This window comes from Rhodamnia argentea, chromosome 7, assembly GCF_020921035.1.
Source record: "Rhodamnia argentea isolate NSW1041297 chromosome 7, ASM2092103v1, whole genome shotgun sequence".
NCBI lineage: Eukaryota > Viridiplantae > Streptophyta > Magnoliopsida > Myrtales > Myrtaceae > Rhodamnia > Rhodamnia argentea.
In genome coordinates this window covers 11,723,818-11,793,122 of record NC_063156.1, presented here as the reverse complement: position 1 = coordinate 11,793,122, position 69,305 = coordinate 11,723,818, and the positions used below count along the sequence as shown (strand labels likewise).

The 69,305-nt window shown below is 39.6% G+C and overlaps 7 protein-coding genes across 12 annotated transcripts in view; 4 read left to right on the top strand and 3 right to left on the bottom strand.

Annotated features, from left to right (window-relative positions):
• LOC125315974 (putative disease resistance protein RGA1) overlaps positions 1 to 1,247 on the top strand; it is a 3,261-nt gene extending 2,014 nt beyond the window's left edge. The window contains exons 1-2 of the mRNA XM_048282602.1: positions 1 to 575; positions 994 to 1,247. The exon at positions 1 to 575 is cut by the window's left edge and continues 2,014 nt beyond it. Of these exons, the coding sequence (XP_048138559.1) occupies positions 1 to 575 (575 nt within the window). The 3' untranslated portion in view covers positions 994 to 1,247. The remainder of the gene's footprint in view (positions 576 to 993) is intronic.
• Positions 1,248 to 13,258: 12,011 nt separating this feature from the next.
• LOC115737772 (lipid phosphate phosphatase delta) lies at positions 13,259 to 18,478 on the top strand. Of its 2 annotated transcripts, none has more exons than XM_048281726.1 (9): positions 13,259 to 13,322; positions 13,353 to 13,543; positions 13,693 to 13,788; positions 13,922 to 13,996; positions 14,123 to 14,253; positions 15,034 to 15,137; positions 15,653 to 15,781; positions 16,508 to 16,623; positions 17,929 to 18,478. In XM_048281726.1, exons 2-9 carry the CDS (start codon positions 13,382 to 13,384, stop codon positions 18,337 to 18,339), a joined length of 1,224 nt encoding a protein of 407 aa, XP_048137683.1. In that variant the 5' UTR covers positions 13,259 to 13,322; positions 13,353 to 13,381; the 3' UTR covers positions 18,340 to 18,478. The 2 variants fall into 2 exon arrangements, with proteins under 2 accessions (XP_048137683.1, XP_030525967.1); XM_030670107.2 differs by having other exon boundaries at positions 13,302 to 13,319; positions 13,350 to 13,543.
• A 1,346-nt stretch (positions 18,479 to 19,824) lies between these two features.
• On the bottom strand, positions 19,825 to 28,444 carry LOC115737712 (serine/threonine-protein phosphatase PP2A-4 catalytic subunit). The gene is made up of 11 exons (XM_030670000.2): positions 28,130 to 28,444; positions 26,548 to 26,604; positions 25,507 to 25,590; positions 25,187 to 25,258; positions 23,609 to 23,680; positions 23,209 to 23,249; positions 22,283 to 22,349; positions 21,184 to 21,375; positions 21,000 to 21,089; positions 20,476 to 20,583; positions 19,825 to 20,335 (listed from the first exon to the last, which is right to left on the bottom strand). The coding sequence occupies exons 1-11, from the start codon at positions 28,220 to 28,222 to the stop codon at positions 20,270 to 20,272; spliced, it is 942 nt and encodes a 313-aa protein (XP_030525860.1). The 5' UTR covers positions 28,223 to 28,444; the 3' UTR covers positions 19,825 to 20,269.
• A 3,620-nt stretch (positions 28,445 to 32,064) lies between these two features.
• LOC115737762 (DEAD-box ATP-dependent RNA helicase 37-like) lies at positions 32,065 to 37,732 on the top strand. Of its 3 annotated transcripts, none has more exons than XM_030670089.2 (7): positions 32,065 to 32,126; positions 32,669 to 33,463; positions 33,629 to 33,712; positions 35,720 to 35,962; positions 36,121 to 36,288; positions 36,424 to 36,537; positions 36,902 to 37,732. In XM_030670089.2, the coding sequence occupies exons 2-7, from the start codon at positions 32,735 to 32,737 to the stop codon at positions 37,388 to 37,390; spliced, it is 1,827 nt and encodes a 608-aa protein (XP_030525949.2). In that variant the 5' UTR covers positions 32,065 to 32,126; positions 32,669 to 32,734; the 3' UTR covers positions 37,391 to 37,732. The 3 variants fall into 3 exon arrangements, with proteins under 3 accessions (XP_030525949.2, XP_030525950.2, XP_048139193.1); XM_030670090.2 differs by having other exon boundaries at positions 32,120 to 32,263; XM_048283236.1 differs by lacking the exon at positions 32,065 to 32,126 and adding an exon at positions 32,146 to 32,257.
• Positions 37,733 to 38,838: 1,106 nt separating this feature from the next.
• On the bottom strand, positions 38,839 to 41,620 carry LOC115737764 (protein WHAT'S THIS FACTOR 9, mitochondrial). 2 transcript variants are annotated; one of them, XR_004015059.2, is made up of 3 exons: positions 41,014 to 41,620; positions 39,715 to 40,791; positions 38,839 to 39,369 (listed from the first exon to the last, which is right to left on the bottom strand). XR_004015059.2 is itself a non-coding variant. In XM_030670094.2 (2 exons), the coding sequence occupies exons 1-2, from the start codon at positions 41,286 to 41,288 to the stop codon at positions 39,798 to 39,800; spliced, it is 1,269 nt and encodes a 422-aa protein (XP_030525954.1). In that variant the 5' UTR covers positions 41,289 to 41,620; the 3' UTR covers positions 39,575 to 39,797. The 2 variants fall into 2 exon arrangements, 1 of the variants encoding a protein (XP_030525954.1); XM_030670094.2 differs by lacking the exon at positions 38,839 to 39,369 and having other exon boundaries at positions 39,575 to 40,791.
• Positions 41,621 to 43,902: 2,282 nt separating this feature from the next.
• LOC115737766 (F-box protein At3g58530) lies at positions 43,903 to 48,259 on the bottom strand. 2 transcript variants are annotated; one of them, XM_048283237.1, is made up of 12 exons: positions 47,965 to 48,254; positions 47,817 to 47,876; positions 47,545 to 47,628; positions 46,778 to 46,908; positions 46,616 to 46,691; positions 45,982 to 46,052; positions 45,803 to 45,889; positions 45,649 to 45,721; positions 45,503 to 45,570; positions 45,368 to 45,436; positions 44,389 to 44,494; positions 43,903 to 44,294 (listed from the first exon to the last, which is right to left on the bottom strand). In XM_048283237.1, exons 1-12 carry the CDS (start codon positions 48,130 to 48,132, stop codon positions 44,229 to 44,231), a joined length of 1,059 nt encoding a protein of 352 aa, XP_048139194.1. In that variant the 5' UTR covers positions 48,133 to 48,254; the 3' UTR covers positions 43,903 to 44,228. The 2 variants fall into 2 exon arrangements, with proteins under 2 accessions (XP_048139194.1, XP_048139195.1); XM_048283238.1 differs by lacking the exons at positions 43,903 to 44,294; positions 44,389 to 44,494 and adding an exon at positions 44,501 to 45,001 and having other exon boundaries at positions 47,965 to 48,259.
• A 7,466-nt stretch (positions 48,260 to 55,725) lies between these two features.
• Positions 55,726 to 57,310, top strand: LOC125315973 (putative disease resistance protein RGA4). The gene is made up of 3 exons (XM_048282601.1): positions 55,726 to 56,367; positions 56,494 to 57,171; positions 57,254 to 57,310. The coding sequence occupies exons 1-3, from the start codon at positions 55,726 to 55,728 to the stop codon at positions 57,308 to 57,310; spliced, it is 1,377 nt and encodes a 458-aa protein (XP_048138558.1).
• Positions 57,311 to 69,305: the final 11,995 nt, after the last annotated feature.

Below are 69,305 nucleotides of genomic sequence, written 5' to 3'. Positions count from 1 at the left end.
TGGAAAGCATTCATTTTTTGGGATTCGAGGCATGCGAAAATCTCCAAATGTTATTTGAAGGTACTTGCCGATTGACTCGCCTTCGGGAGTTGGAAATTATAAATTGTGGGAGCCTATTGTCAGTGCCTTTTGGGGAATTAATCTCCCTAGAGGTCTTGCGTATTCAGAAATCCCCACTCATGTCGATCTCGGAGAAGAAGGGCGGCTTTCCTTCCCGTCTTCGTGTACTGTCAATAGTAAATTGCGAACAAGTGGGGGAGCTGCTCCATAGTCTCGATGAATCTGCTCGCACTTTGGAATCGTTTTGCGTCTACGATTGCCCGAGCTTCACGGCTATACCCGAGTGGCTGCCCAACCATACACGTCCCAGGGAAATCCTCCTGATCCGATGTCCCAACTTATGGTCCATGCCGCAAGGAATCCGGTCCCTCCCTGTCCTGAAAGAGTTACGCATAGAACATTGCGGTGAACTGAGCAGGAGATGCAAGCCACAAACTGGCGAGGATTGGCACAAAATCGCTCACATTCCTCGAATCGAAGTTGATTTGATTGATATACAATGGACGGAGGTTTAGGTACGCATCTATCGCCCTCTCCCTTCATTTCTTCTTCGTTGTTAGGTATAATATAGGCGTCTATTGAGATTCCCATCTTATGCTTTTGTTTTCCTGACTTCCTCATTGACAATGCAGTATGCACATAATATTGACACCTTAAACTCTATGTCTCAGAAAGAATTTAGACAAATCCCACTTTCTCTGTACCATCTGCCATATCGAAAATAAGACTTGATTCCCTAACGGGAAAGTACTTACATGTGTAACATACTATTATGGCATATGTTGTGGTCTCATGTGAATTTGTTCTTCTTAGATGTTCTATTTACTAAGATATTTGCCATTAGTTAGCAAAGTTAACTTCTATATGGATGTAAAAAATTTTTCATCAAAAATCTGATGCGTGGAAATTTTGGTTTTTTTTTTTTAAGTGCAGATGAACTCCCCGTGATCTATTTGCCACGCCGCATGGACCTTCACGAAGATTTGGAGGCGCGACTCAGCTAATCATTCATCAATCTCTTCTATTTTCGGAGACGAAAACAATGGCCGTTGATATTGTTTAACTTTTACTTTCTCTCTTTCTATATTACTCGCTTATGTTTGTATTGCAAATTTCTCTATGGTGAAAATTGCGGGATTCGTATTGTATGAGATCAACTGAAGCATTATTTATGATTGAATTTCCTTTATGACAATATCTTTCATTCACGGACCGTGAATGAAATCACGCTGTGTCATTGAATCCGTTTTTAGTAAATTAGCATAAATGATTCTTATTTTTTATCAATTGTTCCATTTAAAGAGTTCAATAGGAATAATGCATTTAAAAATCGATTTTTTTTTTCGACGTCAATTTGTTTTACCTCACTTCTACGTAGGATGATTATGTTCTTCTTTCCTTCTTGATGCTATGAGCGGACTTATGAATATAAATGCACAAAGGCTAATTACATGAACAAAAAAAAAAAAGAAATTGTATCTGCTCAAAGTCTTTGTCAATTTTACACTCTCAGGCACTATTAGTTGAACTCATAATTGTGGATGCTATTGTTCCTCGTAATTGCCTAGATGGGACATCCTTAAGATGAAGATGAGGCCGAGAGGGCTCGGTCCATAGATTTAGCCGAATCGGTGTCCTGGTTTTTAGCTTCAAAACCAAAAAGACAAAAAGATATGCAAAAGGACACATGCAGTGACAATATTTATTTACGGTGATTACTTTTGTGCCAATATATTTTTTTTTTACCACTTAACTGCTAATTTTTTTGAAAAACGATTATTTGAATACCAACTCCGGTGAGTGCCGCAGAAATCTTACGTGGCATCTACATGGCTTGTCGGATTCAAGTCGGCAATAAAAAAAGCCAAAAGTTAATAAAAAATTCCATGTAATATTAAAAAAAATTAAAAATAAGCTAAAAACTAAAAAAATAAGCTTAAAAATAATTTAAAAAAGGTAAAGAAAAGAAAAGAAAACGGGGGCGCTGGCTTGCACAGCCCTCACCGTTGCCGGCGAGGGTAGGGGATCGCCGAGCCCAGGCTAGTGGCCAACGACCCCCGCCAATGGCTGGCGAAGCCTCGACCTCGTAGATCTGGCGTGGTCTAGCCTCGCCGTGGCTGTTCGAGGCCGGCCTGGCCCTCTTCTCCCAAGCATCGACGCCCCGATCTCGGAACAACGACCATCATCAGCAGTGACCACGCCTTTTTCCGACTCGACAATTATCGCATTGTTCAGAATTCTCCCATCGTGCTTGCTCCCAGCACCAAGAGCCCACGCACTTGTGTCCCCTGATACTACAAGCCCAAGAACTGAAATTGCCAAAAGATGAACACCCAAATTAGAACAATCACGCCTCGCGTCCTTGCTCTCCCCAAAGTCAAGCATTACTCTGATAAGATTTAGCTTAAAAAGGGTTAATTTTGCAGACCCAGAAAGCTTGGATCTCACCGATAGAATCATTCTTTAAGAAACAGAGCATGAGAAAGAAGAACGAAAACCCAGATTTCCTGATGCCAACCCCAAGGGGTGATTTCTTGCCCAGCTATGGCCAGGCCTCGCTGGCCTTGAACAGCCGTGGCGAGACTCGACAACCCTAGATTTGCAAGGTCGAGGCCTCGCCAGCCATTGGCGGGGTTTGCCAGCCACTGGCCGAGGCTCGGCGACCCCCGCTGGCCCATCCTCCACCCTCACCCGCCATTGCCGGCGATGGTGGGACTGCAGGGACGAGAGCTATGCAAGCACTCGCCGCTGCAATTGTTGATTTCTTTTTTCTTTTTACTTTTTTCTTATTTTTTAAGATTATTTTTTAGATTTAATTTAACTTCTCTCAAAAAAGTTGCCAGATGGACTTATCTTTTAAAAAAATTGCCATGTGTACTGCCCTTTTTAAAAAAAAATCCACGTAATATTGAAAAATTAATTTAAAAAAAAAAAGCCACATGGACTGTTTGGTCGGAATTGACACTTAATCCTTTTTTTCTCCGATTTGGCACTTAAGTGAGCCAACAAAAAATATTAACATCAAAGTGAGCACCATACATAAATATTGTCAATCCATATGTCCTTTTGCCCAAAAAGATAACCATTAACCAATGGGTCACGTGGCACCACATTAAAACGTTAATGTTCAGTTCATTGCCTATAAAGCAAAAATGATTGTTTTAGCATAGCCATTACGATCGCCTGCCAAAGGTGAGACCACGTCGGCATTCATGGTCTGTCATTCATGAAGTTCTCTTGAGACATCCTACTGTTATTTCAATGGCAAGGAAAAGATGATGGCCAAATAGATCATTTTCGTCGTCGTGGAGAGTGGTCTAAGACAACCCCCGCGCGGCATACCCTCCAATAATAAGAACGGAACGTTCGGGCAAAACCGTGCTTGTTAAGCAGGAAAATCGTCCAAAAAGTTTATTCGGATGGACTCAATTAGCGAAATGTGAAAAGATTCGAGACTTAAATTAGCAAAATTGAAAGATTTAAAACTGAATTGATAAAAACGCAATAAGGTTAGAACATTTTGAATAATTTTCCATTGTTAAGTTGTGCACAACGAGAAAAAGGTCCAAGAACAATTCGATGTCAGATTATGGGCACGCGTTTAGGATGATTTTAATCTAATGAAAGCTCTTGAAAAAGTGTTGGGAGATTCTATCGATCAAGGCTTGATCAGAATTCCAGCCTACATCGATCAATTATGGACCCAATTGCGATACGATTAGAAATTTTTCGTTGTGCTTGACGATCTAGGAACGACGGTCGTGGTCGTAGCACGTGGAATGGGGTAAGAGATTGGTTCACGGGGCAGAAGGAAGTTGCTAAAAGTGACCAATCAACAATGAGATGAAAGATTCGTTTCCTCTTCTGCCCCAGCCCGACCAAGGCCACGTAGATCCGCCGCGTCGCCGCCCAAACATCACCACCACGAGTCATCGCCGTCGCACCTCCGTTCGTCATCGACGCCAGAGCTCTTGTCCGGTTGAGTCATCGTTGTTACCCTCCCTCTCTCTATCGATATACGCGAAGGTCGGGAGCTGCGGCTATAGAGGTCACTACCTCCTTCGATTTGCTCCAGGGATGTCTTCGGCCTCCATTGACCACAGATGCGGGTGTCGCGAGCCTGGCAACCTCCATGGCCGTGACGGTATGGCTTGGGGACTCCATGGCTGTGCTCGAGTTTCAGAGTGACAGAGAGACGCTCGTAGTAGTGCTCGATCATGCAAAGAGGGAAGTAAGGGACAATGGCACTCGTGGCGGTGGCGACGGCCGTGGTGGCGGCCACGATGGCGACAGTGTCGGCTCCAACTAGCGCGGTGTAGGTTGCTTTGTTTTATTTTTGTAATTTTCAATTTTTTCTGCTAGCATTGTTCTTGTAGTTTGTTGGTTTTTTCAGTTATTAAATTCAAGTTAGATATTATTGATTAAAAAAAAAAGAATGAGTAGTTGTTGAATCCTAGATATGCTAAGTAATCCAACTCTACAATTCTTTTCAAAGATCCTATTCCTTGAGTAATCCGAATCCAATTTTGAGCCGAACATTAAAATATTTTATTGTCTTAAACAAAGAATGTTAATTCAACTTGATTTAGAAACAAAAAAATACTCGAAAAATAAGAGATATCTAATCGTAAATCGGTCCAACAGGTGTTAAAAAATGTTTGAGATTTTAAATGGAGCCATGTCCTACAAACGGCACGAAAGGTAACTATTATGTTTCTCTATTTTTCTATTTTATCCATTTGGTAAAAATATTTCATTTTTCTATTTTTGAGACTAATTTTTAGCCCATAAAGAGGTTTAGAACAGAAATGAGAAATATAAACTTTTTACTTTTTATTTTTACAACATAAACATAAATAAAGAAATTTCTCACTACTCACTCCCTTTCCCTCGCATCCCCGGCCCCAGGCAACCGGTCACCGTCCGCCGACCGCCGATCTCCCGTTGAGGCTTGGCGACCGTACGAGTTTGATAACAATATCAAACGAATATTTCTGTTACCGCAAGCGACCATCCGGCAACCGTTATGTTGTTATCAAATAAATATTTCTGCTATTACTAGCTCCCAGTTTTCAGGCCGACATACGATAACTTTAGAAATCATATGTTGTTATCAATGAATTTTTATTTTGGGAACAAATTTTTTTTTTGGTTAAACGCACTTATTTGCTCACAAACTCATCTAAGGAGTATAAATAAAAAAAAAATCTATTTCAGGCCAAAAGCAGTTTCCAAGAACGAAATGACTATCATTCGTGCCCAAAATATATTATGGCGTGCGATATCTAAGGCTTCCTTTCGGCACTTCATCCCTTGAAGTCGCGGTTCTGAACCTCGTTGGTACTTGTTTGTACTACCCCCTTAGCTTAGTTATATTTTGCAGCCGGTTTACCGTTGAACTCCCTATGTCACACCCGGTGCCATATCGAGTTCATGGTTTTTGTGTCCGGCATCTTTTGTACCTAGCACTTTTGAAAAATCAATACATACTTACCTTACCAAAAAAAAAAAAAAATGCATGAAATTCACATGAAATTTTATATCGTGACGAATTGGCTTAGACTATTGTAAAATAATTTTTCTTCTTAAAATTGTTCCAAAAGTCCTAAGCCTATTACAGCTTTGGCAATTCAGTCTTAAACATTTAAATTTTTATCGATTAAGCGCTAAAATTTTTCATATCTTACCACTTGAGTCCATCCACCTAGAAATCGTTGACATTACAATTTTTTTAATAATATTTAAATATTTTCTCAAATTTTTTTACTAATTTTTTCCCTTTTTTTTTACTTTTTCTTTACTGTGGCCGGAGAAGACCGGAATGCCCTCGCCGACCGCGAGCGAGGTAGCCTTGCCCAAATCTGTGTGAGGTTGGCCTCGCCCGCGGCCACGATGGCCTCGTCCGGATCCATGCGAGGCTAGCTTCATATATGGCCGCGATGGCCTTGTCCATGGGTGATGAGGGCCATGCAATCCCCATCCAATGGCCGGCAAGGGTCTAGGGCCCGACAACCCTTGCCTACCACAACAAAGAAAAAGAAAAGAAAAGGGAAAAGAAAAAAAATATATAAATGAAGAATATTATTGAAAATTATCCGTGTCAGCACCGATGGTGTCACGTAAGATAAACGGTGTCCATGTCGGGGATTTCCGACTGAAATTGGACGAATAGACTCAATTAGCAAAACGTGAAAAAAGTATAGGAGTGAATTGGCAACAATGTAATAGTTTTAGGACTTTTTGGACAATTTTTTTAGTTCTTACATCAACTAGGTGCACTTATATAGAAGTATATAGATTTGGAAAGTTTTCCCAAAATTTTGTGATTGGTACTTTGCGGAATAACATACTAGTTTGGGCATCGACCTTTCCCCTAAAGTGCAAATATGAAAGTGGACTAGTGAAAGACCGTTCGATAGGAGTTACTGTTACTTATGGGCTCTTTTGATAATGTTACAATATGAATTATGTTACCTAAAAGCATTTTCGCAAACAATACAGTGTGAATTTTCAACAATAGAAATACAAGACTCAAAATGTAATCGTGTCTCGGACATGCTTTATGGTTTTATTTGTCAAGCATGCACAATCGACTTAACTCGATCCGAAAACGAAAGAGAACTCGAAAGAAGAGAAATATTGTGAATTCGGTTCGAACAATGATAGGCAAATGGATGATCCAAAACGAAACGAGATTCCCTGTCAACCCAGCCAAACTAAATATCATCCCGATAAAAAAAAAAAGATTTTCGAGATTTTAGGGGAAAGATTTATTTGTCAAGCATGCACAATCAACTTAACTCGATCTCAAAACGAAAGAGAACTCGAAAGAAGAGAAATATTGTGAATTCGGTTCGAACAATGATAGGCAAATGGATAATCCAAAACAAAACGAGATTCCCTATCAACCCAGACAAACTAAATATCACCCCATAAAAAAAAAAGATTTTCGAGATTTTGAATGAGAGTATGTCCAGCTAGACATATCAAAATTCGCAGCATCTCAAGCGTAACGTGCCTCATAATGGTGAGTTGCCATCGGAAGCTCAAGTCCATGCATCCATTGACAAATCCAATTAAAACCTGCTTTGCACTTAAAAACTCGAGTCCAGACATATTCATTGTTACATATCACATCAACTCTCTAATCCTAGAACACTTTCGCCAAGCTGCTTCTATTATTTGCTGCAATCTTACGTAATACATAAGTTAAAGTTTATGAAGTTCACGTGTACGTGGCTTAGAAAATCATTGTCTCTCTCTCTTAATCTTTCTTGCATCCGCTGACTACAACCATTCAAAAGTATTAACAGATTCAAGTAGTTATGTTTGTCACGTAATCGTACTTTAACTCATGCTAGTTTGGCATCGACCAGGGGGGTAACGGGCCGGTCTAGCCGGTCCTAGAGAGATATTTCCGGCCCAGCCCAAACATGCCGGGCCTGACTTTGCTTGTCTCAATAGTGGGCCTGGCTCAGGAAAAAAAAATGAAGACAAAAAGACCCTGACCAAAATTACTCGGTTCAGTCCGAACGGGGTTCAAGATTTTAGCCCATAATGTTTAGTTTATCAGTAGAAAAAAAAATTGAAAATATTGTTCATTAGCAAATTTCGAATCCTAGCACACAACTATCATATAACTAAAACAAATTAACCTAAAATTCATAAACTTGATCAAAAGAAACGAAGTTCGCACATCTTAACTTAAGCACAAGATTATTTTTTTACACTCATTTGGCACTTGCTCCCTATGCAACGAAGTTTCGGGTTCGCTTTTTGTGCTACTAAAAGCCTAAGCCATATTATACTTAGGGGTGAGCATGGTTCCAGGGTAGAATCGAGAATCTAGAACCGGAACTTGTAGGATCCGGTCTGATTTTAGGTTCCAATGTATGCGGGATAGGTTCCAAGTTCCAAAAATTGAGGAATCTGTTCCAATGGGTAGGTTCCAGGTTCCACTACCTAGAACCTGGAACTTGGACCCTAGATCATGAAATAAATTTTTATATTTTTCTTAGTATATGTTTTTGCACGATCTTATAATGTTCTATGGCGTCCGATGATAAGTGTATAATCCGAAACCAAACAAATTTTTAGGTTTCGGGTTTCAAAAAATGATAAATGTGTTCCAATGGATTGGTTTCAAGTTCCAAATGTAACATGTACAGAACCTAAAATCACTTTATCTCTACTTTTTCTTAGATGTTGTAGAGTTCACTCTTATTTTGCTTAACTAAAAATGAAAAAATAAAATAAAATAAAAGAAATTAATAGGTTTTCGGATATTCCGGAACCGACCCTAGAACTTGTGACAAGATAGGTTCCAGGTTCCAAGGTACGACGGGTAGGCTCCAAGTTTCAAAAAATAAAGAACCTGTTCCGACGGATAGGTTTCAAATTCTAGGTGGAACCTATAAAGAACTTGGAACCACTCACTCCTAACTATACTATATTTGACTAAACCGAATGGAATCAATAAATATTTAGGTCTTCAGTCTACCACCTAGCTATGGCCCAATCTAAATGAACCGGCACGTGAGGAGATTGAGGAATCATAGGGAGCAAATTACCAACTTTTCCCTTTCGGGACATATAGTGCATTACGGACGTATGACTATTACGCTTCAATCGGGTTATTCTATTCCACCTCTCAAGCTGAGTAGAAATTTCATAAGAGAAGAAAGATCTTCGCATAGAAAAGAAGGAGAAATCATTTTGCTAACATTTCATATAGTTGGCGGATCAAGTTCTCGGATCATATTTTCTTCCTTTCGGAAGAATTATGTGCAACATCAAAAACAACAAAAACTAGAGGAAACATATAATAACGGTTTTGAAATTGTAACCAAGCATCGTCCATTGGTTCTATAACCGATTCATAACTCGAAATAAATTCAATGATAACGTTTTTTGGTTTTTTGAAAAAGATTTTGGATCCGTTAATTTGAAATATCCGAGAACCAACAAATTCAACTCTGCAATGCTCACAAAATTCCGGGTCCTCTTTTTCATCTCCAATTGGCGAAGAACTTACATCGAGGTGCTAGACCTTCCCGTCGATGTGAACTCTTGAGAAAGATCAACATGTTATCCTTAGAGCAACTTTTATTCTTTGAGCAACGGCCGGAAGTTTGATGGTTAATTTACTAATTTTCTAAAAGATTGTTCGTGTTTACAAATCATAGGATTTTTTTTTCAGGTTTGTAATTCTCTCCGCTGCTTACCGTTCTAATGGCCCCGACTGTCTGATTCACAACATTTCCAACTGCTGCATGGGCGATCTGCCCTTGACTCGACATTTTAAACGTGATCAACGAAATAGCCCCTTCGGCAATCACGACGAGAGGAATGCTGCAGAGCAGAACCAGTTATCTTTACATGTCTAACTTTTGGCGTGCGTCCTAGATCTTCGGCTCGCTCCTCTCCAGCTCCGTCAAACTTGGAATCGCTTGGCGTGCCCTGACGTCGGTGGAGAACGTATGCAACAAGGACAAGCTGCTGAAGGGGGGAGCATGTGGACGTGCCCTGGGATCCGATCCTCGTTAACTTCCCGGTCATCTTCATGTCGGCCTCCTTCGTGATCCCGGCCTAGCCGGCTGCACTACTGGGTCTTCTTCGCAGTGGCGGCCGCATACCACCTGGTGACCCCGAAGCACAGATGGTAGGCCCGGCGTGTGTACGACGCGTCCCATGGGTCAGGCCTTGGGTATGCCTTCCTTGGGGTGCTCCTCTTCATGAGCTTTGAGTTTTCCAAATACAGGGGCAGCGAGCATATGCGTCTCACGTGCGTCTCCCAAAAGATGCAGTTGAGAGAGATGCACGAAAGATACACGTGAGAGATGCATTGGCTCGTTGGTAGGCAAAGATTTGGTCTGACCGATGAGCTCAGGACCTTATTTAAGACTAAATTGACAATTTCAGGACTTTATTTTGATCAAGTTCAATTTTGGATCCTCTTTTAAGTAAATACAACAATGCGCGCGATATCTCAGGCTTCCCTTTCAATCCATACTTCAAGTAGGTTTGGTTCAGCTTTCTCAAGGAGCTTTTAGCCCTCAAAGAGCCTTGGAAGAATGTTAAAGTATTCGGTTCAATTTTAGGTCAGCATTTGTCAGCATTTGGCCAAATGCTGGCCTTGGAAAAGCTGAAAGCCCAATGCTAGTATTTGGCCAAATGTTGAAAGATTTTTTTTTTTTTTTGGTTTCAAAACTATCGTCATTTATTTCCTATTTTTTCGATTTTACCCTTCTTTATTACTGTTTAGCTTCTTTGTCGATTTGGTGTTTCAGACAAGGGCCAACTGAGGGACAGTGAGAGGACAGCGAGGGATCGGTTGCCTAGGCAAGGGCTGGCAGCATAGGCGAACGAGCCCACAATGCTCGGGTCGTGCGAAGTGACAGCTCCTGGTTTGTGCGAACCTAGGCGTCGCCTGAGGCCGCCCTACCTCAGGCAGCCCTCGCTTGGGTGGCGTGACCCTCGGCGTGGGGGCGTTCAGGCTGACGGAACGCTCCAAGAGACAAATACGCCCCCAATAGCACAACCAAGTGCCGTAGAGTGAAGCCGCCGCTGGCATAGAGCGGTCGGAGGAGCACGCCAAAGCTCGAGGCGGAGCTGGATGGCCTAAACAGCTTCGAGATCCTGGTGTCTTGCTGACAGCCTCGGAGGAGTGAACGTGTTTTTTTCTTGGGCCCATAGCCACATAGATTGTACAATAGATCTATTTGCGTTGCTGCCGTGGCTTCGAGAAAATGATTGTCGATTCTTTGGTTGCTCTTCTTGAGATGCAGTGGAAATACGAAGCTGCTTGATCGTGTTTCGTCAGAGCTAAATTTTCTTCTCCCGGGCCAAGCAATTGATGAGGCTATAATAGAAAATTGCATTCAATGCCCCTTTGCAAAGTTATTTTTATCGAACATCATTTAATCCAAAGCCCATTTTCAAATGAGTTTTCACCAAACGCATTTAGCGTTTTCCCAAACCCCTTTAGCTTGAAGACATTTTCATTTCTCCGAAACCCATTTTCAAATACTGAACTAAATCCACCCGAAAATTTGCATTTATTAAAATAACTCAACATTCGCGGGAAGGTTGGGTCCGTATCCGTTAACAAATCTAATTAAGCTCACTATATTCACTTCAAATGGTGTCGATTATCCGATCCGAAGACCACGTCAACGTAGCACCCTTAGACGTATACCTAATTTCTCTGCCATGTACAAGATTTTCTTGTTTTAATGTATGTTCGTACTTTTAAGGGATTTAAGAGCAAAAAATGGACAAAATCAAAGACCTGGGTTCTGCGGCTGGTGCTATTTTTTTTTTTTTTTTCCTTTCGTTGTTCATTTATGAGTTATTTTAATAATATTACTAACGCGCACGCACGCACACACGATGGGAGTGTGTAACTTGTAAGTTACAATAAATTCTTTTTTTTTTTTTGTCTATAATAACGTAAAAGATAACTGAAAAAAATAATCCGTATTAAAATGTAAATTATGTCACTTGAGCTCATATGTGATTACATAATAGAAAATGCGTTACTTTCTATTCGGGGTTTTTTAATCGGTATGATATCCGGCACGGATATAAAGGAACCTTGAACATAAAGAAGACTATTCTAACGAATCGGGTTGATGAATTCACAGTTCGGTCCGGTTCCTCCCCGGAATCGGGAATCAAACCAATGATCTCGATTTCTAGGTTTTTGAAATCGGGGATCGGACCGACCGATCCGGTTGAACTGATAAACCCTTTATATACGAGCATACATGTCACACTTTTCAATGAGTATTTTTCATGTTTGTGTTGTTATATTTTTCTCCTAACTAAGGTTTGAAAAGGTGTAGGGTTTTTAAATTCTCGATAATTATGATTTACACAATCATGAGGGTTGAATTCTAATCCCAAAATTGCTGGTCCCGTTGGGCAGCCCGATCAATCCGTGGAGCCGGGAATCGGACTCCCGGTCACCGGTTCTAATTTTGGGAACCGAAAATTTGACAAGCGCCCTTCAGAACCAAACACCCCGAACCAATCGGTCCGCCTTACTCGCCTCAAGTAGCAAAACTAGATGAAATATTTTTATCATAATACGACTGATAACTCAATTCCGTCTGTGTGAATTATAAATTTGTTGGTTCCCAAATATTACTTTAATTTTTTTTAATCTTAATTTCGGTTGATTTTCCCTCGATAGTTTCTATACTCAGCACAAACTAAACAAATTCCGAGGACTGCAAACACGTGGCAAGGATTGGGAAGAGTAAGAGAACACAAACCCGAATTAAGCTATTAACTTTCGATTCCAATGACTAAAAATAATATTTACGGATTTTTAATATAAAATGTTTGGGCCTTCCTATAAGAAGAACCGATTGTTCTTATCAGTTACTATCTTGCCATTTTAAGTGATATTATCACCAAATTATTCCCCGGCCGAATTCGTGGGAGCCCGACTCCATCTCACCGAAATTTCCTTTTCTTACTCGATACCCAAAATATCTCATGACCGATCTATTCATAAAACTTATTTCGGCCAACTCTACCGGTGGGACATTTATGAGCCATTTAACTATTTTCGACCCTATCTCGTGGTAATGATATTTAGAAAGATAAGTAAGTCGACGAGATATCTAATCTTTTTTTTTTTTTTGTCGAAAGTTGAGATATCTAATCTATGCTCGAAAATTTTCAATAGGAGGTCGGAAATATCTAATTTCTTTCTTTTTTTTTTAATATGTGCGAAGCATCTATTATTAGTCGATCATCCACGTGGCAGCTCCACGTACATCAAATACTATATTTTAAATAAGTTAGGTGTTACATTAAATTAATTCCTTTTGTGTGTTTTTTTTTTTTTTTTTTGGATGGTTCTTGAGATGAGGGGGGCTTTGCATATCACGGGAGAGAAAGTGGAAAAGTCCCGATTCTTGTGGCTGGCTTTTCTCCCACCAGTTGCTAGCCAGCCGTGTAATTTCCGTAGTTAAAAAAAGAAGAAGAAGAAGAAGAAGAAGAAGAAGAAGAAGAAGACAGAGTAGCAAGAATTCCAAAAAAAAAATGAAAAAAAATTGGAAAACCATCTGACCATTCCAAACTCCAAAGCAAGAACATTCAACGAGGGAATTTTTGTCTAGGGAGACGCGTTTTTCTCTGTGTCTCTCTGTCGCCAAGAGTCCAAGAACGACTCCCCCAAACGATTTTCAGACTTTGGGTCTCTCTCTCTCTCCCTTCTTCCGGAAGAGGGAAATCAGCCACAGATACAGTGTGTGTGTGTGTGTGTGTGTGTGTGTGAGAGAGAGAGAGAGAGAGAGAGAGAGAGGGAATGGAGAGCATGGCCCTTTGGCAAGCTGGGAGTCTCTGTGGGATCGTGTGTTGGATCTTGGTATCGTCATACTGCAATGTGACGGGAGCTCTCAGATCTCTGCTCCAACCTTGGGTTGCCCACCAGGTGGTTGTGGGAACTCCTCTCATCCTCCAGATCCAGGTCTGGGAACATGGAAAAGAAAAAGAAAAAAAAAGAGAGAGACAGAGAGAGAGAATTGTATGATATATGTGTTGAATAACCAGTTGATGAATGAGAATTGAGGTTGCTTAATCGAACTTTATTTTCTTGTTACTTTTATTTTCTTGCAGAGGTTCCAGCACAGGGTGTTGGATGCTTTGTTCTCTGGGTTGTCCTGTGTCGTCTCTGTGCCTTTTTACACTGCTTTTCTGCCTTTGCTTTTCTGGGTACTCTCTCTTTCTGGAAATTTGATACATAGCTACAGAAATGGTTCTCTCTGGATATCTATGGGTTAATTTTAGTGGCTGCATTACATGTACATTGATGATGGCTTTGCTTTTGGATATTTCCTTTTTGAAGAGTGGTCATGGCAAATTGGCGAGGCAGATGACCCTTTTAATGGCTTTCTGTGATTACATGGGCAACTGCGTCAAGGTACTCTTTTTTTCCACTACTTGATTACATTACATTGTCGATGTTTGATGACGAAAGAAAAGAAAAATGTGGGGCACGTGCGATGCGACTGTCTTTCTTTGCTGAGCTCTTGTTCGTGCTGCATAGGATGTGGTGTCAGCCCCAAGGCCAAGTTGCCCCCCTGTTAGGAGAGTAACGGCAACGAAGGATGAAGAAGAGAATGCAATGGAGTATGGACTGCCTTCTTCTCATACTCTAAACACAGTTTGCTTATCTGGGTATGGCATTGTCATCTCTTTTCACAAGAATCCTCGTTAGGTTTTTGCGCATGGAATTGTCTTATGATTCATTTGTTGACTAGAAGTGGACATTCTGGTATTCCATCTTTCTAGAGGGGTGCTGCCATGGAACAAAAATTGCTGAAGTTGTTTGTAGGGAATCATAACCTGTTTGATGCAGTCATGCCAGCAATAGTCATGAGGCATTCATTCATGTTTATGTGAAGCTTTCAAGTTAAATACTCAGTGGCCATTAAGAAAATATAGAGGGGGATGAGAAGAGAATTGAGGTTGCAAGAAGAATTTAGATTTAGATGAGAAGAGAACAGATTAGAAGAAGAAGAAGAAGACATAGTGATTTGAGAGAGAATATTATTCTGTATTTCATTTGTTAAGGAAAATAGCAAAAGAAATGAGCTTGTATCTGCTCTTACAACTTCCCCACTCACATGACAGTGGTATAATAGGAAATAGACCTAAAGTAAACCACCACATAGTAATTTTCCTTCTACCAATTATAACTGACACTCATCATCTCCAATCCACCCGCTCGTGTTTTATTTACTAATAATACTCTGGGGACATGACGGTACACTGCAGTATGATTGTACTTTTTTTTCCCTTTTTAAGTGAACATCGGTTGGTAGATTGCCTATGGTGGACCAAGCCATGAAAAGTGATCTCACATTGTTTGTCTTTTTCCTCTGAAGTACAGATATAGCTGTATCAATGCATATTGTGCATACACTGACTCTCATCTCTTCTGCGGTGGCTTTGCAGATATCTATTGCTCTATGTCCTGTCTTATATCCAAAGCAGAGATGCCTTAACAGCATATGCTGGTTTTGCCGTCGTTTGTTTCCTTGTTGGTCTCATTGGCTTGGGTATGTTGCATCATCACTATCTATCAATTCGAGGAAAGGTTGGGGAGTTGGTCTCGCTTTTGGCTTCCTAGATTATCTCCTTCTAATTTGAAAACATGAACAACAGATAAGGTTAAAGATGTAAAACAACGTCAATCTCTTTCTTATCTTGCAGCTTCCCACTTAACTCACTGCTAAAGCTCTCGCAAAAGATTTGGGAAAGGCTCCTTCCAAATAACTGCTCCCAATTCATCCCACATTTATGTCTTCTTTTCCTCTATTAACAAACTGAAACCAAAAATTTTGACAATCAAGAGAGCAGGAAAAATTGGTTGATGGTTCTTCCTCGGTAGAAATAGTATAGTGGTCAAAGAAATGATGTCAACCAGTTCATTTCCCCACCCATTTACAGTTGTGATCTTTTGTTATTAATTGATTATGACATTGCACAATGAATAAAACATAATTGTGGATGCTTATTAAAAGCCTTGTTATTTGTGTTGCAATTGGATTGACAGCTGGTTTTTCCATGGTAGGAAGAATTTACCTTGGCATGCACAGTTTGATCGATATCTTAGGCGGCCTCATTATGGGTTTGGTGATCCTTGTATTTTGGCTAACAGTCCACGATTATGTCGACAACTTTATAGTCTCAGGACAGAATGGTGCGTCATTCATTTTCTTACTTTTATCAATTCAAACCTGCGCATGGCTTCATATCTGTTATCCACTTAAAATAGCATGCTTTCCATGACCAAATCTTGGAAGTAACTTGTATGCGTTGAGCATATTATTATAGGTGAGGATTTTGTTGCTTTGTTTAAGTATTATTTGTGATGGTAATGACTGGTCGAGGATTGACAAATGCTGAAGAGGAATATTGGGACAGTACTCCAGAAATTTCAATGTTATATCTGTTGCACATACTCTCATGGAAAGATTGTTCGGAGCCAGCGCAAGGATTCTTGGTTGATAGTTTACATTCGTTATCTGCATCTCTAATTGAAGAACCTCCGCCATCGTTATGCTTATGTTTAAGGTAAAAACTTTTAATTCACTGCTCCTGAAAAATGATGTTAGGATGATGGCTTGTGGAGAGGAACTACAGATTTAAAGAAACGAAAACTTTCACAGGAATGTGGCTTTAAGCAAGGTGGTGGTTAAGTGACAGTGACTTAGGTAGGGGAGAGACCAACTGGTGATCTGCCCTTTGTAGTAGTGATTGTTGGACAAAAATTTTAGTGGGAAAGACCAATTGTGATCTCTCACTCTTTGTATTAAAGATCATGGTTGAATATGCAAATGCCTTACAAGCGAGCAACTTGAAATCACATGTTAAGCAGGGATTTCATGGTCTAATGCTCCTTATGTCTGTCGTCTTGGCTTTGCAGTAACTTATTTCTGGACAACCCTCAGCTTCTTGTTGCTTTTTGCTTATCCAACTCCTGAACTTCCAACTCCAAGTTTTGAGTACCACACAGCCTTCAGTGGTGTTACCCTGGGAATTGTAAGTCTTCATCGTTATTTAAGATTGAAATGCTGCTTCAGTTTTGTTTCAAGTTGTGCTAATCTATGGTAGTTGGTAGTTGCTGCACTAGAACGCCAACTTTCCTGCATGATGTGGACATCAATATTACTTGGATTCAGATTGCTGCACCTTGGGTGTGACTTGTGCGTGCGAAAGACATTATAGTTTATATGTGATGTTTGGTATTGAAGATTATGGCCTTGCCAGTATCAGTCAAACGTAAGATGAGGTAGCCAGATTGAAATTTGGGACTGTCATAATGTTGGTCTAAACTAAATGACGTATGTTAGACCATTGGAGAGCTTTTGGCTCGACACTCCATAAGAAATGTATCCCCACTTGTGGTCAATGAAGGTAAGGGGATGTTCTTTCTTTAGAAGTCAGCCATTCTTAAATCGCTGATTCCTCATGCATATGTTCTTAAGAGTTAACCTGCATAAATTGAAATTCGGAGGACAGGGAAGTCGTGCTTCCAACAAAGGGGATGTTCTTTATTTAGAAGTCAGCCATTCTTAAATCTCTGATTCCTCATGCATATGTTCTTAAGAGTTAACCTGCATAAATAGAAATTCAGGGGACAGGGAAGTCGTGCTTCCAACAACCCCCCGTTTTTGGTGGATATTAATGGATATTGCCCTTTGTTGTAGCTTCCATAACTGGGCATTCATTTTGTCGAAAATCTACTTCAGAGTATGTCAAGCTGCAGCTGTAGATTAACTACCCAGCTGACACCCAAGGAGTACCTGAAAATATTGATGGGTCATTATAGGCTTATTCACTTGGCTGAGGATGGTGTGCAGAAACTCGCAATGAAAAAGTTCGCAATTTGTTTGGTTTTGGAAAAGTACCTTTTCTGTTTACTTTTACCATGGCAAATACAGTATCCTCATAGAAAGCAGAACCTAAGTGCACAGGGTAAGAGACAAAATCAATATGAATAGAGTTTCCTCATGTATGTACTTTTCCTACCTTACCCGACCCTGCTTGCCTATTGTCAAAAGAAATAGAATAAAATAAAACGAAGACAGCACGCTTTGACAAGCCCAAACAAGTATGGTTGTCATTTGCGCAATTCATGTTCAGTAAGAGAAAAGAATCGCCCATGTATCTGTCCTTGTAGACCTCTCTTGTCTATTTGTTTGTCCTATTTTTCTATCTCCTATGTTTGATGACATGGGACAATATTCTAGATTGTATAGTTTATTACCAGGATTGAGATGTCAATTTTCAAGCTCCAAGTCATATTTCTTGTGGTACACGAGCTAAAGAAATGGTATGATGCAGGTTGCTGGTGTCCAACAGACCTATAGTCAATTCCACCATGAAGCTGTTCCGAGGATTTTTACGCCACAACTACCACTTGTGGCATTTCTGGGAAGAATGCTCGTGGGAATACCAACAATACTATTGGTGAAGGTCTGCAGCAAAACTCTCGCCAAATGGACACTTCCCATGGTCTCCAACACGCTGAGCATACCAATCAGATCGACTAGCTACATCCCAGCTCTAAGTGGATCGGTCGCTCTCAAAAAGTCGGACGAGATCAAGCAATCCGGTTATTTGCAAAAGCTATTCTTTTATGGCCGCCAGCAATCATTCGACGTGGATACAGGGATTAGGTTCCTTCAATACGCAGGCCTTGCCTGGTCTGTTGTGGATCTGGTTCCTTCTCTCTTCTCTCGGCTGGGGTTGTAATGCTTAATGGGATGCTGAATTTTGTATAATATATGATATGAATCAGCACATCTTCAAGCATCTTACCACATTGGATTAGAGTGTAAATCATATGTGTGGGGCTTAGTAATGAAACCCATCCATTTTTTTTTTTCTAGTATCTTCTGCTAATTTTGGGTACATAGCCGTCTCTATCACTGTTGTATAAAGTTTTTTCGATAATGGATCTTAACCTCATCAAAATCTCCGTCTCCTTTTAGTTACTTCCCTTGAGGAATTGGCAGGGAATGGCGAGGCGAACGCATCAAGAATATGGGCCCCTTCAAGTAGATCGTCACATGGCCAAGAAAAGGAAGAATTTTCGATTGGCAGAGGGATTAGTCATGTAGCATTTATTTATTATCATTTCTTATGCTGTGGATCCCCTTCGAGATAAGGCAGGCATCCGAAGTTTGCTTTGCACCGTCAACATGCAGACGCAAAGAAAAATAAGGTATTGTAAAGATTTGCTCACCCTTTTTTTTTTATTTCACGAAAAATAAATAATTTAAAAAATATTTTTAAAAAAATAATCGCACTTATTATTTAAAATAATTAGTTAATAAAAAACATTTTCACTATTCATAACAATTTATGTATGAACTTTTTCGTGAACGATAAAATTCATTCATTAATTCTTTTAAGCGACACAAGCAAATGTTTTTCGAATCATTCATTTCATGCAAAACAAATGAAACCTTAACCATGACACTACTTTTCTAGGATCAAAGTTTATTTTGAAGCTTCATGCCCTTGAGAAACCTGGTTCGAATCTGTTTGATGTTTTATAAACCCAAGAGGCTTAAAGGCAGAGCAGCATTGCTACGAGAGACCAGCATTGAAATTCATTTTTTCTAGGGGTGAGCATGGGCTGGATAGGCCGAGTCCAGACCTAGACCCAGACCCGAAACCGATTCTGTTATAACCGATTCCCAGTTTTTAGAACCGAGAACCGACCATATTTGTCTTAACAATTTATGTATGAATTTTTTCGTGAACGACAAAATTCATTCATTAATTCTTTTAAGCGATACAAGCAAATGTTTTTCGAATCATTCATTTCATGCAAAACAAATGAAACCTTAAACATGACACTACTTTGCTAGGATCAAAGTTTATTTTGAAGCTTCATGACCCTTTTTCCCCTTGAGAAACCTGGTTCGAATCTGTTTGATGTTTTATAAACCCAAGAGGCTTAAAGGCAGAGCAGCATTGCTACGAGAGACCAGCATTGCAATTCATTTTTTCTTTTCATGTAGCAAAATTGTTTTTCCTTCACCCGTTTCAACAATACGATTATGGAAGAGCTAACAAATCCTTCCTCGACAGTGCAATTCGGACCTTTCAAACATTAATGAGTTCTATCAAATTAAAGACTGGAATTACAATTTTCCTTGGACAGACAATTCAACAGCAAATGATAATCTGAACTGGAAGCCCTAACAGTTTAAACAAACCTCTCCAATGGACCCAAAATAGCATCTCAAATAAACTAAAGGTGAAAACGACAGAATGACATTACAAGTTCTCGACCAAATCCATGTTTTGATCACGACAACCCGCTGCTCTAGTAAATGAAATACAAAAGTGAAACATTCACTATTCACAGGGTTCACTCAATCCTACTACATAACCATTAGATTGCATTGAGCAAAACTTAAAAAGCCATAACAAATTACACACTTACTATCCACATCTTCACCCTGTTTCTTATACACTGACTCAAGAGAGCCACTTAAGCAAACCTGTTGTGGTATCATATCGTAAATAGTTCATATGGCAAGAGCAACACCTGCTAATGCGAAGGGAGAACTAAAGAATTTGCAGCCTGACCTATCTCCCAGCAGGATCAACGGCCTCCAGACACCCGTGGAAACATGAGCAAAAATCAGTAGACAACAGTGGAGCGACTTCAGAGGAAGTAATCAGGTGTTCTCCGGGTGACATCTGGTTCTCCTCTCCTAGGAGCTGGCTCAAACTGCCAAAGCAGCAAAAGAAAATCACAATGCATAGATCTAACTACATTTCCACATTACTCACATCTTAAAGTACGATTGTCGTGGAAAGAGTAGTATGAAATCAGTATGCAGATATTGTATAAAAAGAACAAAGAAATACCTGTATAAATGTGTGGCCCTTGAAGTCATCGACTTCCAAGATGGAAGCCATGTTCCCACAGCGATAACAATAGTTAGGTGCACTAAATATAGTCACAACCTTTTGTTCCTGTTCCAAGAAAACAACAGAACTTCACTGGTCTTTTAGATTGTTCTGTAAATTGTTATTCTAAGACAACCTTTCTTAGGTTAGGAAACTAAAACAGCATTGTCATTTTTCCAGACTTGCATACATTGCAAAATGGTTTGTGTGCAAGAGACAAAATGTTTTACCATTGTGTAGCTTAGGCTGACTGTAGTTTAGTCGTGTTTCTCAAATTTTCAAAAGTAACATAGACGAAAACCTTGTTTTAGATCACTCTTAAAACAAGCATACATCTGTCCAGAAAAAACAGCTCCCCATTCTAGCTTTCACCAATCTCTATTTCAAGATATACAAAGGATGAACAGAAAACCACAATGACATACACCTTCAGAAGCTGATGATGCATGCCAAAGAAGACAATTTACAAGAAAAATAATTACATGTGCCCAGTTAAATCCATCCATGACCAGCTGGTGAGCTCTAGCAATCAACTTCAAATTGTTTGTGTGATTGAATTGTTCAGATATATCCTGTGTAATTGAAAACAAAGATCAGAAACAACAATCACAGAGAAAAAAGGAAGCAACAATTTAACCTCGCAACTCAAAAATCTCACAGAATGACCTGGCCAAAAGTATAACCGGCACCCCGAGGTGAAATGCCCCAACCACATCGATCATCAGGATCTGACCATAGTAGATCACACATCGGTCCTTCGTGAGGTACCTCTTGTACTCGATCAAAGTTCCTAATGCTGTCAAGAGTTTCAATTGAGGGAGATAATCCACCATGCAGGCAAAATATCTCTGACTCAACCTAAATACGAAAAGGGAGAAAGCCATAAGAGGGTTAATGGCCTTATATAGTCAACCATTCATGATTTCACGTAAGCTACTAGTGCAAGCAAATTACCACTTTCCTCATTTCTCCAATATAATCTAGCCTCTAAGATGGGGCCCAAATCTGACCAAAAAAAAAAAAAAGATGGGGCCCAAGCCCAAAATCCCCGCAATCAATCTAAAAGGTAAGGACATTAAGGCATGCATTAACTAAAGTTTTATTGACAAAGCATCAGTGTGTGAACCAACTTGACCGATTGCCAACACTGTTGTACATACTGCTTCAGGGGACCAAAAGGAAAGAAAAAAAAAAAAAGAGGCCATGCTTACAGGGATTGTCCTAAGTACAACCTTAAAGGAGACCGAATTGTGCCAAGGAATATATTCTTTTCACTGGATTCTCAAGCAAACAAAATTCACCAGGTTTGATGGACAAGACCTTTCACCCATTTAATCAACAACCTTTTCCTAGACTAAGTATAGCAACTAAACAACAGCTTAGTGACATCTCTTTTGTCAGAGAATATCTGTCTAAATTTTGTTAGTTTATCTCAATATAATCAGTATAAGGACACCTCAAGTGCCAATATTTGTGTACAACACTCACTTTGGTGCGAGTATTTTTTTTAGATCACTTAAGTGCCAAATCGGAGAAAAAACGATCACTTTAGTGCCAACGGCAAGAAATTCCGGCGATCTCACTAGAGGTAACACTTAAATAATTGTTTTTAAAAAACATTGGTACTTAAGTGATCCAAAAGAAATGGCACCAAAGTAAGCGTTGTACACAAATATTGACATTTGAGGTGTCCTTTTGCCCAATTTAATCAAAGTAATGACCTAATATCCACTATTAACAGCAGCGACTAAAAGGATCTTCTCACCAATGCTGTCAGCGGAAAATAGTCAAACAGATCTGTAAATATCTTCCAAACATTAGCATTTCCATACCTGCAAGTGAATCACCAGAAAGAGAGATTGACACAAGTTCATCTACACAAGAAATTCAAGAAACAAGAAAAGCATAGCTAACAAAAATGAGACCATGACGCTGCCATAGAGGATCTATTCATATTGACAGGTCATGCCATGAAATTGCTAATGAAAAATGCCAATTGCCATTTTATATCAACAAGTCATTAGGGAACGTGAAATGCCATCCATCCTGAAAAAGAAGGCCCATACCACCGGATGAATCGCTAAGTTACATCAAGTGACTGTTCAAACCTATGTAGGCCACGCAGAGGGGAAGTCCTGTACCACTCCTTAAGCTACAAAAGATCCAACTAGGTCCCAGAATCCAGAACCTAGGAACTTTTTACATATGAAAAAACCCCAACTTTAGCAACCAAATCATGAAATTCCATAAGATTTTCCGGGGAAATAAATGCCCCATGCCTCTTGAAATAGACATTAGTAAACCAGCTTCGACAGGGTCCCAATGATGTGGTTGACAAAACTATTAGACCACGTCACAACATTCCCCCAGCTAAAACAGAGGTGCACAATGGCAAAGCGATACACCATATTCTGGTCTCAAGGCATAGTTCATTACATGGTCATTAGATGAACCAAGATGTGCAGAGGGATCATTAAAAAAGAAAAGATAGTTGAAAATAAATAAAAATAAAAATAAAAACTTTTCATTTTAGACTTGACGTTGCCCCTCATTTACATATGTACACTATGATGAAAAACGTGGGAATGAAGTGCAGCCCAAAGCAATCATAAAATAGATCACTAAGACCGTAGACAATGTCACGAATATACTGAGATATCTTAAAGAAAAATACTTGCATAGAGAACTCACTTCCTTAAGCATTCGTCATAAAAACCATAAACTTGAGTAATCTGCCAAAAGGGGGAAAAATAATGAGCTGAAAGGTACAAAACATCTCTGGGCAAGATTCACAAAGCATTATAGAATTTAAACGTATAAAGGTCAATTCCAAGATAACTATCAAGAAGAACAGTGTAACCTGCGTCAGACGGGTATCAAAGTCAATAGGAAGGTCAAGCAATGAGAATAGTTGCTTTGCTTTGCAGTCACCGTTATCTCAGGTAATAAACTGATTCCATGAGGGAATGGAGAAACTTCCCAAAAACAATGCTTAACATGAGCAGTTGTCTAGTCCAGCTCAAGCATGTTGCACAGGTTGGAGAGGAAGGACACAACAAGAGGTGGAGAGCAAAATAATGGAAAGTATTACCTGACGACTTTCATGATTCCCTCTAAGGATAGTAATTCGCTGAGGATATCGTACTTTCAAGGCCACTAATAGCTGGATAAATGAAATAACAAATTGTTACAAATGATACGGGGAAAACCATCAACAAATCTTGAGACAACAAGAAACTTGAAGCAACTTGGAGATGAATGCTTTTTCTACACAAAGCTCACACCTAAGGATGCTCATCATTTTCTTTTAGCTACACTTCAATTTCCACTGACTTATTACTCTTGCACAAACAATTGATTTAGTCTATAGTGATAAGTTGGGAACAACGGCTCAGAAAATTTCTTAGATAGTTGGACGGAAAATCCGTCAACCATTAAGCAGATATATATACTAAAATAGGCAAAGTATGAGAATGCAAAATCAATTGCCATTGGTACCAAAAAAGCTCAATTGTCGTTCAAATGCGGTGCTGGTATTAAGGGAAATGTCAACAAACATGTCAATGCAGTCCTTTTCCATCAGGATAATAACGTGAATTGTTTTCCTTTTCACCATATAAATAGAGAAATATAGATCTATTTCTTTGGCAAACCAAATTCCTTCCTCACGTCAAAATCCATTTGAGTAAAATCCTTCCCTTCCGTCCCTCACTCATCCTTCCCATCCCCTCAAATCCGGATACCAGCTAGAAAGTAATCTAAAAGGTACTGTTCTTTCCAGAGGTGATGTTGACTGAATAAAATACTTCTCCAGTTGAAGGGCTCGGAACCTCTTTGTTTTGAATACTTCTAACACCTTAAAATCCATGACTCCAACTCTAAGCTCCCATATCTGAACTAAACAGTCTCAAGTCATCTGACCAACCAAAAAAAAAAAAAAGTCTCGAGCCAAAGATCCTCGTATTACCAACTTTGTTTAGGAGAATAATTTTACCATTTTACTATGTTTTTAGAAATTCCAGCAACCAGCTTTCCCAGTTGGCAAGAACTCAGTCCTTTTATCCCTTCGTTATGGCTTGAACCCTTGCATTGCATCACAGACCCACTATTGAAGTATGAAAAGGCGGCAACTTCAATCTGCCCGTCCGAAATACATGTGATCTTCAGACATGCCACCAACTTTTAACCATAGTGCTCTGCCTTTGCTTTTTAGACTGTTCTTTTATTTGCATGCGAGCGAAATGAAAATGAGACAAGAAACAAGGGGTAAGACAGCAATCATGACTTGAAAGGAAAAACTATGATCTATGAAATCTTTCACCAAATGACTCCCTAATGTGTACATATTTTCACCATATACCCATTTAAGGACACATTAAGCTCTCGCCCAAAGTTAAACCACCAAAGTCCTAGTAACTTCCAGACCAACAACTAAAAAAAATAAACATTCATGTTCAGATTTATGCAACTAAGAAATCGTCATATCCTTCCCATAGGCAAATACAAAGCCATTGACATTCCATTTCAACGTAACTTGTTTTTGCCAGGAATATGCCCAACTTTGTTCACAACAAATACGTTATGTCTTAGTCGTATATAATAAGACCCATCCTTGTTGCAGAATTCCAAACAAATGTCTAGAACACGATTAAAACCAACTAATACTTACTGTTACAGTTTCGACAGAATAATATCCACGGTCCACATAATCACCCATGAACAAGTAATTGGTATCTGGACACTGTCAATGAAAAGAACAGAAGATTAATAGATTCACGAGTCAACTAATCGAGAAGGATATCCCACAGATAATCTATGCAAAAGTTTAAGATTTCAACACAGATATTATACTTCACGAAAGCACAGGAACTATAAGATATTTCTCCACGATTTTTGGAGGCTCATCTTCAACTTCTAAAATTATGGAAAAAATGATCTCTACTGGCATAAGAGATTCTAATGCTTAAACAGTTAAGTCATGATTATTACCTCTCCCCCAATTCGAAAAAGTTCAGCAAGATCATGAAACTGCCCATGGATGTCACCACAAATTGTTACGGGGCTTTTTACGGGCTGCATGGAAGCATATAGAATAAAAATCAACTAAGGAACTGCTAATGTTATCACATATCTTCTCCTACCATAGTCCAGAGCAAGAACTAGCAGCCACATATATGAGAATGGTAAAACAAAGAAGATAAAGTAGAACAGCCATGAAAACCTCAGTGATCAATTCCAATGACGAAAGCAGCTTTCTCATGCTCTTGTTAAAAGCTAATTTACTATATCTCTTAAACTGATTATTCCAATCACCAAATAGTCCGTCAACAAAAGGTCTTGAAATAAATAAAATTATGGAATATCTGGGAAAATAGGAAAAAACTTTAATTGGCAGACTAATGGTTTTTCCACTGACTCAGGCAATATATATTTGTAAACTTTGAAGGTGCATGAAAAGAAACAATGAGGGAGCTTGAAAGCTATCATACTACATATAATTGAAATAAAAGATTATCACCAAAGGTACACCAGGGTGCCTGTATCATTCACGTGGATACACTAGCTACCAATTTCAAGATTTCAAATGTACCGAGGATTCAAATCTTTCGAGTTGCCAAAAGTTTGGATTCATTTGTCAGCCCAATTCCATTCAACAGCTCAAAAGAGGCCGGCATTTTGGTGTTTAATCTAATAAGAACGCTAAATTGTAGAGGAAGATCAGTTAGTTGGCTTTAATAAATTCGAGGAAATTCAGCATACAAACATGTCCACAAATTTACAATGGTATGAGGTTCACACTGTAAAGAATCTTCACGACCTAATCTATTTGCTCAATGATGAGGATACTTTCCAATTATCCTCTCAAAAGCAATTCTGTTTCCTTTCCCGCTTGCACATAACAGTTTCTAGGTTAAGAAAGCAAGCTATATCCTAGACTAGAGGAAACACACAGAAAAACATAGAAAGATGTCTGTCACAAGAGCAAACTTCAACAAAAGAAAAACTGAACAAGATATATGATGGTTGTACCTGGACGTTGCTTTCTTCCATCAATATCTCTTTAGCCTTCTCACATAAAGCTTTAACCTACATCAAAGTTAAATCAAATACCATTATCATTTTTTTAAATCCATCAGGAAAGGAAATGTGGAAGAGGAATGGGTGGCAGGACTTATTAGCTGTTTTTGGCAATCCATAGAATTTCATAAAATAATAAAAGTCTCCTGGATATAGATGTCCAAGTGTGTGCAAACAATATGCACACACATGTGCGTAAGCATACCCTTCAGGCAAGCACGTCAAGTGGTGTGCTTGTAGCACATAGTGAGAATGACACTTATGAAGAGAAGGACTGACAGACGACGTGAACCCTCTTCAACCAGCAAGTAATTCAAAATTACTAGCAGCCAGCGAAGCTCAACACCAGCACAAAATAAATGTACAACGATAGAACGTGCTTAATGCTGGTCCACTTTCTAGCTTCAGTTTTCACTACCAAGAAATCCTCAAGCTTATGAATGTACCATTTTCATTCTGAACCACTTCATACATTTATAAACTGTACTTTGAAAATGAACTGCACTATGATTCCTATTATAAGCAAGCAGACATTGAAGAAGAAAGGACAAGCTTTGCAATGCTAAATTGATTATGACAACACTGCCCCCAACTGTCGGAGATAACTTGAACCATGTCCGTGTGTGCTAATTTACATAACAGGGGTATTAAAGAATGAAGGTTAAGCATGAAATGGATGGATTTGGTACTGAGGAAAATTAGCCTTGCAGCAACCTCTTTATTAGCCCCCACAAGCATCCATAGACAGACAAAGATAAGCTTCGTAGTTTCTCACAAATAGAAGCCAATTTATCCAAATATTTGGAGCTTGAACAGATCTCATGCCAATCCTTCATAACTGCGACATCTAAGCTGGAAACAGCCGGAGAATGACATTTCATATATACTCCAAAAACTGGAAGGTGGTTTGGCCCCCAACATTAACTAGCTACTATCACTTTCTGAAGTAACTCCAAGAGAAGAATGACACAGCTCTTCATTCTAAAGACTCAACATCATTTTGTTCCTTTGAGATTAATTCAGACATATATTTATTACTCCAACTCCGTTAAACCCCATCTCCAGATCACCTAAAGTGGCGATTACAATACCTCCGCCAGAAAAAATCTGCTTTCTACACGTAGAAAACCAAACATCTGATACCATTTCCACGACAATCCCTTTGACAATGCATTTCAGTATCACCTCCTCCTTTTATCTCATTTATCCCTCATGAGAAACCCTCGTCAGGTAAGTGGCCCATTTCTCTTCCGCAAACCTTCCCAGCAAAAAATCACTGGCAACAGAAACCTCGCCAGTCCAAGACTAATTCTTAGCTCATCAACGTGCAATTTAACACAATATCGACCAACCCAACGGAGAATTGACAATTCCGCAGCTCATTAGCTGCGTCATCCGCTAAAACCCAAATCACGCCAAATCCCAAACACACCATCTGCAGCCTCAGAATTTCACGGGGGGATAAGACAGCGCGATTTGCCCGGGGAAGCCGAAACGAAACGATTCGCATCGAAAAGCAGGAAACGAGCCAAACCTGTTGCTCGGAAAGCGGCTTGCACTGCATGAGCTGCGCGATCTGCTCGTCGAGATCGAGACTCGCATCGGGGGACATAGAATTCGCGCCCATCTTGCTCCGACGGCTCCGAAATCGGATCCACGCGCCGATGAAGCGGACGGCTGAATCGGATTAGGGAGTTGCCCTAACCCTCGGGTTCGGAGATTCTTTCACCTTCGCTCTGCTTTTCACGATTCGCAGCCAGCGAGCGAGCGAACCGATGCGCAGTGAGGGAAGGAACCAGCGAGGCGCGTGAAGAATGACGGGGCGTTGCGCGTAACTATTTTTTTGTGGTGGGAGTAACGGAGTCACCTAAGAATTTTTTTCCTTTATTTTTCCCTTTTCCAACTTTTCTTTAGGGATTTTCTTGTTTTTCCAGACATTTTTTTCTAGTTTTCTCTCTCTCTAGCCTAGGCTTGGAAAGAACGGGCCGACCCGTTTTTCAAGCGGGTCATGCCCGAGCCCATAAATAATTCATTGGCCGTTGGCACTAATGATCGTGGGCCCAATAGGCCACTAAAAAATGTAAGAGATTGGCCGAAACAACGTTTAGAGAGGCCTCACGATCCGTTATTAAATAGGTCGTGGTAGGCACAACCCATAGGCTACGTTTGGTCGTCCGTATAAAACTCGGGATATGATATGTTTTATCATATCCCGTGTTTGGTAGGTGTCCCAGATAGTATAATGATGGATATATAGAGGATATAACCCTGGATAAAAAATCCGAGAGAAGGGGGTAGGAAAGGTCGGATAAGATTTCTCTTATCTGTCATATAAAAACTAACTTTTAGAATGATGATAACTTTCTTGTCTCATTTGTTTATATTTTCATTTTATTTATTTATTTTTGTAAAGAGGTTTGAAAATCTAATAAAATGTGTATATTTTTAAGTTTTTTTGTGTATGAGAGCGTTATTTTTATAGTAATAAGATCGGAATATTTCATGAGCATCACATAGGGGAATATATGTCATTTATATTGATATACGCTTTTTACCAAATGCGGGATAGGATAGGATATGAGAATATCCGACTTTAAATCTGCAGTTCACCAAATAGTGGATAGGATATGGCCAAATCCCTAGATTTCTTATCCTATCATATCCAATCTTATCCCGATCAGAAATCCCGACCATAAAACGCAGCCATAGTGGATTGAGCTGGCCCGTTTGCCATGCTTACTCTTGCCTTAAGGGAGATCTTTTCCATGGTGGGTGGTTCCCATCATAGAATCGAGAACCGCCCACTATGGATAGGTTCCGCAAAGTAGGAATCGTGAACCACCCATTCGTTCCCTGGACTTACTTGAGAACCGAACCCTCGGTTGGACCCGATTTTCTAGTGGGTTCATAAAACCAATCCTACAGAGTAAGATACAAGTGCTTCAAGGAATTAGGTCCTCTCTTTTCCCCCTTCTTTAGGCCCTTCCCATCATTGCCGTTTTTCCGTTATTCCTCCTCTGTTTCCAATGAGATATTCTATATCTAGGAACTCCATGATCGACCGAGTGGCAAAGGAATAGAAACGTCATGCGGATTAGATGTACGTGTGACATCCCGAAATTTCCCATATTTGAAATAAATAGTAAACAGAATAATTTCTCTCGACTTGTTTTTTAAGACACCTAGAAATATCTAGAGGAAGCTAAATCATTTCTTAATAAATAAGGAATTTTAAAACTTCTTGAAGAAGCTAACCCTTTTGGCTTGTCAAGGAAGCTATCTCGTAACTTATGGAGGAAGTTATTTTGAAGCTTCTTGAGGAAGCTATCGGGTAACTTCTCAAGAAAGCTATTTTGAAGCTTCTCGAGGAAGCTATCTCGTAACTTCTGGAGGAAGCTATTTCGAAACTTCTCGATGAAGCTATCTCGTAACTTCTCGAGGAAGCTATTTTGAAGCTTCTCGAGGAAGCTATCGAGTAACTTCTCGAGAAAGTTATTTTGAAGCTTCTCGAGGAAGCTATCTCGTAACTTCTGGAGGAAGCTATTTCGAAACTTCTCGATGAAGCTATCTCGTAACTTCTCGATGAAGCTATTTCGAAGCTTCTCGATGAAGCTATCTCGTAACTTCTCGATGAAGCTATTTCGAAGCTTCTCGAGGAAGCTATCGAGTAACTTCTCGAGAAAGTTATTTTGAAGCTTCTCGAGAAAGCTATTACCTAATTTATTTAAGAAGTTTTTTCGAAAATTTCGTATTAGAAAATATGACACAATAATATTTCTTGAATTAATATATAAGTCAATTATGAACATATAAGTCAATTGCAAGTCGATTTGCTAACGGATAAGGAGGATGTCGCTTGCCTTTACTTATCCGACATTATATCCACAGTTTCCCAAATAGTAGACATGATATGACAAAATCCTTGGATTTCTTATCATATTCTATATAATTCTATCTTGACTAGAAATTTGGACGAATAAATGCAACATAAATAATTGGGAACTCATTAATGGTAACATGGTTTTCTTGATTAGAAAGTGAATTTTCATTTTTATTTATTGGTAAATGTTTTGGATTTAGGTACATGTTCAATTTAGTCCTTAAACTACATAAAAATAGTCAATATTATTTTTGAACTTAAATTAATGAAAAGACAATATTGAATATTTTCATATAACTCGGTGACTAAATTGAATATGTACCAAAAATCTAGATATCACCCCGTATAAATTGAAAGTTCATGTAACATATTACATAATAGGCTAAAATTCATGGATCACAATGAATGGATTAAAATTTTAGGAACCACGCTGCACATTTGATCAAAATTCAAAGACCATTTATATCATTATCCATTTATGAATCAAATTAAGAATGATGGCAATTCTAAATGAATCGATTGTCTTTGTCTTATGATATTTAAAAAAAAAAACTTGGAAAATTTAATATTTCTTTAAGAAGCGTGTTAAGCAAGTGCCTAGGGGCACACGTGAATAAGACCTAGGATAACAAATGAATACAAGGAAAAAGTCATTGTTACTTCAAATTGGTTTGCGATTGTCAGATTAATTTCTTAATTCGTTGAAACTATCTTACAAGAGTCGGTGTACTTATCCTCGTACTCCAATTAGTAAATAATACTAGCACTAGATAGTTCGCTCTAACCTCTATTACGCGGAGAACGAAAGATTTAGAAAACATTTTCACGAAAATGATCGCTCGTATCTATAACAAAAATGAATGAACGAAAAACACGTTGAATGTTCACGAAAATGATTAGATGCAAATTATCGTCGAAAGAAAATATTTTTTTTATGGATTAATTATTTCATGCGGCACAAGCGATTATTTTCTTAAAAGCGTTTCTTATTGCGTAGCTCTTTTAAGAAGAATTTTATTTACTCGTTTTACTAACTTTATTTCCATGGGCACATTGTATCAATTTACCATTTCAAGTTATCTTTCATTTTGTTTCTTCCTATTATAATTTTAATCTAATTCCACTTTATAATATTCCATAAAAAATTGTCAAATCTTGAAAAAGATTTTACTCTTTCCACACAGACGCATACAATTTCTTTGCGTTTTGCTAATTTCTTAGCGTCCGGCGTTCTCTTACCGTGCATCGTAATTTCCTCGATTCGAACTTTCTCGGTCCGGACGGATTCACTTTGGCTACTAAACCGACGTCGCTTTGTCGCGTGCCCACACGCGTTTTGCGTACGGTTGGAGGTCAATAGGGATAGGTCAACTCAGTTGCTCGTAGATTAAAAACTCATAATTGAAGATGATTAATCACTTAATTTTCTAAGTACGGGATTATCCAATAATGAGCTTAAATGAGATTTTTAAAGGCGAGTTTCCCAAGTTAATCTTTCCGGAAGAAAAGGAGCTGTAATTTCCACGCCACGTGTCAACTCCAAGCAAGAGAGAGAGAGAGGGGAACGGGTTTTGAAAAGGCAAAGGAAAGAGGATTGAAAACGCAGAGAAATTCGGATTCCTTAAATTCTCCATTTTCCATTACAGTAAACGTACGCATCTCTCTCTCTCTCTCTCTCGCTCTTCAGCAACCACTTTCTCTTCTTCCGCTTCGCGTCTGATTCGAAGCACGATTTTTTTTTTCTCTTTAGGGTTTCGCGTTCTCGAGCTCTCTCTCTCGCCAGTCGGGGTTTGCATCTTCTTCTTCTTCTTCTTCTAGATCTCGATATCTGTGCTTAGTTCAAGAGTAGGAGAATGATTCCGCGTGCTGCTTCTTCGGTCCCTAGCTTGTTTCGCGCCCTTCGTCGTTCTCGCGGATTTTCTCGCGGGATTCGGCGCGATCGCTTTCTTCTGTTTGTTCGTCTTTTTGTGTGAAGTGTCTGATCTGTGATGTGGTTTCCGTTGTGTCCAAGTATTGTTTTGGTGCGATCGAGTGCTTTTTGTTTGTCGGTGTTGCATTTGCTTTTGTTGCGATTTTGGGGTTAGGTTAGGGATGCTATGTGTTCGCTTGCGCACTTGGCGTAGGACGGGACCGATTTTTTTCAGGGTGGGTGTTGCACTTTGAGTTTGATTTTTTTTAGCTTCTCGTTGTCAGGTTGATTCTGGTTTGTGCATGATCGGATTGCGTCTTCCGAGTCATTGAGAAGATTTACTGGGAATTATGGCAACATCGTGGGCTGATTCTGTTGCTGCATCGGAGAAGGTGGAGACTCAATTTTCCTCCGAGCAAGCTTACCAACCGCGTCTGGCGAGACCAACATACGTTCCTCCCCACCTCCGCAGTAGGCCGCCGTCCTCTGGTTCTCCTGCTCCACCGAGTGCCGCCACACCCGCTGCGAACGATCGCGGCAGTTATGGTGGGCCTCCTGCTGGAGCCCGATCGGCTGGTGGGTTTAGACCTGATGTTGGGCGCAGTGGCTATGTTGCTGCAGGTGGTTGGAATGGAAGAAGTGGAGGTTGGGACCGTGGAAGAGATCGCGAGGTGAATCCTTTCCCAGACACGGATGGAACGGAACAGGGGTTAATTGAGCAAGAAAATGCGGTGATCAATTTCGATGCTTATGAGGACATTCCTGTGGAGGCCACTGGGGATAACGTGCCTCCTCCTGCGAATACCTTTGCAGAGATAGACTTAGGAGACGCATTGAATTTGAATATTCAGAGATGCAAGTACGTGAGACCGACGCCGATTCAACGCCATGCAATTCCGATTTCTCTCGCAGGACGGGATCTGATGGCATGTGCTCAGACAGGGTCTGGGAAGACTGCAGCTTTCTGCTTTCCGATAATTAGTGGAATTATGTATGGGCAGTATGTGCAGAGACCACGCGGTAGAACTGCTTATCCTCTTGCTCTGATTCTTTCCCCTACTAGGGAGCTCTCTATTCAGGTATGACTTCGAGTCTGGAACCTTATTCGACATATGATTTGGGTTGCAGAAAATACTCTTTGGTTTTCTATCATAATTGGATATGCACTAATAAATTTCTCTGTGTTTTTTTTTTTTTTTTTTGGGGGGGTGTTGTTTGATGGGGAATTTGTCATGTACTTGCAGATTCATGAGGAAGCAAGGAAGTTTTCATATCAGACTGGTGTCAAGGTTGTAGTTGCTTATGGAGGGGCTCCAATCAATCAACAGGTTTCAGTTCTGGACTTAAATGTCTTCTACCTTTTATTATGCTAATTCCTTTTCTTTTAAAGAAAAATCGTTTTTTGGCTAGATTATATGGTGTCCATCGATGGAGCTGAAATTTTTGGTTTTTCATGCCATACTTTACTGGGATACACTCTCATTAGCAGCTAATTGACGGGAAAAAAAAACTGTCTCAACTCGTGTGTGCTGAATATTCTAGTCTTTCTAGCAATATGATCAGAGGGGGCATGAATCTTGCTGTAAGGTTGAATTCCAGAAACCTGCTATAATGACTGTCACCCAAATACTGCCGTGTTCTAGTCCTTCTGATTTGTCAATGAGTGCTTTCTGTTATCATTTCTGGAGTATATAGTTTCTCCAAAGCTAATGTTTGATGCTTCAAATCCACTAATTTCTAACAACAAGATGTGTCCTCCCTCTCTTGTTAGAGTGATTCATAAGTTGTATATACGGAGAGCTGCATTACATACAACATTATGTCGATGTGTAGGGATTGTGCTGGGTAAATGCAGAATAAGGGTGATCTTGTAGCAATTCGTTTATTATGTGATGCTGGTTGAGTTGTAGATTGGTTTCGGTATACCAAAAAAATTAGGGTTTGTCCTCTATGTAAGGAAAATTGGCAAGTCTTATTCTCTTCTGATACCTCTCTAGGAATACTTGTAGCAAGTTTTATCTATGTAAGTTGAGTCAACGGTTCCTTCAATGGGGACATGGGCACTAGTTTGGAGCATACGTCAACGGAAGAGACTCCTATGTCCAAAACCAATCCTTCTCCCCTTGGGATAAGTGACCATGGATGCTACATACTTGTTGCAGGGTTGTCGAAAAGACATAGCGATAGAGAAGAGTTTGCGCATAATTTATCTAAATATGGCAAATGCTTATGAAAAGGTATGAAGAAGTTCGGGAGGGCTGTGAATAGTTTATAGGAGCAGGTTGCATACATTTATGGTCTCTATTATTGAGCTTTTGGGGAAGAGCACATGAAGTGTTTAAAGAAGAACCTTCAATAGAACTAAGATGAGAATGATTGTGGTAGGAGTTTAAGCCTTATCTTTCCCATACTATTGGATGAGCTTTGGCCACATCTAAGATTTTGTTGCAATATTAATGGCTTTTGCAGGTGACGCAGTATCAAGCTGAAACTTTGAATGAACTGGAGTGTCTAGAGGATTTTTATTTAATTTTGTAGAAATTGAAGCATATTGAGTAGAAAATTAGTTCATAGTTTGTAAGTACTAGAAAATACTAGTGGCAAGAACCGAAGCTTGGAATATGACCAAAAAGGTGGCCAAGGGTGTTCTGGCTATATTTAGTTCATTTTTCGAAAAAGATATAGGTGTTTGAGGCGTAGACAATGTAAAAGAAGACGATGAGTGCAGTTTTTTTTGTTTTTCTGGACTATCCTTTAATGTTCAGAAAAACTTTATGAAGCTGCAGTAAGTTGGTTGAGAAGTGTGTACGGTTTTGTTTCCTGAATGCTTAGATTTATATTTATTAGAACTTTTCCACTTACGAGGCAGAATGTGGAGCTTGGGCAGCTGAGGTTCCACGTAGGCATGAAATGAGTGTAGTTGAGGCAAGAAAGCTTTGAATGATGTGGTTGCTCGAGGAAGGATAAGTAATTACTGTAATTAGAATGTCATCAATTAAATTTGGGAAAAACTTAAGGAACCAAAGTACTTTGGTATGAGCTCACTCATAAGTCAGTCCAGAGTAAATAGGCTATCATTTTGAGGAATAATCGATGATTTTTGTATGTTTCTACTGAAGATTAAGTGAACTTGTGCGTATTCTTACTTTTGCTAGGATTTGCTTGTAGTTTTGTTATATAATCAGTTGTATAGCACATCTGCCTTACCTTTTCTAAGCTTTGTTTGATTCGGTATTTGAAGTTTATTACAAAGCGAATTAGAGTTGACAGAGTTACTGGACTGCTTGCTAGTTATTACAAATTCATCTTATAATTGTTTCCCTCTTTGTGGTTAGTTACGCGAACTTGAAAGGGGAGTTGATATTCTGGTTGCAACTCCAGGAAGATTGGTTGATATGCTTGAAAGAGCCCGAGTATCTCTGCAGATGATTAAATATTTGGCTCTTGATGAGGCAGATCGAATGTTAGACATGGGTTTTGAACCTCAGATAAGGAAAATTGTGGAACAGATGGGAATGCCTACACGTGGTTTGAGGCAGACAATGCTGTTTAGTGCCACTTTCCCAAAAGAGATTCAGGTACGATTTGATTAGATATAACTCTTTTTTTAGTGTAATTTCTTGTCTTGTCAGTTTCTCGGCTGATTTGGTGTTAAAGTCTAAATCAATTTTAAAAGTACCTTCGAGTTTATTTATCAATTACGTATCAAACTTTCTCCAACCTATCTTTTATGCAGAGGCTTGCTTCTGATTTCCTTTCAAACTACATATACTTGACTGTTGGAAGGGTCGGCTCTAGTACTGATTTGATTGTTCAAAGAGTTGAGTATGTCAATGAGTCTGACAAGAGGAGCCATCTTATGGACCTTCTCCATGCGCAAAGAGAAAATGGGGTTCATGGAAAGGTAATCTATGATATCTTGCTCATGAGTTTTTGGACCTTTTCTTTGGGAAGCTTCCTCTTTGTGCCAAGGATATAAGGGTTTTTTTGTCGATTTATTGTAGCGAACTTACAAGTGATTCGTCCCTTAATATTTCAGCATGCTTTGACATTGGTTTTTGTGGAGACTAAGAGGGGAGCAGATTCCTTAGAAAACTGGTTATATGCAAACGGGTTTCCTGCTACTAGCATCCATGGGGATAGATCCCAGCAAGTAAGTCGCCTAGTTCTGTTTGTTTTATGAGACAACTAAGAAGTCTTTCTTCCACTCTGAGTATGAAATACTTTAGTTTGTGAACTCTTTTGGGGCCATACAGTTTTCCCTTGAATGATCATCAAAAGACTTGACTGTTAGTTCTTTACACTCTTGATACTGGTGCTTAACTGTTATCTGAACACTTCAGTTCATGAATAGTTTGCATCACATTGGTCAATTTTGAGAATACATGGTCAAAGTGGCTACATTTAAAAAAGATGGACATTTCTGGACTTGTGAAACTTCAGAAGGGAAAATGTTGCCCTTTTCTTCTTGTTGGATCTTTCTTGTGCTTTTGATGATAGCATGAATTCTGGTGCAGGAAAGAGAACTGGCATTGCGATCATTCAAGAGTGGAAGAACTCCAATCCTAGTTGCAACTGATGTTGCAGCGCGTGGTCTTGACATCCCTCATGTTGCTCATGTGGTCAACTTTGATCTTCCCAATGACATTGATGATTACGTCCACCGGATAGGACGGACAGGGCGAGCTGGCAAAACAGGACTAGCAACAGCCTTCTTTAACGAGAACAACTCATCGCTGGCAAGGCCACTAGCTGAATTGATGCAAGAGGCAAATCAGGAAGTGCCTGTTTGGCTCCCGCGCTACGCATCAAGGTCACATGGTGGTGGCAGAAATAGGCGATCCGGAGGAAGTCGATTTGGTGGGCGCGATTTCAGACGGGAAAGCTCATTCAATAGAGGTACAGATTACTACGGTGGAGGGTATAATAGCACTGGACATGGTATTTCTGCTGGTTATGGTGCATATGGAGTGTATGGTGCAGGGGTCACCAGCGCTTGGGAGTAGTTTTACTGATTGGATGTGGTTACCAATTCATGATCTGGGTGTACAGAATGAAAACCTCATTCTCGATTCTACGAGAACTCTTATGAAAGCTTTCCATTTGCTTCTCTTCATACGGTAGGTACTTTATCCTGCCGTCCTTTTTCAGTGTGTAAATATATGCTAAGTCCATTAATGCATAGGATGAATTCTAGTTTTAGTCCCTCCCCTTATATGGGCACATGCTTTGTACATATCCTGGAAGGCTAGGCTTCTCTGAGGCATTGGCTCTCTCACGAGCAGTTGTGACTTCCTGAAACTTGCTGTTTGGTTCTTAAATCCTATGCTTCATGCTCGTTTTCAGTTCGTTGATCTGAGCAGTAATCTCTAGCATTTACCATGTAATTTCTTCTACTTGTGAGAAACATATGTTCTCTGAGCAATTCATAAGCATGGAAGCATGGTAGCTTCTAGGTCCCTATCAATGAGATTTACTGTTTCACCTGCTTTGCTGAGTCCTGAGAGAGATTTTAGAAGTAGGCTTTTTTTTTTGTTTTGGGGGGGTGTGGCTGGGGGCGCGGCTGGGCTGGCTAGAATTAGGCATTTGGAGAAGCCGGAATAAGGTAAAATGCCCTCAGTTACCATGTGCCAGGTACTTTTTATGGTCTTCTTAGCAAAAATTTTAGAAAAGCCCATGTAATATGTTCTAGTTGAGAGAAACATATATTATCTGAGCAACTCAAAAGCATGGTAGCTTCTAAATGAGATTTACTGTTCCACGTGCTCTGTTGAGTCCTTAAAGATATTTTAGGAGGCATTTCTTTTTCTTTCTGTGTTTTTGGCCGGTTAGAAATAGGCATTTGGAGAAGTCAGGATAAGGTAAAATGCTCTCTGTTTACTTTATACCCTACAAAATGAGCATACCAACACGAAATGCCCTGTCAAAGTCTAGAGGCATGGTTACGTAAATTGCGCTGCACGGATCCGAAGATGGCACCAACAAATGAATGGCCAGTAAATATTCTGAAGTTGCTTCTAGCTTCTTGAGAACAAGTTATGGCAAGGTTTGGAGCGAATCAAACTCATCTTTGGTCACAAAACCTTTCGCTCATCTAATCTGGAGGACAGATGGATTTCTTCACAGGGATGAGAACAGAAAAATTCTATGCATACATTCTTGCTAATTATTAACATGGTAGCTGAGTTCATGAATGAAGGGTCCTGATCACACAAGAATGGCGGCTTAGAGGTTTTCATCTAATTGGAATGCAGGCCAAAATATGCTCCAATGAAGAATCTCGGGTGCGCTCGTCGCTTGTCCTTGCAGTTGAAATCCATCGAACAGGACAACATCAAAAGATGGACAAAACGCTAACTTGCATCGATCAAGACTGTTGTTCTAATAGTTAAGATTAGAAAAACGAAACAAGGATGATGCTCTCATGACGTCATCCGATATCGAGGGGAGTTTCTTTGGCTTGAAAACATCGAAATTAAAGCATCTATCAAAACAACCGTTTAAGGTTAGATATAAGAAGTCCTATGATTGTTGCAAGTGTCTCTAGCCTCCAGGAGATAAACTTGTTCAATACGGCATTCTCAATAAAGTCACTGGTATAATCAATAATTAGCATTAGTATCATCTCCTTGCCTTACACTTTACAAGTCGAAGTACTCGCGTTGCTCACGAAGAAAGCTCATGGATGGCACCTCACAGATCCAATAATTGAAACAACAGTAAAAACAGATGATCACCTCCTTGCCTATAGGCGTTCCTGCTATGATCTAAAAGACTTCTCTCTTCAGAAGCAAGTCTGCGAGATGCACGGGCAAACGTATCCTCAGTCTGAAGTGGTTATTGCAGACAATCCAGAGCCTGACTTGGAAATGAGTCCCCTTCTAAATGACATGATATCTTGTGAAAGAGATCCTCCTCCAACCATAAAACGTTTGTCATTCTCTGTTTCCAACATGTCCCTCCCAAGGCTACCGAATTCGTGCATCTGTTTCACACTGTTTTATTAGGTGGGTCGACATTCTTAACTTAAATACTGGAGCAAAAGAAATATTCATCGCGAATATCCTGTTACTCGTCTTGACTTGGATGAGCGACATGTAGCCTATTTAAGAAATGAGTGCCACATTGCATTTTGAACAGTTCCACTTTTCGTTTTGCTGAGTAAGATATTGTATTACACGTAGATTTCGCAGTATCCAAGCATACAGGAAGTGCACTCAAGTCTGTTAAAAATATGTGGATCGTAGTCTCATGCTGCAAGCAAATTCATACGAAACCCAACTACAAACAGTAAATCAGTAGTTCTTAAGTTCCTCGAAAGAATACATACCGTAGCCGCTAACGCTCAAAATTCTTGTTGTTTTGCTTCATCTAGATATTCTGCACATTCATCCTTTGCTTTTTTCTCTGGAATCATTCTTGGCCATCAGTTTCACCATCCATTTCTGATGTTTCCTCGGAGCACCCTTCATTTATACCAAGTTCTTCCTCCTCTGACTGCTCTTGCTCTGTCTCATCCTCCACATCATCAAGCAAAATGTCTTCCTGGGGTATCATATCTAGCCCTTTACCCCGGTAAATCAGCCCAGTTCTCATCACATGGTAAAACTTCTCCCTTAGGCGGACAAGGGGATGTGGATCCACCAATTTACCCCTCCGGTACCCTTCCCTAATAGCAACAGTAGTCGTCTTACACTTCAAAGAGAGGTAGAATATCCCAGGATACCGAGTAAATATCCGTGTAAACTTATGAGGAAGATTTAGTTCTTCTCTCAAGCTCCTTAAGTAGTTCCTCTTAGTCTTCTTATGGATGGTCAAGCTCAAGATCTCATGCAAAACCCCAACAACTCGCTTCTCCATGAGATCACTGCTCGGGTCAATATGCCTAGAATCTTCATATGGAGAAATATATGGCAATTTCTGGAACTCCTCCATCCATGCTTTTACCTTTGTCTGTGCACCATATCCCCTTGGAAAATTCATGGGAAATGCCAGGGCTGTTTGTCCCCTCTTAAACTGCCTATATTCATCGCCTACGTCTTTACCCTCATATCTCTTCTCCAATGCTGAGACCGCATAACTCTCAGGCCAATTCACGAGTTTCAGGTACGCATCACCACTCGGAGCTTTAATGAATCGAAAATGATCGGGGTAATTTGGAATCAACGTTTTCATGAAATTATCTGGCAAACCCAGATCCCATTTCAAGGGAATCAAGGATTGCAATGGCACAGTCTTAGTCTTCATCATCATGAGCACTTTAGAGAGCCTCTCTACAGTATCACGTTCATAGTTCTGGTGTATCTTTTTCTCCTGTGAGTCCAACAGCAGAGCAGTGTCTGTCAACTTAAAACAAGGCAAATTTGCGTATCGGGCATGCGGGAATTCTTGAAAGAGCGTAGGATACCTACAAGAAAGCAAATTTCAAACAAAATCATCATCATCAAACTCACCTATCGAACCGAAACTCCATATCATACCAACACTTGATATCCGGCAAAATCACACGTTTCGTTTTTCCCCTTTTGAGAGAAAACCTCTGATTTGAGTAAAGAGCTCTATCAACTCCCTCAAATTGAGCTAAAATGATCATAAAACATAAAAAGGACAAGGCAGAGAGTAGAGTAACCTGCGCAAAAATCTGAGAACAGGGATGGTGAGGCCGAGTGCCTTCTGCCAATCGGCGACCGACTTCGCGGTCAGGAACCCGGTGGAGGATCGGTTGATGGCGTCCTTGAGAAGGCAAGCGGCCTTGAGGTCGGTCTCGGTGTCGATGACGTGGTCGAGGCTCCGATTCTTGACCCATTTGAGACGGACCTTGGTTATGAGCCGGCACTGGTGATGCTGGTGAAGAAGCGACTGGTGTAGCGCAGGGAAGAGACTAGCTTTGGTCCCGAAGCTCATTTGCTGAAAATGTCGCGATGCAGACAATCGCGTTCACTTCAGTTGAGGAACGAAAATCAATTCGAATTCGCATGAATAGAGACCGAGAGAAGAGAATCCGGGGAAGCACATCATCGAAACTCCAAGTTCGCGCCAACGCTTGTCGGAGATTGTTCCGATTAGGGTTTTATCCACGGAAGGACATCTCAGGGTTTAATAGGTTGCGCGGCCCGCCGCGTTCGGGGCGGACTCGCGGTGGCGAAATGAAGAAAAGGTACGACGAAACGGGACTTTTAGCGGGCGCGATGCGGCGGATATTAGCCTCGACCCGCTCCTTGAATCCGGCCCGAGAAGGTGTATTAACTAGAAAGTCTCAAAACACTCACATGTATTTTTATTATTGGATTAATATCACGAAAACACTCTAACTGATACATTAATGATAAATTTACCTCAAAATTTTTTTACTACGAAAAATCTTAAACTGATACAGTTGCGACAAATTTATCTCAAACTATTTTTTTGACAACCAAAAACCTAAACTAGTATAACCGTGACAAATTTATCATAAATTAATTTTTTTCCACGAAAAATCTCAAATTGGTACACCCGTGACAAATTTATCATCCGTTAAATTGGATTAATATCACAATAAATCTGAAATTGATACATTTGTTACAAGTAAAAATCTCAAACCGGTACATCTATCAACCGACACGTGTCATCGACTTAACAATTTGATGATTAGATTTAACAAAAATCGACAAATGATAAACTTGTCACAAGTGCACCAGTTTGGAGTAAATTTGTCATAGATGTATCGGTTTAGGATTTTTCGTGATAAAAAAAATAATTTAAGGTAAATTTGTTACAAATGTACCAATTTGGAGTTTTTCGTAGTATTAACCATTTATTATTTTGGTCAGAACCATTTATTATTTTGGTCAGAACATGTGTTTTATTTGCCTGTAATCTATTACGTCAGGGTTAATACCATGAAAAATTTTATGATAAATTTATCAAAAATGATGTTTTTGACCATCAAAAATCCCAAACTAATACGTCATTGACAAATTTACCCTATACTAGTTTCAGTTAAATTTCACTATCAAATAATGACCTAAAATATCCTCATTTTCTCAAATAAAGGCTTAAAAAGCCTTCATTATTTCAAAATAAATCTAATCAAAGGTATTTTCATCATTTACATTTTTTGAATTTTTTTCTTTTTATCTTTTTTTATCGTTTCTTTTCATCGGGGGCCGTTCTCAAGCAATAGCTAGCCACTAGCGAGGGCTAGGCGAGGTTGCCCCTAATAGTTGAGGGCCGACCTCGCCTCTAGGCGGCAAGGCGAGCCCTCGCCGGATTTGGGCGAGGGTCACCTAGTCCAGGCTCGCTGTAGCCAACGAGGGCTTAGGCAAGGCGGCCCTCGCCGGCTACAACAAGGAAAAAACAATAAATGTAAAACATGAAAAGGAAAATGAAGAAAAAACTAAATGACGAAAATAATTTCGTTATGCCTTTTTTGAAACGATGATGATATTTAAGATTTTTATTTGAAATAATATTCACTTCATGTCCTTATTTGAGATTTTTCGACAAATTTATGATTCCTGTAGCTTTTATAATGGTTGCAAACATTAAAAATGCCAAAACCAGCTCGCCTGACTTTCTCCCACCTTTTATGTTTCTTTGCAAAACTGTCCGTCCATTCTACTATTTCATGGTCGAAGCTAACTCGACTTTTTCTTGGGATATACATATTTTTTTTCCTTATAATTACCTTCGTTTTCACTTTAGCTTTTTTCTTTAAAAAGATTGGATTTATTGCTATATTGTGGGGGCTCGGCTCCAAAAGATAATATAATTGTGCATAAACAAATAAAATTTGAATTTAGGATAGACATGACATTTGAAACTTACAATACATATGTGCCTAGGGGACACAAAGCTAACAATAGCTAAGAAATATTGCAAAGATGCACATTTCTTTGTAATTGTAAATGACATTCTCTAGCAATCCCATCTCACGAACAAAATGATATTTTTAGGACAATGAAGGGAACCAGATGTCAAGTTTGCATTAAATTTAAAATTGAACAACTTTGGGTAGTTGCCAAGTTTAACGATGTCATAAGCATAATTTCGTGGATGATTTATAAAAACATTCGATACGTTTTTATCGACGCATAAAAGATGGTAGTAAAATTTTTGACTTTTTCATGGTCAAGGGGATATAAAGGCTACGAGAATATATTTCTATATTCGTGGTGAACTGGGGAACGCATGATTTTGGCTTTACATTACGTGATTGCCAAAATTTTTTATAATTAAAAAGATAAGAAACTTGATTAGTGCGAAATTTCTTAATTAATGGTGAATTAGGGATCGGATAATTTTGGCTTTACATTACGTGATTGTCTAAATTTTTTACAATTAAAGAGAAGAAAGTTGATTAGTGTAAGTGATTGAGAATAGTAGAACGGAAGGACAGGGCTTTGCAAAGAAACGCAAAAGGGGGGCAGAAGTAGACGAGTGGGTCTTTAACAGGCCATTTGAATTTTTGCAAGCACTTACTGAAGCTGCTGGTATCATAAATTTATAGGATTTTTGCAGCCTACCTTCAGCTAACAGATTTTTATTTAATTTCAAGTCGCTTGCCGCATGTTAATTTTGACAATCACGTATCGTCTAAGCCAACATTAACCATCCCTGCTTCAACACCAAGGTATGAATATGCTTTTGTGGCCCTTAAACTGGCCTGCCATAGAAGTAAAAAAAACCTTCTAGTTTCTACCGTGTCGATACGATTGTATTGAATGTTTATATTTATCATCAATGAAAGGATGATTCCATCTTCGATTTTGAATATAATGCAAGCTTGACATCCGGATCTCTTCGCTGTCCTATAAACATGTCTTTGTTTACGGATGAGATTGGTAGATGGTGTCCTTCAAACTGTCAGCTGTGAACCTTAAAACATTTGAGGTGTGGAAACAATTTGAGCAAGTCTTCACGGCTTCGTCTCTGCGGAGGAAGTGATACACATCATAAATTACAACACGAATCCCCTGGAAAAGCAGCAAACCTCGTCTCCTTGCACCAGCAAAGAATATCTTACCTTAATGCCGACACAGCCATTCACGTCAAGTGTAGTGAGTGTGCTTGAGCAGGTCGTTGAAAGGGCTTCAAGGCATTTATCTGTCACCCCAACTATCCCAAACAAGCTGCATTTGCGCAATTATCACTAACTGAACATTGAAGAGAGGACTTGATATACGATGAGGTTCATCATAGCTTTTGTGCCATACATTTTGTGGAAGATGTATATTCATGGAGGCGAACAATCAAAATGCAAGATGGTCCAGGAGATCAGCAAGCACAATGGGTGTTTGGGAGGCTTTTTGTCCGTCTTCTACTTTTTACTTGACTTTTAAACCGACTAGTTTGGCATCAAAAGACAATAAAAGCGCACCTACAAAAGCCAGAAACAGAAACTCCTTTCCTCCAACTTCTGACATGTGCTTGCTTGAGTGGAAAACATATATGACAAAGAACTGATTTTACATTTTAGAAATGTAAAATGTAGGACACGAAGACACTTCAATTTACACTTCAATCATTTTTGCAGAATAAAAGCCACCAAATAACAAATTCAAATAGAACTTCCATACCCTCGCTTCAATATAATAGAAAAGACCAAAATCTGAAGTCATACCCAAAGCCAAAAGACACTGCAATTTCAAACATTTCCTACTAAAGTCATCTTTGGGGCTAACCAACAACTCTATCGGAAAAAAGTCAGTATGAGGCAAATTATTAATTTGATTACAGGTCAATTGGATAAAAATCTATGCACATATGCTGGCAGCTTACGAAGTTACATATCAGTCAATTTAATATATGTAAAAAGGAGGTTTGAAGAAGAACCATCAAGTTTCAATAACCATAATATGAGAAATACTCTTGTTAACCAGTTAGAATGAGGACAATGGGAGCTTGGTTTGCAATATACTTACTGACCATCTCCGAGTCAAATCAATAAGATTTCAGCCAAGATTTTTCATTCTAGTAGGAAGAACCATATCATCAAGAATTACCTAAGGAACTCGAGAGAGAGGCAGCCTTTAGCAACTGCCATGACCCCCTTGTCGGTAATACGTACACACCTGTGAAAAGTAACCATTTCATGTTGACTCCACAAAATACCGAAGGCATTTTACTAACAAACTTACCACGTCAAATTCAGGGCCGCGAGATTTCTGCATTTGGCTATACAGGAAAGTGCATCATCTGATAGGTTCTGTAGAATCATTTCACTTTGAGGCATAAAGTTAAGGTAATGCAAGATAATTAGCATCTGTCAATAAGTGGAATTTACCTGGGCTCCACAAAGATCCAAGTACTTCAGATAGGAAAGAGAGGAGATATTTTTGTATGTATTATCTGTGAGACTGGAAAAAAGCAATCCAGAAAGTAAAAAGAGATCCCCAATTGGCTTCAAATATAAATAAGAGAACAGAAAGCACATTTACCTAGAAAGGGCATAAATGTTCAGATTCTGGAGAGAAGAGCACTTGAACAGTATTTGCTGCAAGCCAATATCTGTCAGCTTGACGCACCTGAAAACCGAATACGAGCTTAAAGGTGCATATCTAGCCTCATTTGATTCCTTAAAAAAGGGTTAAGCTTTTCTTATTGGATATTAACATACCGAGTAATGTTTAGTGACTGTAATTCTTTATAACTGTCAGCAACTAACTCCAAGCTCTCATCTGTAATATTCTACCATCGACAAATGAAAACAACTATGTAAATAGAACTTCTTCCACACAAAATGTATAGGCTCGCTAAATCTATAAAATTTGTATCATTTCTCAATAGATGCAAACAACTGCACACAAAGATGGAAAGTCTCTGATAAAGCTCATCCGCAGGTCAAAAATCTTAGTAGAATTGCAGTTGCATATACCAGCCTAAGACCTTAGACTAGTACCAAGCACAAACTCAGATTTTGGACCCATTACCTACACATGGAAAGAACTCAATCGATTATCAAATTATACTATCTCTGTCTTCACAAAACAAAGCAGATCTCCAAAACTTAAGTGACCAAAGAACATGTGAGAAAGTTGAGTAGCATAGATGGTCAAGAGAAATTTTAGGTAGCCATGCATCATATACACAAATTTGCTCGGGGCAGTATTCCAAATCATGGTATACTTCATTGACAATGTAGGAGCAAGCCCAACTTCCATCATCATGCTAATACGTGTAAACAACTATACCAATGCAAGCATATGCAGCAGAAAGTTGGAGGAAGGCTGTGATATTCAGCGAGTACATACCTTACAGCCACTTAAGTTTAAATCAACTAAATGTCTGCAGTTCTCAACCAGATGCTTTATGCCTATATCCGTCACTCTGCAGCTCCATAAATATGCAGTTAATTGGCATACGAATTAAGATAAGGTGGAATTTACAAGATAGGCACATTAGTGAAGACTTACCGAACATTCCAATAAATAGAAAGGACCTTGAGATTTGGACAACAACTGGTCACAGCTGCAATTCCCTTATCAGAGATCTTTTGGCAACCATTGAGATTTAAACTCTCCAAGCTTTTGAGAGATTCAGAATACTGTTGAGTACTCGACAAATGATCAAGTTACTAAGAGCTTGATAAGTGATCACAACTAGTTACTCAGAGTTAAATGATCAAGATAGCTTAGTGTTGCTAAAAAAGTAAAGTCAAGCATAATTGGTATCAAGATAAAACTGATGAATAATTGCCTAAAAGACAAATTATATTGGATACCAATGTCAAATTGAAGTATGGCTTTTTAACTAAGTGAAAATAATACCTGCGCATCAACGAATAAATGGTGACTTAATCATGAAAAAGGCAAACTTTCAAGTAACCAACAGACTATGCATATCTTCAAGAGGACACCAAACAAACTAAGACAGGGTTATGGGTAAAAAAAGTGTAAAGACTATACTATATTACTGTGATGATCCTCTAACATGAGTATTGAAACAAGAGGGCATATCTTTCTGATTTGTATCAGAACAAAGTAATATAGAATTGCTTATGGGTACTGATGGATCAAGTAGACTTTTCCTTGAGATTTCAAAAGGTCCTTTAAAAGACAACACCTGTCTCCAAAATATAAATGAAGCAATGATGCACAACTGTCTTCGTCTAACGTAAAAGGATGGATTCTAACTTCCAATATCTGATTTCGACAAGAAACATCACAATGCAAAATCATACCTTGTTCTTGAGGGTCTCCAAGTGTTTGTCGTCGATATCTTGAGCGAATTCCAGGTTAATTCGCTTCACCTGGCCATATCTCGCCTGCCAAATCCACAGATAATTTCTTCAGTACAATGGGTCGACCTAAAGCAACCATTTGGACGATCAAATCAGCTTCGTCAAATTATGAAACTTCAACTGGCTCACGCATGACCCCATCAATCTACTCAAAATGGGACAATCAAGCACCCCATTCACGCTGGCGAATTGAAATGCCTTCACAAACTAACCAGCGAAAGAGCGTCCAGGAGCCGATTCCCCGCATTGGTCATCTCGCGCAAATCAAGAACCTGAACGCACCGGGCGAATCGGAATCACGCAATCGAACCTGCTGAGCTCGTGATTTCAAGAAAAGTCGAGAGTTCTTCGGTAAGATACCAGCCAAAGCGAGGGATACGAGACGAGAGAGCGGTGAAGCCAGGGACTGACTAGCAGGAGAGAGACGAGGTCTCGCTGGGGGAGCCTGGCGCAGACGATCTTCATGACTCTGGGAATCGTCTCTCTGCTCCATGCGAGCTCTGCTTCGGCTTCGGCTTCGGCTTCCATTCTCGATCTCTTGGGCCACTTTTAGCTTTGGGGATTCGGTTCAGTTCTTCTGCTTAGCTTTGGCTCGACCAGTTCCTCTTTTATCATGTGCTCGACTCTACGGTATTCAATTTTCATTACGGTGTCGATCCGTATCGTCATGGAACTTTCATAATTAGGGTTGTACAAGTTAACTAAATTCATTTGGACCAAAAAAAAAAAAAGTTAACTAAATTGATCATCGACTTAAAGGGATTAATTCAATTGGTGATCAAAGGGATTAAGTCAATAAAACAATTAACGAGTATCAGACTTTCTCTTTGTAATTCACGCTTTCGTCTCATTTCCTTTTAAATAGATAAGCTCTAAAATCTTGATCTTTATAAGGTAGGGTAAATTCAATTGTGATGCGTCGACAATCATCTCTGTCGAAATAGTTGTCGTGATTGGGCGTCCGAAACCCGACTTGCAGCCTCAACAGAGGATGATGCACTTCTCATCGGGGTCGTAGATGGTTGTGCCACCCTCTTTTGTCACCGATGTTGTAAAGAAGTCGAAAAGAGGTGGTGGCAACACTAGTGTCGCCTCTTTTGGTGGCGATGTCTAGAGCGGCAGTGAGATTTTTAGACTTATTTTAACCAAAAATAAGTTGTACCCACCATTTGAGCCTCAACTAACGATAAAGATAATAACAAAATACATTGTCATAATGATATAAGGGTGAATGTATGAACATTATAAATAAGTACACTGACCTTTTTTTTTTTTTTTGGGTCCAAACACTGACCATTTTGAACATGTGAAGTTTTGAACTTGAAGAGTGCGTTCGTTTGAGTGAAAAATATTTTTCAGGCTTTCACTTATTCGGTTCTCTGAAAACAACTTAATAAATGGAAAACACTTTTCGATTAATAGAAAATTCATGCATAAAATTAGGAAAGTGAATTCCTAAATCTAAAGGGGGTAAAAACACTTTTCGAAATTTTGCTCATCTCGAATTATAATGTTTAATTTTTTTAATATTTTATATTTTTGTATTTCATATAATAGAGTATATCTTTTTCTATTTTTATATTTTTCCCTAATTATTTTCTAAATGAGAACCAAACATCGGAAAAAGTATTCGGTAGCATATCACCGAGCAAAATAAAAGGGAAAATTTCAAAGAAGGGCTCCAAGTCCTCTCATTTTCTCAAATAAGAGTCCCAAATGAACCTTGTTTCAAATAAAGGTCTCAAGTGTCTCTCATTTTCTCGAACAAGAATTTGAAGTGAATCTTATTTCAAATAATGATCCGAAATGGCCATAAAATCTCAAAAAAGGGCCTAATTTCAAGGACATTTTTCTCTTTTCCCTTATTTGATTTTTTTCTTTTTTATTAGACTTTTCTTTTTTTTATTTCTTAAAACCGTAGCTCTACCGTCGGGGGAGGGGCGGCGGATAAGGCCGGTGAGGTAGTCGGTGCCTCGGTGAGGGCCGACGACTCCCCCAACCGCAGGTCGCCCCCATCGACTCCGCACTAACGGTAGGCCGATCGCCACAGGCGAAAGGGGCAGCCCTCTTGTTTGTGTGTGGCTATTTTTTTTTCTAATTTTTAAAAAAAGTAAAAGGAAAAGAGAGAGAAAAAATAAACAAAAAATCAAAATGAGAAATGACAAAAATGCCCTTTAGTCCATGCCTTTTTTTGAAACCGTATGGCCACTTTAGGCCCTTATTTGAAACATACTATTCCATTTCGGGCCCTTATTTGAAATAATGTTCACTTGAGGTCCTTATTTGAGAAAATGAGAGGACTTCGAGCCTTATTTGGAATTTTCCAAAAAGAAAATAAGTCGTTTTTCTGGAAAATGACTTTTCTTTTTCGTGGAATTTTTCTCCAAACAAAGGCACCCTAAGAAAATGTACACGGACCACTAATGATTTATGCCTCAACTTATTAGAAAAGTCCCGCCAAAATTATGCATCACTAAAGTCTAAAAGGGTCTAAGGGCAAATGTGCGAACACATTTGGTAATGCATTGACCATTTTGAAATAAAAAACAGTACACATAATTTTGTTTTGATTTTTTTAAAAAGAAGACACGAACCACTAATCGTGTTATGCCTCAATTTAATAAAGAAGTCATGTAAGTTTTACTCCTCCAAATATCACCAGACCTTAAGAAAGAAAAAAGAAAGATTTAGAAGAATGCTTGAGAGAATACAGCATGACTTCGGGGAATTCTCTTTTCACAGCTCTGCCTTTTATATTTTATTCAAGCATCGCTCTGATTGCCTTACGGTGCTCTCATCACTCTCATCATAAACACAAAGACTGCGTCTGATCGTTCAGGCATTTTTGTCGAATATGATAAGGATAGAATATGATTTGAAATATGCTATTCAATGTTTGTTGATGTCCGGATATAGGATGGATTCATATAAAATATTGTCGAAATGAGTGTTAGATTTGCGCAATTAAAATTGCAACTAAATCATGAAAATTCGTAAAAATTATTCATCCGTTGATAATCCCTCTCCATATGGAACACCCCTCTTCGGTAAAATGACGCGGATGAGAGCATCCTCTCCTTTTGCGACATCCCTTCCACCTCGACAACCTGTTCGTTCTCTCTTTCGTTTTTCTGAATTCGCTCATGGAGGAAAGAAGGGGATCGGGCTCACGATGAATTCATCTTAAAGATGTCACCAGCAGAAGGGGGTGCTTCATCTCTCATTTTAAACAGAATCAATTTCATCTCTCTCATTATAGGCTTCTTCATCGCTTCTCCTTCTCCATCGCCGCTTTCAATGCAGCAAGCCTCCCCTCATTCCGCTCCGGTTTCTGGTCAGGACGGTCGAAAGAGCATAAACCTTGGCCGTTCCCCCTTCGTCGCCCCAAGATCGACGACGCCCACGTCTCCAGGAAAATTTGTCTCCTATCTGTTCACCGACCGAGGTAAAAAAAAACTCAACTCTCGTGAAGGAAAATTTTACAAACTCTGTTTCTGTTTCTTAAGAAGCAAAGCCCGTGAGCTTCGGCACCGTCTCCGTCTTTCCCGGAGGAGCGGTGGCCATTGGAGTTTGCTCAGGCCGCTGGGTGTAGATCTCACCTCATGGTATCTCGTCCTTTGGTTCTTTGGTGGCCATTTTAGTGAGAGTAATCAGAACTGGAGAGAAAGATGATGGTGGCGCTTGACCAAAGGAAGGAAAGAGTGTTAAGTGACTGCAGAAGGAAAGGAGGCGTGATTTTTTCATTAATTTTCCAAATTTTACATATCCTATATAGGTCTATCATATTCTTTAGGTGGGATTTTTTTTATCCGGGCTATATCCGGATTTCGCGTCACTTCAAATACCAGATAGGATAAAAGTTATCTAATCCGAAATTTTATCTAGTCCAGCGTACGCAGCCAAAAGGTATCATTATTTTGCGATGATTTCAAGGAGGAGAAGTAAAAACCTTTGCAAATGTTTATTTTATTTTTATTTTTTGGTGGGTGGGTTGGTTGTGGGAGCAGCTGGGTCTGATGTTGTTTACTTTGTTTGCTGCATGACGCTGAAGTTTGATTGAATGAGAGTACATGTCCTTGCTACTGTTTTTCTTTGCTGATGACAAAAGGGGGATAATTAACGTGGGGATACTTGTCCAAGAAAATCAAAACTTATTGCATTTTCTGCCAATTGAGTCTTAAACTTTTTGAAATTTTGCTAATTGAGCTTATTCAACGAATTTTGGCCGAAAATCGTTGACATGGACGCCAACCATCCTACATGGCATGACGGCGCTAATATGGATAATTTTTAGTAGAATTTTAATAATTTTTGTCGAATTTTTTTATTAATTTTTGTTTATTTTTTTGTTTATTTTTCTTTTTTCTACTTTCCTTTTTAATTTTTACTATTTTTTTCTTTTCCTTGGAGGTCGTTGGCCAAAATTTGCCGGATGTTATGACTTTTTTGTGGTAATTTCCCCCAGTTATAGGTACTCTTAAGCACATCTCCATGTTTTTTTTTTCCTTTTGAGCACATGAACCGCTATGACTTTTTCTGCCACTCTCTATGAATCTCTGCAAAGATTTGGTCGTGAACTTAGCTAATTTCTTCGTCAATCTCTTTCATTTTCAGGGATGAGAATAACGGCTGTTGATATTCCACTTTTTTCCCTTCTTTTTCCTTGATTGAGAATTGTTCTCTGTTACTTGCATGTGTTAATTTGCATTGCCAATTTCCCTATGGAGAAAATGCCTTACTTGGATTGTAAGAGACCAACTGTAACAGTATCCGAGTTTAAGATTTTCTAGGGTGAAACTTAACTTCTATCATCCATGGACTGTATACGAGATCACGACACACATCGAATCTTATTTTTGGTAAATAAGGTGCCAGTTACTCGATCTTTTTATAATCATTTGCCTCTACTACTCGACTCGAAACATTCTACTTAAAGAACGACACTATGTTTTCCGTATTTAGCTAGTTATACTTCACTTCTACACGTGTTTTTCACCCTTTTGCTCCCAAGACCGGAACTTATGAATTTGAATGCTGAAAAGGCTATTTGCATGAGCAATGTAAGATTTTTGTTATCTGCCAAAAGCCTTTTATCAGTTTTAGTCTCCCAAATGCATCCGTTTGAACTAGGGGGAGTATGGTCCGGGTGATCCAATGAAATCGGTAAAACGAAAATAAAAAGTAAAGCATACCAATTGTTTGGAAGGCGAAACTGTAATTCAAGAATCTCGGTTTGGAGTTTGACAGATGAAACTCGGAATTATTTCTTGGATGTGTTATTTTCCGAGGAGCTCCACTCGAGAGAACTATGCTCAGAATTACCACGCTCGTGTCCAACGTCGTCGAAAGTTGATGCTCAAAGAGAGACTGCTAGGAGAGGTTCAGAGCTGGAATTTGACGAGTCTGCAACTTTCTCATACTGCAACATGTCAGGGGACGAGCTGTCTATCTAGCAGTACAATTACTAATGCGAGAAAACCCACATGATAGTGACTAACACTAGAAATTCAAGCAAAGGAGGCTATGGGAAGTCTGAATGAAGAAGCTGTCAATTCGGCAGGCAAGAAAAGCAGGCATCCATCACCCAACCACCTGGCCCGCCCGCCTCGATTGTGTATTTAAAAGTTAAAAAATAAAAATTAGTCGATTTGGATGGACGATCCATCGGCCCGATTCCCTCCTAGAACGGGGAACCGGACCGTCCGGACCCCGATTCCACCTTGAGGACCGGGAACCGGATCGATGACCTCCAGAACAGGACTAAATCCATCGATCCGATCTGAAGAGCACGGAACGCCGAGGAACACACGATCCGAACCCCAAAGTCGTTGCTGATGCATGTCGTTTCTTATTGGCCTCCCTCTCCCTTCCGGGGATGTGTGATTCCGTCATAATTTCAGGGGACGACAGTAAATGTCCATGACTACGCCGCGAGGGGGAATAGGTTAATCGTCATCACAACCCATCCACTTCCTCCATGGACGATCCACATTGGTCCGTGGAGCCGTCTTTGAAAGCAATAATTCCAACTTCACGATCGAATTAAAATAATCCCGGAGAGATCTCTGTTGGAGTTGGCGAATACTTCGGGGACCCTTGTTTCTCACACCGGGTACGCCCACGTGAGCTTAGGGAAATCGAAGTGTTACCCAACGACATATGACCCCTACGCGCGGGATGCGGGGGTTCGGGGCGGCGCCCCCGACACGGTGTCCCGCTGCCCGGTCGGTGGGCGGGGGTTCAGGGGCGGCGCCTCCCGACGGGGGTTCCGCTCGGTGGAATTAAGAGATTTAGGTTTTTTAGCCCGTTTTTTGGGCATATATATTTTGCTAGGTTTTATCATTGTAATATGCGAATTGGCTGTAAACCGAAAAAGATAGTGAAAATCTCTTTGCAGGACGTAGCCCTAATCTTGGGGTGAACCCGGGTAATCTCGTGCGTCTTTCAATTTTTCTCGATTCTCTGTGTGATCGTCCGATTCGGCTTCGATAAATCCCTTCAATCTCGCCCTCTACTGAATGGAGGGAAGACTTTTCAAATCCTGCGAGCCCCGGTTGAGTCCATGGACATATACCCACATCCTTTTGTTTTGGCTGTTTCCTCCGTTCATGTGGCTTCGATTGGACGCCGTGTTGGACATCTCTTTGGGGAAGGAAATTCCTCGAGCCCAGTGGGGACACTTGGCAGATTAGAAGAAAGGGTATGGATACAATTTTCCACGCTTGGCTGATATAACAATGAAAGAAAATGATGACAGTAATTTCGTATGATATTTCTTCTGCCATTCGAGACTTAACGAGTTGCTTGCTTCCTGCTGGCCTGCGAGCTGGTCGTCCATGGAAGAGGAGAGCTCCCGTGGACGTTGTGTCAATTCACTCATAAATTCCGGTTTCTAATGTATGGCCAATGACTGTCAGTTCCACCAAAATCTCTCTTTGGAGAGGCGGCATGCACAATTTTACTTTGTGCCTTTGTTTTTAATGGCTGTTAATGCGCATTGTAGTAGTTTCATCAATCAATCGCCCTTGAAAACCCCAACAAAAAGACCAAAAACAAAAAAAGAAGTTGATAATATTTGTTAGCGCTAAATTCTTCATCCATTTTCTAGAGTTTCCTACATTTTTCTCTAATACTACAATTACCTAGAAGCTCCTAGGTGAACTGCCGTTGTAGTTATGATTACGCAACGAATATTGATGGAAAATGTGCTTCTTCCCTTTCCTTAAAACTCTTTTGGTACCTCTCATTCATATATATATATTTCTTTCGCGATCGACTAGTCCAAAGGTCGGGAAGCAAATCACACAGCATTTCGTAACTTTAAGTGCAATCAAGCCGAGGCCTAATTTTTCGCACCATCTTCATGGCAATGTATCACATGTCCGATAAATGAATAATTACTCCGACATTTGAGATATTCCTGTGGAAGAGTTTCATGACCCTATTATTCAGGATCATCTCTACAATTAAAATGCTGAGAGAACCATACAAAATGGGTACAAAAAATATGTACCTTGAGGGTGCATTTATTTTGTGCAAAATCGACGCGCTAGAAAATATTTTCCTAATTAAAAGCGATTCGTTTATATTGCTTACAAAATTGAATTGATAAAAAAAAGTATTTTAATCATCGACGAAAATTTTTAAGCATAGATTATAAGTAATTACGAAAGAATTTGTTGTCAACTAATTATCCCAAGCGATATGGATGATACTTTTAGGTAACTCGGAGCGACGCTTGAAGACACCCTGTTGGATCTTCATACTAATTTTAATGAAGTTGTTTTAATTAATTTTCACGGGAAACCGGCTCTCGTCTTCTGCCTCAGTTCCTCGAAGCTGACTCTCCACTCTCCCTCTTTTATTTTCGTGGTCCCGCCTGTGTCTTTCTCTATCCTCCTTTCCTTTTCTTTCCGACTCATCCGACCGCTCTCCCTCCTTTCTTTTCTCCTTTTTCTACTTTTGTTTTCTTCATCCTCCCTTTCTGTCTCCTTTTTCTTTTGTTGTTGGTCAAACCCTTTCTCTCTTTCTCCCTCTCTTTCCCTTCCTCTTTCCCTTCCTCTTTCTCTCCCTCTGTCCCCTTACCCACCTCTTTAGTCCATTCTCCCTCCTCGGAAAAACATGGGAGACCCCTTTGGCATCACACAGGAGGTGCTTGGGAAGCTAAGATCCCTCGCCATCCAAGAAGCAGTTGCGATTTATGGTGTCGAGGACCAGTTCAGCGAGCTTAGAGAGACGTTGACTGCCATCAAGGCGGTGTTGTCAGATGCGGAGGAGCAGCAGACGAAGAAGCACAGCCTGCAAGTGTGGCTGGATCGGCTTCAAGATGTATTGTACGATGCGGAGGATGTGCTCGATGAACTCGAGTGCGAAGCCTTACGAAAGAAGGTGATAAGTCGCTATAGGGGTATCAAAGAGAAGGTATATCGCTTCCTTTCCCTCTCTAATCCACTCATATTTCGTGTGAAAATCAGTCATAAAATCAAGGCGATTCGGGAGAGATTATCCAGAATTTCTGCCGATAAAGATCAATTCAATCTTTTGCGGAGTGCTGACAATAGTGAGGCGCATATGCCACTACGAGAGATCACTGACCCGTTTGTAAGGAAGTCGAATATCGTCGGAAGAGATAGTGATAAAGAAATGATAATTGAGATGTTGTTGCCTTCGGTAGATGACAAAAACATCTCGGTGATTCCCATTGTCGGAATAGGAGGTTTGGGCAAGACGACCCTAGCAAAAATAGTTTACGATGACGACAGGGTGAAAGAGCAATTTGAATTGTGAATATGGGTGTGTGTGCCTGAGGACTTTGATCTCAAGAAAATCATTGAAGAGATCATTAAACATGCAACTGGTCAAAGTATGAGTGACGTTGATATTCGGCAGTTGCAAACTCATTTGCTAGACATAATCAAAGACAAGAAATATCTACTTGTCTTGGATGATGTATGGAGCAATGACCACAGGAAATGGAAAAAATTGAGAGATTTGCTTCGTGAAGGAGCTAGTGAAAGCAAGATAATTGTGACAACACGTAGTTCAGAAGTTGCTTCCATAATGGGTACCCATCCAGCCCACAATCTAAAAGGTCTTTCTCATGAAGACTCCATGGCCTTGTTGAAAAAATGTGCCTTTGACGAAAAAGAAACGCAACCACGTTCCGATCTCCTTGAGATTGGAAAAGACATTGTCGCAAAATGTCAAGGAGTTCCTCTCCTTGTGGAAACTCTGGGGAGCCTACTGAATTCAAAGGATGGTGTTGGGGATTGGATTCGTATAAGGGATAGTGAAACATGGGAGTTAGCAGAAGCGAAAGAGGATATTTTGCCGGTTCTTAAGCTTAGCTATGTTCATTTACCATCTCACTTAAAGCAATGTTTTCCTATCTTGTCACTTTTCCCCAGAGGAGTTCAATTCCAGGCCTGGCATTTGATTGGGCTATGGATGGCTTTAGGACTCATTAGTTCAAAAAGCGAAAAACTAGCACCGGAAGACATTGGTGTTGAGTATGTCAAAGAGTTGCGGAGGAGATCTTTGATCCAAAATGTTGAGGAGCAAGGAACAGTACTATTTTTTAAATTGCACGATTTGGTCCATTCTCTTGCAACGAATGTGGGACAAAATTATTGTTTGACTGTTGACTTAGATACTCCAGAGATTTCAGAAAAAGTTCGATGCATTTCGCTCCCTAACGGTTCATTAGAGGGAATCTCAAACTACGATGGAGTCCCATCTTTTCTGGGAAAGAAAACCTCAAAGCGGCTACGTGCAATTTTTCTTCCATACGATGTTGATGATGGAGTTATTACTAGAAAATTTGTTAAAGCATTCATCTCCAATTGTAAACACTTACGATATCTCCATTTGTCATTTGGTTGCTTTAAGGAGCTGCCCAATTCCATATGCAACTTGAAGCAATTGAGATCATTAGATCTCTCCGAGAACAAATGGTTGAAAAAGCTTCCAGATACCATTTGTGAGTTGCAGAGTTTGCTAAAGTTAAACATCTGTGGTTGCTTGGAGCTAGACGAGTTACCGAAAAATATGAACAAGCTTGTCGGTCTTAGATTTTTATATATAACAACAAAGCGGAAGAGTTTGCAAGAAACCGGAATACAATATCTGGAAAACTTGCATTTTTTGGGACTCGAGGCATGTGAAAATCTCCAAGTATTGTTTGAAGGTACTTGCCGACTGACTCGCCTTCGTCGGTTGGAGATTATCAATTGTGGGGGACCAATATCTCTGCCTTTTGGGAAATTAACTGCCCTAGAGTCCTTGACTATTTCTAGTTGCAAGCTCGCGTTGACCTCAGAGGGTAAGTCCAACTTTCCGTTGAATCTTCGAGCTCCGGCAATTGGGAAGTCCGAACAAGTGATGGAGATCTTCCGATGTCTTGAAGGATCAAACTACACTTTGGAGTCCTTTTTTATCTATGAGTGCTCTGGTTTGACAACTGTTCTCGAATGGCTGCTAAATCATACACATCTCAGATTAATTTACTTGATCGGATGTCCCAACTTATCATTCATGCCGCAAGGAATCCGATCCCTCATTGCCCCGAAAGAATTACGCATCGAACACTGTGGTGAGCTGAGCAAAAGATGTGAGCCTCTTATTGGCGAGGATTGGAACATAATCGCCCATGTTCCTCGAATCAAACTTGATGCGATAAGGGTACAATGGACGGATGATTAGGTACGCGCCAACCTCCCTCTCCTTTCATTTCTTCTTCGTTCTTAGATGGGATATAGTCGTACATATTGAGATTCCCACCTTCCCCTCTTTTTTTCCCAACTTCCTCACTTGATGAAAATAAGAATAAGAGAATAATGGATTATGCACATTCATAATATTGACGAATTTAATTTTATGTTTGGACAACTTTTGACAAATCGCAATTTCCAATATTCATGTAGCGCTTTGAATGTAAAATTTGATTCTCTGCTATAGAATCTTCTTCGTGTTATCGTTTTACTTGGGAATTGACACATGACCCTCTGTCTGAATATATCTACTTTTTCTATTGATTATGGTCATTGTATAAGATAGCTGCTCTAGCTTAACTTGAAAATTTTGAATCTAATATATCAAATGAATCCGTTGCAAGTGTCCTAAAAGGACTAGTTAAGTTCACGAGCCACATAAAAAAGCAACTGTGAAACAATTGGAAACTTAGTGAGAAACTTTACAACTCTTTTCATTTCAGATTCTTATTAGTAAAAGAGAAAGAAGAAACAAGTTTGAATGTTCAAGCAAAAATAAAGGTTTCCTTCCTAAGTGCAACTTGACTACGTACTTATGTTCGATCAAGATTGTAAAATGGGCGGTCTTCACAATATCAACGTTTCATATTGGATGCAAGCACGGAGAAAAAAAGGTTATTTTGAGTCTATACTTTAATTCAAGAACAGTTTCCCTCATGTTAATTTGAGAGTAGCTATACTGCTTTTATTTGTTTTTTTTTTTTTGTAATAATATTGCAACAACAACTGTACAATCAAAATCCCTAAAATGCAGGACGTTGTTTGGAACTTTTTCTATGTATCCATTGACCGTCTCATGTTATTCATTTAACATATAATATCTAATGGAAAAAAGAGGAAATTTTAAGTGTTTAAGAATATATATATATATATATATATATATATATATATATATATATATATATATATATATATATACACACACACACAAAATCGGATGTCCTTTTCTCACTAGTTTGGTAATATTATAGCACATTAATTTGTCGTGAAATATGGCTTGACCAGCACGGGGAATTGCCAGCTAGCGATTTAGTATAGTAATTGGTCCTCAACTGAAAAAATTTTGGGGCATGTTTGTTTTGAATTAACCAAAAGTAAAAAGAACTTTTGAGCTTTTCAAATAAAACTTAAGCTATTATTTGATTATTTAAAAAGATAATGAGAAATTATACGCAAATCACGTGCCAAAATTCATTTCTTGTGAAATTTGTTGGTATTTTTGTTTATCCAAAAACCAAAATATGTGAGTCATAAGACTTAAATTAGAGGCTTTATATGGACTCTGCTTTTTTTTTTTTTTTTGCAACCAGTCAATAGTAAATCAAGATTCATTACTCGAGTACCATTAGCCCATCGTTCCAAAGTAATGTCATCCATCAGACAAGACATGTAAGCCCCGCAAACACAACATACATGTTATTTTTTTGACAAAAAAAAAAAAAGCCTACATGTTATTTTAGGATACATGTCCTTTTAGGATACATGTCCTTTGCAAGTCATGATATTATTATATCGAGAGTAATTGAGAAACACCTATAAGATCCAGAATTTCCACACATTTTTATCCAACACAAAAACTTCAACATCAATTTCTTTTGAAAGAAATCTTACATTTATAAGAATTAGTTTTGCTAATGAATTAATCATATCTTGGTGAATAGAACATCTAGGAATGACAAATTTGCATGACACCACAATTAATGCCATAATACTATGTTGTAAATATTCTATGCTCATCTCCTTCTTTTGCCGTTTGAGTGCAGCTGAACTCCCATGATCTGTTTGTCAAGCCATGTGGATCTCCGCGGATATTTGAATGTGCGCTCGGCTAATCCATCGTCAATCTCTTTCATTTTCAGGGATGAAAACAATCGCCGTTGATATTGCACTTTTCGATTTCTTTCCTTCAAAGTGTGTTGTGCTTTATTACGTGCTTGTATTTGTATTGCGCATTTCTCTACAGAGAAAATGCCTTACTCGTATTGTTTGAGACCAATCGTGACATTATCTTTATGTACATTTTCCTAAAATAATATTTGTCTGAAGTTCACGAACAATGAATAAAATCACGCTGCACCATCGACTCTTATTTTTGGCAAATTATTGTTAGTTATTCAATGTTTTATATATATGTTTGACTATTCTATTTGAGGAGTTTCCTAGAAATAACTAAAAACCTTTTTTTTTTTTCGGTTTTATTTTGTTTTACTGCAGTTCTACATAAGAAAATTATTTTTACTTTTCCTTTTGATTCTAGGACGAGATCTAATGAATATAAGTGCACGCAGGCTAATTGCATGAACAATAAAGTTTTTCTTGTGTGCTAAAAGCCTTAGGGAGTTTTAGTCTCCGTTTGTGAAGCTCTCTTGATTCCCCAACCCCCTACTTTTTTCACAATGGCAAGAAACGAAAATGTCCTAATCGATCCTTTTGGGCATCGTAGAGAGTGTGCTGAGTCAGATCAGGTCACATACCCTCCCGTCATTTGGCTGAGATGTTTACGCAAAACTGTGCTTGCTATGTTCATGTACATCGGCGAAAAGGTCCAAGGAAATCTGATTTCAGGATGGACATCCGTTTCCGATGATTTTGATCTAAAGAGAGTTCCTGAAGAAGTCTTGAGAGAGTCAAGGCCTGAATAGAGTTCTGTTGACCCCTAAGTTTTCCCTTACAAGATCATTCATGTATTCGAAAATGTTAAGGATTAAATTCACCATCGACAGGATTTAGAATCTACAGTCGTCGGAGGTTGTTGATGTGAATTTCCCTCCCCGTAGAATCCGATCCTTAGCCAAAATATTGATCCCGCCCTGTCTTGCATCCCTATTTCTTACATCATTTTTCTCCATTTAGAAACTGGAGGTCACTTTCGTTCAGACCCCATGCCGATAATTATGGGTCACTCCCAAAGGTTAATGATCGGATTTGCCGATGACGGCGGCATTTGACCCTCAACCAAAAACGTCAACATTACATTATCAGGCACTCATGTTCCTCACCACACTTTTGCTGCACTTAACAACCAGAGACATCATAAGTTTGGGACACTAGACCCAACAGCGAGAATTTTGGTTAACCAAAAAGCCGGAGCTCGAGGACCAGTTAAGGCCAGCAATGAAAGGAAAACCGAGCAGCGAAGGGTTGAATTTGGCCTAACTTCTCTTGCTTGTTTCAAGGTTTAAAGAAAAAAACTTAGAAAAAATGCGTGCTAGTTACCGCGATGATCATCTTCGAGTCTATTTTTTAATGGTATATGGCTCGTGTGCTGGTTCCAACTGATATGCAAACTATTTGGGTTTAATTGACTACTAATGAAAATGCTCCATATGTATGCAATTCGATTGATATATTTGTCTAGGATTCGGGCCCGATCCTTAATTTTCTATGCAATAAATGACTAATTGAGTAGCCCCATATCTAGGCGTCAACATGTCTTGTGAACGATTTTGAACAATTTTAATGCACTCTGGTCAGTTAATTCCAGCCTTGGTTCATGCGTGTTTAGTTTTTAATTAAGTGTCATTTGGTCACCGACTGCTGGCACGTTAATGTGGTCCTAATTAGTCCTCGTTAATTCCCCGTTGGTTTCTCGCCGTATCGATCCACGTAGCGCTTTCTTTGCTTGCTGGTCAGGGTCAAAGCTGGCTGTCTGGGCCATGGACAGCGAGCTTTGGCGTCGCTTCGAGTCTTACGATGTGTCCAAGAGCGTCCCAGAGCGGTCTCCGTGGTTCGGGGACGTGTCGTGTTGGGACCTTTACCGAGTAATTTTGAAACTGTTTGGTGCGTCGTTAGCGGCAGCGAGTCCCCTATCAAGAATTCGTGCTTGCTGGGCAGGGGACGTCTAGTGTCCTTTGGCTCTCGAATCGCAGCCTTGACGTACCTCGTGTCGGCCTCCGTTGACCCGAATGGGACACGGATGCATCATGACGTTTCGGCATGTATTTGAATCCTTTTAGTGGGCGAAATAGGGTTCAGAACGGGCTGATCATGTCTTCTTGTGGCCATGGCAGCAGGTTCCTTAGTCTTAATTCGTTCCGTGGCTAAGGCCTCGAGTGGTCCGGGACATCCTGTTTCATGTTTGCATGATCTCCATGCCAGGTTGCGTGTTTGCGTCGCATTTAAGTAGTGAAAGTATGCACCATCCTTACAAGTTATAACTAGTGATTGTTGTCGATTCATTATTTTCTTTACAACTTTCCCTGGTGTCTCTGGCGTGAACTACAAATGCTTCAGCATCACGCACAATTAGTCCTAGGCTACTGACATGGCAAAGTATCAAGAAAATGCAGTGTGGAGGAAAGATGTTGGTCAGGAATCGAATCGAATCGAACCTCGGGTCAACTAAAAGATGCTCACCGAATCACCGGGCCACAATGTAGGGTTATCCCACATCGATTGTGGAATGGGTTGGTGATCGGTTTACAAGTGTGAGGAAAAACATCATTCTTTGAGCTAGCTTTGAGGATGAGAGAGGCTCTAGACTCTCTAGATGACCCCACTGGAGAGATACGGATTGATTGTTGGGTTATCCCATGTTGATTGTAAAAAGGGCTAGTGGTCGATTTACAAGTGTTAAAATTATGTCTCGAATTTGAACCCGGAGCGAAAATATGAATTTTAGAAATAAAATTGAAAGCCAATCTTACATATTCGAAAGGGCTTTACTGTTGACATTGGCTGTCATATTTTGGTGTTGGATTCCAAAATTATAATTAGAAATATACGGACATCAGATTTCGTGTTGCGGTCGGCAAGCAAACAGGTTCAACTAGGGGTGTGCATGGTCCAAGCCGGTTCGGTCCCGGCATGGAACCGGGGACCGGACCGTAGTCCCGGTCCCCATATTTTCGGGACCAAGGACCGGATCGGGACCACTGGTCCCGGTCCGGGCCGGTCCCCGTCCGGTCTCGGTCCCGCCCAAGAGGGACCACTAACTATTGAAAATCTAGTCAACTTAATAAATTATGCCATGGTAAAAACATAATGACTCGCTATGACTTTTATGATCGACGAACTTGACTAAAATGTTCGAATTCAATACCAAATCCAGTCATTACATGATAAAAACATCACCAACCGTACTCAAAAAAGCCTGCAGAGAAAAAAGATGACCAAAAACAAAATGGAAAATAAGACTAAAAAGAGAGTCTTGAGGAGGAGAGTGCGACCGTGCAAGGTTGGAAAAAAAATGGGCGATGGACTTTTATTATTCTGTTTTGTTTTCAATTTTTTTTTGCAATTGTATATATTTATATATAAATAATTATATATTATTGGCGGTCCGGTCCGGGCCGGGCCGGTCCGGTCCCAATGCAAGAAACCCGAGGACCGGACCGCCTAGTCACCGGTCCCATTTATTGGGACCGGGGACCGGACCATCCACCTCAAGGACCGGACCAACCCGGTCGGTCCGGGCCGGTCCGGTCCAGTTTGCACACCCCTAGGTTCAACATGTTTTGGTCCGCTTGAAATTAGTTGACCAATATGGTGTGTGTGTATAAAAAGTTTTCGGAATCGACCAAAAGGAGAGAGTTGTTGAAGCGCCATTTCTTTTAGGAATGCTTGGCGGTGGACATTCTCGTGGAATTATATTAAGTATTCAAGTGTCGACGCAGATTAAATCTTGTCGCAATATTTGTATTTAATTCCTTTTGCAGATTGAGAGATTATTTAGTAAGGAATTGTGGAGCTAAACACTTGTGAGTTATTTGATACAATTGAGGCTGGAAAACAATGAAAGTGTTCAAGTAGCTCGGGGGTGGTTTATAATCTTCATTGGATCGCTTGTTTCATAGTGAAATTCGTCGATTCTCTCCCGGTGGATATAGATCTCTAAAATCAAACCACATACATCTGATGTCCAATTTATTTTCTCGTTCTATTTATTTCTTGTTCGATCGCTTGTTCCGTGTAATAATAAGTGGGAGAGAAAGCCTCATCCTTTAAGCTAACTTTTGAGATATGAGAGGCCCAAAACCACCCAACACGCGGATCCTAATTGTGAATATGTTGATTCAAATCATTGTATGGCAGTGTACCTTACGAGATGAGAAATTCCAAATAGAAGTCTCAGAGGACAGACAACCGATGGAAGGGCTTCTGATCTTTTAGATCACCCAGCAGCTCCACCGAAGTCATCCAAACATTCTAGCCCTGTGAAAGAAACCAAAGGAAAAAGACAAGCGTGCCCACCCGGAACATCAACGTCGGGGTCTAGGATTGCAGAGAAATTCAGTTAACAAAGCTGTATGATCTGAAGACCACTCTGGAGAACGAAGAGCTGTGTCTTTCCTCAAGCTCTCCTCATCCAAGAGCTCTAGTAAGGACTCCACCGTGTTAAAGAGTCCGCTACAGCAGCAACAACAGAACTATTCATACAAACGTGAGCTCTTTTCAAGGTAGAAATTAGCAAAGACTTAGATGTGCAGTGGATAAGAATCGACAAAACAATTTCAGCTGTGTGAAAAATGTAACCCAGGGTGCCAATGAAATCCCTAGCGAAGCTGGTAAACAAAGGTTCATTTGGTTAGAGGAATATTTTCTGAATTATTTATTTTCTGCGATACAAACAATCGTCTTAAGGAAATATTTTCCAAATCATTCGGTTTCCACGGAATGAACGAAGCCAAATTTTCGGATGGATTATCTAATAAAAAGAGAGGCAAATAGGAATTTCATCTCGAAAGATGTAAAAAGAGAGGAGAAGCACAAAAAAGAAGGTAAAATTGAAGAGCGGTACTATTTTCAATTTCATTTTGGCTAAGACACTATTTTTCCTAACAGACAGACCGTGTGAGTTTGAAAGAAAAGAAGGTGCAACTAAATTGAAGAAAGAGAAACATTACATTGAAGAGAGAGATATTTATGAATTTCTTTGAAATTACATCAAAAAATTCTGGGAAAAAGACACTTTTGGTGCCAAAAGTTCTGTACAAAGATCACTTTGGTGTCAAAAATTTCCGTCAGAAGACATTGTGTGCTGTAGGAAAAAACCTCCCTCTCATCCATTTATAAGGAAGCTATCATCATAGCAAAGCAACTAACTCACGGGAGGAAAATCGACGAGTTAGGAAATATTTTCCTAATTAAAAGCAATTCGTTTATATTGCTTACAAAATTGAATTGATAAAAAAAATATTTTCATCATCGATGAAAATTTTTAAGCATAGATTGTTAGTAATTACGAAAGAATTTGTTGTCAACTAATTATCCCAAGCGATGTGAATGATACTTTTAGGTAACTAATGCACAAACGTATAGGAGAGACACTTGAAGAGACCCTGTTGGATCTTCATACTAATCTTGAATCTTTATTGCCTTTGACCTGCAGGCACCGGTCTTTTCGTCCATATTGAAAGGTAGGAAAAACCATCCCTTTCATCCATCTGCAAGGAAGTTATTGTCATAGCAACTCACTCAAGCGAGGAAGACACTGCGTGTGCTTTTTCCTCTCAAACAAAACAGCCAGAATCAATTTCCTCATCCCTCAGCATGGCTGAATCACTCCTTTTCAGCATTGCCGAGGGCGTGCTTGGGAAGATAGCATCACCGGCGCTCCAAGAAGCCGTTGCAATTTACAGTGTCGAAGGTCAGATCCATCAGCTTAGAGAGACGTTGACTGCCATTAAGGCAGTGTTGTTGGACACTGAGGCGCAGAAGGCGAAGAACGGCCGTCTGCAAGTGTGGTTAGATCGGCTTCAACATGTATTTTACGATGCGAAGGATGTGCTCGATGAACTCCAATGTGAAGCCTTACGGAAGCAGGTTATAAGTCACTATAGGGGTATCAAAGGGAAGGTACGCCGCTTCTTTTCCCTCTCTAATCCACTCATGTTCCGTGCAAAAATCAGTCATAAAATCAAGGAAATTCGGGAGAGATTATCCAGAATTTCTATTGATAAAGATCAATTCGATCTGAATGTGCGGAGTGCCGACAATGGTGTCTCACATACTCGATCATGAGAGATGACTTACTCGTTCATAAACAAGTCGGATATCGTCAGAAGAGATATTGATAAAGAAAAGATAATTGAGACGTTGATGCGGCCATATGACAAAAACCGCTCAGTTTTTCCCATTGTTGGAATAGGAGGTTTGGGCAAGACTACCCTAGCTAAATTGGTTTACAAGGATGACAGTGTGAAAGAGCAATTTGAGTTGCGATTATGGGTGTGCGTACCCGAGGACTTTGATTTAAAGAAAACTATCGAAGGCATCATCAAAGATGCAACTCGTCAAAATTTGAGTAACTTTGATATTCAGCAATCGCAAACCTTTCTGCAAGACATCATCAAAGACAAGAAATTTCTACTAGTCTTGGATGACGTTTGGAGCAACGACCGTGTAGATGGAAAGAATTGAGAGATTTGTTAATCGGAGGGGCCGATGAAAGTAAGATAATTGTGACTACCCATAGTGCGGAAGTTGCTTCTATTATGGGTACCCATCCACCTCATAATCTAAAAGGTCTTTCTCATGAAGATTCTATGGCCTTATTCAAAAAATGGGCATTTGACGAAAAGGAAAAGCAGCCACGTCCTGATCTCCTAGAGATTGGAAACGACATTGTCAAAATATCGCAAGGAGTTCCTCTACTTGTGAAAACTTTAGGTAGTCTGTATTCAAAGGATGATGATAGGCATTGGAAACATATAAAGGATAGTGAAACATGGGAGTTAGTTGAAGCGAAAAAAGACATCATGCCAGTACTCAAACTTAGCTAGGATCATTTACCATCCCACTTAAAACGTTGTTTTGCCGCATTTTCACTTTCATCCAGAGGAATTGAAATCAAGGGTACTGTTTTAGCTAGGTTCTGGATGGCTTTAGGACTCATTGGTTCGAATAGGGAAAAACTAGCATTGGAAGATGTTGGTCTTGAGTACGTCAAAGAGTTGTGGAAGAGATCTTTGATCCAAGAAGTTCAAGAATATGGGTCGATATTAGCATTTAAAGTGCACGATCTGGTCAATTCTCTTGCAACGAGTTTGGCACAAAATGATTGCTCTATTGTTGGCTTGGATACTGTAGAGATTTCAGAAGGAGTTCGGTGCATTTCGTTCTCTAACACTTCGTCAAAGGGAGTCTCAAATTTCGATTGAGTCCCACCTTTTTTGAGAAAGCCAACTTCAAAGAGGCTACGTGTAATTAAATTTAACGTCGGAGTTGATTGTGGAGTTATTACCAGAGAGTTTGCCAAGACATGCATATCCAATTGTCACCAACTACGGTTTCTAGAATTGGCATATGGTAGTTTTGAGGAGCTGCCAAGTTCCATATGCAACTTGAAGCAATTGAGAGCGCTACATCTCCATGAGAACAAACGATTGAAGAAGATTCCAGATACTATTTGTGAGCTGCAAAGTTTGCTAGAGTTAACCTTCAATGTTGTTTTGAACTAGGCGATTTACCCAAAAATATGGAAAGGCTCACCAGCCTTAGATATCTAGCCATAACAACAAAGCAAAAGAGTTTGCAAGAATGTGGAATACAATATCTGGAAAATCTACGATATTTGAGAGTTTTTTTTTTTTTTTTGGTCCAATCGATATTTGAGAGTTGAAAGATGCAAAAATCTGCAAGTTTTGCTTGAAGGTACTTGCCGACTTACTCGCCTTCGGACAATGGAAGTTGTAAAATGTGGGAGACCAATATCTCTGCCTTTTGGGGAATTAATCGCTCTAGAGTCCTTGGTTATTGACAATTGCAAGTTCATGTTGACCTCGAAGAATAAGTCCAACTTTCCGTTGAATCTTCGTACTATGGTAATTATCGAGTCCGAACAAGTGATGGAGCTGCTCCGATGTCTCGAAGGATCAGCCTACACTTTGAGTCATTTGCTGTCTTTGACTGCCCGAGCTTGACAGCTGTTCCTGAATGGCTGCCCAATTATACACGTCTCAAATCAATTCACTTGATTTGGTATCCCAACTTATCGTCCTTGCCGCAAGGAATCCAATCCCTCATTGCTCTCAAAGACTTACGCATCGAACACTGTGGTGAGCTGAGCAAAAGATGTGAGCCTCAAATTGGCAAGGATTGGAACAAAATTGCCCATGTTCCTCAAATCCAACTTGATTTGATATACGTACAATGGACGGATGATTAGGTACGCTCCAATCTGCCTCTCCCTTCATTTCTTCTTCGTTCTTAGACGTGATATAGTCTTATATATTGAGATTCCCTCCTTATACTTTTTTTTTCCTTGACTTCCTCACTCGATGAAAATTAGAATAAGATAATAATGCGTCATGCACATTCATAATATTGACGACTTTAAGGCGCTCTACTTTTTCTATTGATGATTATTATTGCATGAGATAGCTGCTCTAGCTTAAGTTGGTAGTTTGAATATAATTTATCAAATGAATTTGCTGCAAGTGTCCTACAAGGACCGGTTAAGTTCACTAATAATTTCAAAAGGAAATTCAGGAGTATTTGGGGTCTTTTGTTGCTGTAGAAAATGCACTTGGTAGAAATTTACAACTTATTACAGAGATAATTTGATGTCTTCAATTTATTTGCCAAATCAATATGGTCGCACATATCTATGTTCACGGTTCTTTAAGTTAATGTGATTCAACTTATTATAACTATTTCTAATTATCTTTTGCAATTTTTTGATTTCATTAAGAATACTTTTTGCAATCATATATAATTCATAACTCGCACAATACAACACATGAAAGTAAAATAGTACTAACGACGTTCTTCTAAAATTACTATCATAGTCGCACGTGAATGAAGCCACGGCCATAACGATCGACAAAATTTAGATTGGAGGCCATATATAAGTCAATATTCATTATTCCAATACCATCAAACATGCAATCACGTAACGATAGTGTGCCCACAGCATATAAAAATGTATGGTTTCAACGAGTTATTTGGATACATGTCCTTTTGGATTCATGGTATTGTCATTTGTTAGGA

Coding starts and splice junctions, on each gene's coding strand:
- LOC115737772 (XM_048281726.1), top strand. CDS start 13,382: ATGGAGAGCATGGCCCTTTGGCAAGCTGGGAGTCTCTGTGGGATCGTG. Junction 13,544..13,692: donor CTCTCATCCTCCAGATCCAG/GTCTGGGAACAT, acceptor ATTTTCTTGCAG/AGGTTCCAGCACAGGGTGTT. Junction 13,997..14,122: donor ACATGGGCAACTGCGTCAAG/GTACTCTTTTTT, acceptor CGTGCTGCATAG/GATGTGGTGTCAGCCCCAAG.
- LOC115737712 (XM_030670000.2), bottom strand. CDS start 28,222: ATGGGCGCGAATTCTATGTCCCCCGATGCGAGTCTCGATCTCGACGAG. Junction 26,605..28,129: donor AGCCGCTTTCCGAGCAACAG/GTTTGGCTCGTT, acceptor ACTTTGATGTAG/GTTAAAGCTTTATGTGAGAA. Junction 20,584..20,999: donor ATGGATTTAACTGGGCACAT/GTAATTATTTTT, acceptor TTCTTGGAACAG/GAACAAAAGGTTGTGACTAT.
- LOC115737762 (XM_030670089.2), top strand. CDS start 32,735: ATGGCAACATCGTGGGCTGATTCTGTTGCTGCATCGGAGAAGGTGGAG. Junction 33,713..35,719: donor GGGCTCCAATCAATCAACAG/GTTTCAGTTCTG, acceptor CTTTGTGGTTAG/TTACGCGAACTTGAAAGGGG. Junction 35,963..36,120: donor CTTTCCCAAAAGAGATTCAG/GTACGATTTGAT, acceptor TCTTTTATGCAG/AGGCTTGCTTCTGATTTCCT.
- LOC115737764 (XM_030670094.2), bottom strand. CDS start 41,288: ATGAGCTTCGGGACCAAAGCTAGTCTCTTCCCTGCGCTACACCAGTCG. Junction 40,792..41,013: donor GTTCTCAGATTTTTGCGCAG/GTTACTCTACTC, acceptor GCTTTCTTGTAG/GTATCCTACGCTCTTTCAAG.
- LOC115737766 (XM_048283237.1), bottom strand. CDS start 48,132: ATGGAAGCCGAAGCCGAAGCCGAAGCAGAGCTCGCATGGAGCAGAGAG. Junction 47,629..47,816: donor TCCTGGACGCTCTTTCGCTG/GTTAGTTTGTGA, acceptor TGGATTTGGCAG/GCGAGATATGGCCAGGTGAA. Junction 45,890..45,981: donor CAGTCACTAAACATTACTCG/GTATGTTAATAT, acceptor TTCGGTTTTCAG/GTGCGTCAAGCTGACAGATA.
- LOC125315973 (XM_048282601.1), top strand. CDS start 55,726: ATGGGAGACCCCTTTGGCATCACACAGGAGGTGCTTGGGAAGCTAAGA. Junction 56,368..56,493: donor TAGTTTACGATGACGACAGG/GTGAAAGAGCAA, acceptor GATATTCGGCAG/TTGCAAACTCATTTGCTAGA. Junction 57,172..57,253: donor ATGTTGAGGAGCAAGGAACA/GTACTATTTTTT, acceptor CTGTTGACTTAG/ATACTCCAGAGATTTCAGAA.